Here is a 72089-nt window from a genome sequence, read left to right as displayed (position 1 = left end):
TCTACTAGGTCTGCTCTTCAAATGCTCAAACCATTTAAGTTGCCACTTCCTTATCTTGTCTTCAACTGGTGATATGCCTAAATTATTGCATATATGCTTATTTCTTAACTTATCTTTTAATGTTATACCACTGCCTAACTTTCTAGAAATAAATTTTTTGCCATTGCCTATCTGTTCAGTTTGAAGGGACACCTGTTTCAAGCACTGTCGTATCCACTTCCACACCCCTATCTTGTAGAGTTGTTGACATTTCCTGGCAATCCACCTATTCCTACCTTGCACATGCTTAATCTCAATGATCATCCTCCATAAATGCAGCTTTTCCTCCATGTAATGCGACTTCCATTTCCCAAGGAGGGCTTTGCTGAAGGAGACGAAATCTTTAACTGCCAATCTTTCTTGGATAAAGGGTTGTTTAACACAAACTTTGCTAATGTACTAAATGGTATTTAAAGCCATCTTCACATTATCCCAATGGATCTTCTTTGATTACCTTCCAATGCGCTAACACTAAATAGGATACCATCGTTTCCCTATCCTCTCTCCGGACATTGAAGCCTTATGAAAAAATTTACCTACAGAGGCCTTGTTAACATTGTGTTAAGCGCTTCAATGACAAAGATAAATAACAACAAATGAGATTTTGGATCTCCTTAATCCTTTTGATGATTTGATGAAACTTGTTGGGATTGTCTATAAGAATTGATGCACTTGGGGTATTTAGCCTATTTTTCTTCCAAGAAAGCATTTTTATTTGAAGCTCATTTTTCCCAGTATAAAAAGAATTTAAGTCCATGCTTACATAGTCTCAGTCCTTCTCCATTTTTAATTGTTGATTTCAGTTCTCAGTTTTATTATTATTATTTAAAAAATAGCTTTTGTTTTCCGTCTTGGGGAACAGAGCTTCATATTTTATTTTATTTTTCTGTGAGAGAGATTTTGGATTTGGATTTGAATTTATATTGAATTTGGATAAGATGTAATATAAAATTGTATTGAAATTTATTTAAATCCAATCAAATTTATATCCATATTTTCAACCGCAATTTTTAGCAAGTTTATGTTAAATATGGAAAAATTAGTTTCTTTTGTGATTTATTTTTTTTTCTTAATATTTTCTAAATTTAAAATAATTATATTTTTGACGTAAAAAACTATTACGAATATGTACTTCTAAAATTTTCCACAATTGTAAATTTTAAAAATTGAACTCTTAATAAAATTAATTGAAATAATTTAGAGCAATATCATACCCAAATTTTAACCATTATATTTTATTATTATGACAAAATAATAATGTTACATTCATTTTCATTAATAATTCATTATTTGAAATATAGTAATAGCATGTAATATTACTATATTTTGGGGATATTGATGTCTAATCGATCAAGATAGAGAGGATAACTTAATCTCATAAGCAAGATTCTCATGAAACTTATCCATACAAAAAAGGTAGAAATGGGTCTAATGCTATATTTTGTTGAATCATTCTGAAAATGTCAAGATTTTAGAAATATATTTACAAATGATGGAAAACAAAGGCATTAGTGTATGTCTGAATCAAATATTTTACTTGGAGAAAAGAATGGAAAGGAAAATTCAAAGGAAACTCATATTATATATATATATATATATATATATATATATATATATATATGACTGAAAGTTTAAGAGAAATTAATTGTTAATGATGTATAAAATTAATTTTTTGTTCAGTAATTTGGTATGTTTTGTTTATTTTCTTTTTCACTTCTTTTGACTACCTAACATAAAAGAGTAAATTTCATTTTAAATTTAAAAAAAATTAAATATTAATGATATTTAAAACCAAATTTTGTTTATTAATCTAGTATGTTTATTTATTTTCTTTTTCAATTCTTTTGAATACTAAACATAAAAAAGTAATAAAAAAGGACGTTCGCGGGCGCTTTGGGAGGGTAGGGAAAGGGTCATCATAATGTATGCAACTTTACCAACTAGTTATAAAAAAGCAACCCTACTATTAATTCACAGGTCACCTAGAAAAAAAAAAAAAAAAGAAGGTAAAGCTTTAGAATTAAAAATATATATATATATATTTTTCAAGTTCCAAACCACCTTAAAAGTTCTACAGTGGATTGCATCTCAAATTATTTATCATAGGATGTTAGAATTATTGAAGCACAAGAATGTCATTATTTGGAAGCAAGTTTTTAAACTTTTGAGCAAGAGGGACTCATCTCACAACAATTATTGAAAAAAAAAAATGTTCATTTTCATGTTTAAATAAAAAAAATATTTTGAATCATTATAACTTTCACAATTTTTATTATATTCTATATTGTTCAGCCTTTCTGCAAAATTATGCTTATATTTGTCAAGTTAAAACAAATTAAAAATGTTCATTTTCATATTTAAATAAAATAATATGATGAAAATAATAAAACTGTAAAATACAAACTAAGAAAACTAAAACTATTTAATAATTTTACTTAATTGTTATATTTTCAAAATTTCCTTTAGAATAACAATCTTATTGTACACGACAATTGAAAAATAGCAAAAAATATTTTGAAATTGGTTTTTATTATTTTTATATTTAAAATTATGCATATTTTTATTTTAATTATATTTAAATTCATATGATCATTTTATTTTGATTTTAATTAAAAAATGTGTACAAGATGAATGATTTAATCCAAAAAAAAAAATATTTTAGATATAAACATTTCTAGCAACAAGTTGTCAAAATAATTAAATATTATTATAAAAGTTATAATAATTATATTCCAAGTGTTCCATGTTAGGAATATACATTTCTATAATAAAATGACATGATAAATTTGATCTACTTAATAATTTTCTCCTAGTAATTTTTCATTGAAAATAAAAAAATAAAATATTTTTGATAAATTAAAGAGTTGTTCGGCTATATCCATTAAAATATTGTTTCGCCCCAACTCTTAAATAAAATAAGATTGATTAATTATATTGACATGCTCACAAGATTGGCAATTGAAAAAAAAAAATTGATAACATAAATAAATTTATTTTTACAATTTATTTTTTTATCATAGAAAAATAGAAATAAAAAATAAAAAATAACAGAGATATGAAACAAATCCTTAATTATTTACCCACTTTATTCTCTGCCTTCTAATTAATATATAATAGTCTAGGCAATCTCATATATATATATATAAACATGATAAGGGGGACCGGTACTACTGCTCACACGTTGAAGATCATGACAGATGAAGATAAGGGAATCAATCATTTATGGGTACTGTTGGCTAAGGGCAGATTTGATGGATTTTCTTAAGATTTTAAAAAATTTAGAACCTCTCAAGTTTGTTTTATATATATATAAACATCTCTTTATATTTTATAAAAAAATAAATCTTTTATAAAAAGATTTATATTTTTTTTTTTTAAAAAGGCCAGTAATATTTTTAAAATCTAAAAAAAATTAACGAAAATTTTAAAATCTAAAAAAAATTAACGAAAATTTTAAAATCTAAAAAAAGGTGATTATCTTTTTACTAAATTTTAATAGAGATCAATGTTTGGGATGTTTGGTAGATGTGTCAATGTGTATTTCTCACATTATTAAAACCAACTTTGATAGGCAATATCATGTCAAAAGCCCAGGAGAGTGGGGTCTCACAATATTATTGCTTTCATTAATTAAGTGAATCAATAATAGAAATTCAATATTCCACTTTGACATAACAAAAGTGATAAAAATTCTGTTTATTCAAATTAATTTCAACCTTTGATTCATAATTGATTTGCACATTAAGAGTGCGACCAAAACAGAACCTTTTTCATTTTTAATTGTTGATTTCAGTTCTCAGATTTTATTATTATTATTATTTATAAAATAGCTTTTGTTTTCAGTCTTGGGGAACAGAGCTTCATTTTTTTATTTTTTTTTCTATGAATTTGATTTTTAACCTATGTTTGGAGAAATTTTGAATTTGGATTTGAATTTATATTGAATTTGGAAAAGATGTAATATAAAATTATATTTAAATTTATTTAAATTCAATCAAATTTATATCCATATTTTCAACCGCAACTTTTTAGCAAGTTTATGTTTATAAATTTTAAAGCTTTATTTATTGATTTAATATGTTTTTTATTTTCTCACTCTCCTTCATAATTAAATATGGAAAAGTAGTTTCTTTTGTGATTTATTTTCTTTTTCTTAATATTTTCTAAATTTAAAAAGAGGAGTAAATGGAATAATGATTTTTTCTTTTATAGGTAAGTATTACAATTTCATTCTTGACAACTTTTTGAAAGGCAATAACTTTATACGCATAATAATATATAAAGAACAATTATATTTTCGACATAAAAAATTATTACGAATATGTACTCCTAAAATTTTCCACAATTGTAAATTTTAAAAATTTAACTCTTAATAAAATTAATTGAAATAATTTGGAGCAATATCATACACAAATTTTAACCATTATATTATATTATTATGACAAAATAATAATGTTACATTCATTTTCATTAATAATTCATTATTTGAAATATAATAATAGCATGTTATATTACTATATTTTGGGGATATTGATGTCTAATCGGTCATGATAGAGAGGATAACTTAATCCCATAAGCAAGATTCTCATGAAACTTATCCATACAAAAAGAGTAGAAATGTATGTAGCCTTACCAACCTTACAAAAAAGCAACCTTATTGTTAATTCACAGGTCACCTAGAAAAAAAAAATGGTAAAGCTTTAGAAATTTAAAAAAATATATATTTTTCAAGTTCCAAACCACCTTAAAAGTTCCACATTGGATTGCATTTCAAAATATTTATCATAGAATGTTAGAATTATTGAAGCACGAGAATGCCATTAATTGGAAGCAAGTTTTTAAACTTTTGAGCAAGAGGGACTCATCTCACAACAATTATTGAAAAAAAAAAAAAAATTCACAACACACTTGAGAATAACCCTACCACAAGTAAATGTGCATATATAATTTCAAAACCATATATGATGCATTGGGCTTGGACCAAAAGGGCCTAGATGGGTTTTGTCAAATCCACGACTTGTTTTTATGAGTCCAAAACATCTACATAATCGATCTAATAAGCATGGTATATTAAGTGTAGACCAGATATGGTTTTAATGATCAATTTACGTATCATGTTCGATTTGATTATTTGCACATTCAATCTCAAAGCCATGTTGTATTGGACTTTGATCAAATGAATTCTATCGATCATGTTGCTTATTCTATCTCTTTTGATTATTTGTCTCTTCCATCTCAATTAAGCATTTTAATAGCATTTATTTTAATTGTTTATAATGATTTATTAATATAATTATTTAGAACAATCAAAATAAAGCATATATATATATATATATATATATATATATGTATATAGAGAGGAATTTTTTTTCCTAAAATGAAAGACCTTCATGGTCCGTTTGGATCAAAGATTTTACTTGGGAAAAGAAAAGGAAAGGAAAATAAAGAGAAAACTCATTTCCCATTATATTTTTCTTCTATATTAAAATATATTAAAAATAAAAATTTATTTTTATATAACTAAAAATTAAGAAAAACCAAATATTAATGAGATGCAAAATTAAAATTTTGTTCATGAATTTGATGTATTTTTCATTTTTATCACTTACTTTTTTCAATAATCAAACGTAAAAATGTAGATTTTTTATATTTTTCTTTCCTTTTTCTAATATTTTTAAAGTTCCAAATTGAGCATTAATGTAGGAACCTGAACCAAGAAAAAGAAAATAAAATAAATAAAAGGGAAGGAAAAGTAAGAAAAGAAATGAGATGGTTTGGTACACGACCAAACCGTTGACAATTTGGAGAACTTTAGGAAAACCGTTGACGGTTTTGTGTGAGAAGCAGGTGATGAGGCCAAACTGTTGACGATTTCAGGGTGTGCAGAAAAACTGTCGATGGTTTCCTGCGGGCCAGCATGCTTATAAATAGGATTTAAGTAATTTTTATTTCATTCTTTCCTCTCCTCTCTTTCTCTCTGCTAGGGTTTTGACCCTCCCCCTGGTTTCTCTCTCTCCTTCGTGTCTCTCTCCCTCCTAAGGTCTCCCGGGACTGCGGGTAACGACCCGAAGAATAATAGTATTTTAATAATAAAGAGGGAGAGAAAATGAAACATGAAGCGTTCGTCGACGAGATCGCACTTTGGAGATAATAATAATAATTTCAAGAAATTGGCAGGGCCTCCTCGACGAATACAGGGGATTCGTCAATGAGGGTACAGCAAGACCTTGTCGATGAGGGCAAGCTTCGTTGACGGGAAAATACCGAGAGGGGTTTTAGGCTAACTGAAATTTGTCAACGAGGAGGTAAGGTTTGTCGACGAAATTACTAAAAGACTCGTTGACGAGATGGCGTGACTCATCGACGAAGGTCGTAGTATAAATAGTGTTTAACTCGAATTTTTACATAGAATTTCAACCGAAACCCCCCCTCTCTCTCTCCTATGGCTCCTCCTCCTTCTTTCCTCGATTTCGGCCCTGTAAGTCGCCAGATCGACGATCTGAGGCCACCACGACGTTCTTGGCAGAGTTCTTTTCAAGTCTGCAGGAGCGGATCGTTGGTAGAGTGAAGTTGGAATTCATCTCAAATTCAGGGTAAGACCTTTTAGTCAATTTTTGGCCTTCTGACAGTTATAGGAAATGATGTAGGTAAAGAAATACTAATATTCTATTCTAGCAAATGTTGTTTTTAGGATGTTGTGTAGGAAGCCCCACGAGTGTTAGGCCAGTATACCATAGGGGCTTTCCAGTAGTCAGGTAAGAGAAATATGCTATGTTAGGTAATTTTAAAATGATTTTTTAGTATGAAATGTATATTTTTTACCAGTTTATTATTCATAGTAGGTCGTTATACAGTTTATTAAATTATGAATATTATGTATTAAAATATTGTGTGGCTTGAGAATATGAAAATAGTACGAAAGTATGTTTTACAGTTTTCAGTATCATGATTATATAATTTTCAGTATTATGATTATACGGTTCTCAATACCATGACGTATAGATTACAGTTCAGTTCAGAGATACAGATGATACAATTACAGTTCATTACAGTTTATTTCATTTTCATGGTTAATACAGTTATTTCAGAATCATGGTAAATCAAATAGTTGTATATATAGATGTATTATATAGTATCAGACCCTCTTGGACCATACAGTTACAAAGCATGGTACCATAGCTACAGATATTTCAGTTATGAGTGCAACCACCTATTTAGATAATACGTGGTAGTAGGTCAATCATATAGTGCCCTAGACGTGGATAGGCTCCCCATTAGATAGGGGTTGAGGGGGGCAGATCAGATCGAGGGAGTATAGTGATTTACTCTGGTCGGCCAGCCAGTGTAGATCCCGCCTATGGGCCGCACAACCATGTCATGAGGAGTTAAATCATGACACATAGTTATCCACATGGAAAGTTTTTAGTTACTATTACGTATATACAGATTTACAGAGACAGAGAATTTACTTATGTACATTAGAATTATTTTAAATAGTAACCTAAAATACTGATATGTTAAGCAATACGAAAATGGTGGTGGTTTTATTACTTGTACTGTATTTTTAGATTCAATTATATGAGTTTATATGAAAACAGATTTTCATGATATTGTACTCATTTGCCACACACTAGTAATAGCATATTTCGCCTTACTGAGCGTTGGATCATCTCAGTGTTGAATCATTTTTCAAGTGATCCAGGTAGACGAGCAGACCAGGCTCGCAGATAGAGGGGCCACAGTTCTGCCCTATCAGTAGAGAGTGAGTATATTTTTGAGAGTATTTTTGTATAGTCCTAGCCAGTTAAGGGTATTTTGGGAATTGTACATGTATATTCTGGGAAACAATTTAGTACTCTGGTATTGTATATAATTATATATGGTTATGCTTATTTGATTTCTTCTTCTCGCTGCTTAGGTTGATGGTTGAGTTTAATCCAGTATGGTATCAGAGCATTTTAAATGTCATAGTAAAATAAAAATAAAAAAAAATTATGGAAATTAAGTAGGTCGTTACATTGCGGCTTGGTCTCCGATTGGATCTCCTCTCTCGGCTTGCAGGATCATTTCCCGCAGCGGTTTCGAAAAGCTAGGGTTTCCATCTTCCGAGTGAAATAGACATATTTTTAGGAACAGGTAAAGGGAATAAATTATACTATATTTTATTTAAATTTGAACCGATTAAACTAGAGTTTATGATTTTATAAACATTATGCTAATTGTATTTCAAAAACCAACCGATTGAAGTTGAGTATGGGTATGGGGATTATATTATATAAGTTTAATTTGGAAATGGAACCGTTTAAAATTGAGTATGTGGATACAGGAACATCATATGGTATTTTCTAAATGTAATATATGTAACTACTTGCTATTTATTTTCCATTTTTATTGTTGTTTTTTTTTTATACCAAACCATCAACCTAAGCAGCAAGAAGCTAAAATCACATAACCACCACCATATATAAATATGCACAATACCAGAGAGTTACAGTGTTACAGTGTTTCCAAACTATACATATATGACTGTTTCCCAAAATACCCTCAACTGGGCTAATGCTGTACAGAAATACTCCCAAAAGTACACACTCTACTGACAGGACGGTACTGAAGCCCCTCTATTTGCGAGCTTGATCTGCTTGCCTACCTGAATCACCTGAAAAATGTTGAAGTAATGGGATGAGACGACGCTCAGTAAGATGAAATATGCTATTTTTAGTGTGTGGCAAATGAGTTACAATACTATGAAAATCTGTTTTTATATAATCATGTATAACTAAATCTGTAAATGCAATACAAATAATATAAACCCCCACCTTTCTCATGTTACTTAACATATCTGTATTTTAGGTTTCTATACATAATACTTTTAATATATATATATATATATATATATATATATATACGTATATCCCCTGTTTTTGTGAAACTGTACATACATAATAATAACTGAAAACTTCTCTAGGTGGATAACTGTATGTCATGATTTAACCCCTCATGACAGGGGTTAGAGCTCAGTGATGGTGAGTTATCAGTTATGGTTAGTTAGAGTTCAGTGATTCGCTAGTCTATGAGGAGATACCAGTGCAGATTCTGGATAGAAAGGAGTAGGAACTACGTAATAAAAAGATTCCTCTGGTAAAAGTTCTATGGAGGAATCGCGCAATGGAAAAGACTTCTTGGGAACTCGAGGAACAGATGAGACAGAAATACCCGTAATTATTCCAAGAAGTCCATATGTGATAAAGGAATGTGAGTAAATATGTAATGTTTCCTTTTGCAATTACATGTAATGTTTTAGGTAGTGTGTGATATTTTAGTTTTGGGGGGAATTTTCTTTTGGTATATGTAATCTCCTAAGACTTGAAATGTAACCACGATATTCCTCCGCCGTAAGTGATGGTAAGTAATAAAATAAGTAGATCATTTTACCAAATAAGGGATGATGAATTATATGAACAGTAAATTTCGAGGACGAAATTTTATAAGGAGGGGAGAATGTGACAACCAAAATAATAATGGGATTTAAATAATGAAGGGGAAGGGAAATGGAAACAGCGACAGAAGGAGGAAGTTGATTTTGTCAACGAGGGTATAAGGGGACCTCTTCGACAAAGGTAAGATTCGTTGACGAGAAAATACCGAGAGAGGTTTTTGAGCAGTCTGAATTTCGTCGACGAGGAGTGGGTTTCGTTGACAAAATTATTGAAGGACTCATCGATGAGATGACGTGGCTCGTCGACAAATCCAATCCTATAAATATCAAAAACCCAAATTTTAACTTCAAAACTAAGAAATCTCTCTCCTCTCTCTCTCCTCCATGCGGCTCTCTCTCTCTCTCTTCGATTTCTGGCCGGATTTACACCGGTTTGACAATCTGAAATCACTACGACGCTCCTGGAGAAGTTCTCTCCATATCTGTCGGAGCGGATCGTCAGTAGAGTTAAGTTGAAATTTGTCCCTGAGTTGAGGTAAGGCTTTTTAAGCCAAATTTGGTATTACGGTAGTTATAGGAAATGATGTACACATGAAAATACAGAAGTTTAGTATTGGGAGTTTTCATTTTTAGGGTATTGAGCAGGAAATCCTATGGGTGTGAGACCAGAGTTTTTAGGGGCCTTTCTTAGTAGTCAGGTAAGGGAGTAAACTATAGTTATTTTTCCATGCAAATTACCATTATTTCTCGGCAAATTGATTTTCAGAAAAACATGTATTATATATGAATATTATTAAGTAAATGTATATTTAGGAAATTACTGCTGTATACAGGAATTACGATTTTAGATGGAACGTATGATTTAATTCAACATTGTGTGGTATGAATATTATTGTTCATAAAATGTATTATGTTGCGGCAATTTTACGAATAAGCACGTTTTCAGGAATTACGTAATAATGCAGCATATGATGATTTTGAAATGCATGATAACTGATTTATTTTCAGAATGTAATTATGAAATGTTCGGCACGAGGTTGTAATTATGAAATGTCCGGCACGAGGCCGTAATTATGAAATGTTCAGCACGAGGTTGTAATTATGAAATGTTCGGCACGAGGCCGTGATTATGAAATGTTCGGCACAAGGCCGTAATTATGAAATTATGAAAGATGTTATAGTATCATATATTATATGTTATCAGAACCCGAATATTAGTTTAGTTCAGTTTCAGGAGCTCAGTACCGTAGCTATATAGATCAGATATCTATGTTCAAACTTGTGCTAACCACCCCACGAGGGGGTGGGAGATGGATAGTCGATGTGGCTTTCAATATAGAGTTGTAGACGTCCACCTGGCAGTCTGAACCAGGGTGCAGTGGGCCCATCGTACTTACAAACATTTTTGACTCAGCAGTGGTCGGCCAACCATTGTCGGGTCCCGCCTTCAGGCTGCACAACCCGTCATGGGGGGTAATACATGACATCAGCTAACTATTCATCCTAGGTATGTTTTTAGTATTATCAGATATAACAGACGATTTATGAATGATATGAGTTACTAGAAAAATATGAAAGTATATGATGATTCAGTATGTTATGACATATGTTCATAGATATATGAAATGTATTGTATATGTATAACTGCATTATATATATTCATGTTGCCACACAGCTGTATTTAGTTTATTTTCCCTTACTGAGAAGTGTCTCACCCCTAAATATTAAATGATTTTCAGGAAACCCAGAGGGACCGGCGGGTCAAGGCCGCTGTTGAGTGGGTTTAACTTCCCTACTAGAAGGGTAAGTGTTGAACTAGGATCAGGAGATTTTTGTTGTATGATCCTAGTATTATTTTGAATTTTTGGAGATTGTGTGTATATATATATACAGTATTTTGATGATGTAGTAAACTCTGGTATTATGTTTTATGGTTAGATGATTGAGATTTTATTTTTACTGCTGCTTAGGTTTCCGCTGTTTATGTCATGCTATCCCCGCTACCCATAGGATCGGGTTGATTTTTCTATTTATTATGCTACATTTTATATTAAGAATTTGAGATTGTTACAGTATGTATATTTTGGCTACTTATTTGGAAAAATTTATTGGGTGAAAATACGAGATTTTTGGGTTATAGTTTTTGGGAAAAATTGGGGGTCTTGGGTATCATCTCTGTTTCTCTTGGAAAATCGTATATTTGTATAAACTATGGTATTGAGATGACCGTACCTGTATTTGTATTAAATTGTATTCTCGAATTAAAAATGATATGTTTTTTTGTATATCCAAATAAGTGTGGAATGATCTGTTTTATGTAAAATGTTCTAGGTTTGTGAAAACAGTAGTGCGGCTAATTACTGTAAGCTGAGAAGTATAGGAACATAAGTTCCAAAATGTTCCAAGTTTTGTGAAATTTCCACGTCTCGACTAATTATCGTGGGCAAACGTCGTGTCTCAATTAAATACCATGGGCGAGAGTGTCTGACTCTCTATCCGAGGGTGTGAAATATCACCTATTAGTTCCGGTTGGTCACTGATGGGTGTGAGTGGACACCGTATTATCAACGATATCGCTATGGGGCTTCGGCTATTGCAGGGTGTCGGGTGCTCCGTGTGATGTGGCCGATTTCGGCCAAAGAGTGTGACGACACTGACCGAATGTTTTGTATCATATGTACTGGAACTAGATTGTGAAAATAATGGAACTATATTGTGTTATGTTTTATATCGAAATAACACTTATGTGCCACACACTAATATAACTTGTTTCTTCCTTACTGAGAGGTGTTTCACCCTGAATATACAAATGTATTTCAAGTCCTTCAAGTTGCCGAAACTAGCGTCTTAGCATTCGGGAGCGTGGTTGTCGGTTAGCTGTGTATAGTACTTGACTAAGTACTGATTTTTTGTAACCAGGTGGTCATTGTTGGGTTTTGTAGACACCTGGGGTATGTACTGTATTTTGGAGCGTAGACTCTGGTTATGTGTAGACTCTGGTATGGTACATTGTATATGTTAGAAAGAACATTTCTATTGTGTATGTGATGTGTATGTGAATGTGTATAGGGCATACGTGTACCCCACGGGTTTGGACCCTTATTCAGTGTAGTATCATGTATGTTTTAATTGATACAGAGGCAGGTTAAGTTACTAAATTCACACTTGGGACCCATCTGTGAGTTGGGGCGTGACAAAATTAGCAGGCTTCATTGACAAAGCCATTGTTCTCGTCTACGAAGGCCCTTATACTGCTCGTTGACGAAATTCAAAGGCTCGTCGACGAATCGATACCAAGAGATTATTGAGAATTCTGAAATATCAAGCTTGTTGATGAGGTCACCCTGTCATCGACAAGCGCCCTTCTCTAGCTCATTAATGAAGGAACCATCTCGTCGACAAGGCTGACCGGGTCAAGGGGTCTATAAATATCAATTTCACTTGCTTCATTTCTAAGAAACCAAAAATCCTCTCTCTCTCTCTCTCTCTCTCTCTCTCTCTCTCTCTGATTCTTCATCGTTCCTCACCTGTTTCGACAATCAGAAGTTACTACGTGGATCAGGAGGAGAATAGCTACGTTTATAGCAGATCGAATCTTCGTTTTGAGGATTTTTGGGTTTTACCCAAAAATCAAGGTAAGTGTAACGCCCTGGACCCTTAAACCTGGGTCCGGCGCGTTATACCGGATAAAATCCTTGATAATCCATAATTAACATAACATATGCAGCAGAAAATATAAACAAAATCTTCATATAACACAATACCAGAGTTTACTAATTTCTATCTATAATCCAAAGTATCCATCCAACACCTGCATTCTCATATATACATACATCTCCAAAAACATTTCAGTATTTTCACAACCATCCTATTCTCAACAGGATTAAAACATAAAAACTTAAAAATATAAATATTTACATTCCTCAAAAGTATATTGAAAATATACCCTTTCTCTTTAAGTCCCTCAAAATGCTAAATACCCTCTAGCTCCCTAAACTCGACCTCGAGGATGTCCTGAAAAAGAAATAATCATATTCGGGTGAGACACATCTCAGTAAGGGAAGAAATATACATATTAAAACAGCGTGTGGCCAACATGAGATAGATAGATATCATTTTTATTTCATTTGCAAATCATCATATAACATTGAAATCGTTTTATAAACCTAAACAATCACATGCAAATATTTAACCCACGAGATTACCCAAGGATAGGGGTGATTACCTGCCCATACAAGTAGCACCCCTCTGCTCTGATACTTAGGTAACCCTAAGGTCACAATTAAAACATATCAGAGCACTCACCTTACTCAATAAGCCCTCAAGTGGTAGATTAATCCCGTACTCACACAGTTCAACAATAGTTTACCGACAAAGGCATTAAGGATAGGGAATCCTACCCACCCATACAAGTAGGTTCCCTCTGCCTTAGTGTATTATGCAGCTACTATCACATTTGAAACTACTAGTGCACTCGCCTTACTCAGCAAGCCCTTAGGCGAAGAGTATGCCTCGCCCAATCGTAACATATTCTACGTACATACATACTTCTATTATCATAATACATCATTATGTTCTATCATTATACATTCATGCACTTCATTCTTGTTCATAACTTAACTTTGCATTTCGTTTCACTTTAAGTGACTCTTTCCCATTTACATCATTTACCTTTGTCATTTCATCGTCATTTCATTGCATAACATTTCATTTCATTACTTCGTACTACAGCTGGTCTTTAGCCATCATCAGTTAGTCTACGTAGAAACGTGCTAGATCTGCTAACACAGCTCCTTTTAGCTATCATTAGTTAGTCTACACAGAAGTGTACTAGATCTGCTAACATGGCGTTCTTTCATTTGTCTTACATTTACATGGTTGCATTTAATATACACAGGCAACATTGTTTATATCATATTTTATTCTCATTGTTTTACTTGCTTAGCCTGCATCTCATACATTTAACATATAATTTGCACAAATTCTCATGCTACACAATTTAGCAGTAAAATTCATATATATTTCTCATAAAATAAGCCAACTCACATTTAACATTTACATGCTTAAAATACACTTCATTTCTTACATAATTCCTTAGAAAATTCCTTTCACTTTCGTTTGTTTACTTTCACACATACATAACTATATTGACAATCTTAGACTCAGAAAACATAAATTTCATGGCTGGCATTTTAAATCCACATAAAAAAACATATATATATATATATATATATATATATATATATATAAAACACATGTTCATTTTTTAATTCATGAAAAACCTGATTTAATATATAAATTTCTCCTTTACCTGAATTCTCGAACTACACCGACATGGACTCCGGAAAAATACCAACGGCACTTACCCGGATCCTGAATAAAAATTCTAGTTCCATGTAATTAATCTCGAATAAAATATTATTTTAATATTTTCTAGGCCCATAAATTCTAAATAAATAAATATACCCTTAAATATAGTCAAATTACTATATTTCCCAAATTAATTAATTCATTTCCCCAAAATACTACCCATCTAGCCTTCCTAGGCTCCACACATCTCAAATTAACATTTAAACTAATATTTAATACTCCCACTTAATTTTCTAAATTATGCCTGCGAGGCACAAAATTACACCCGCGGCGCTTACCCGAGTCCTGATTCAAAAACCCTAATTCCATTTAAATTATTTCTAAATAACGTACTATTTAAATATTTTCTAATGTCATAATTTTCAATTTACAGTATACCCGCATATTTAATTAATTTGTCAAATTTCTCAAATCCCACTCTCGCTTTGGAGTAGGGCCTAGAAAATCCCAATTGAAAAATTATATACGCCAAAATGACGACGACGACGACTAGGACCACGTGGTGGTACCCGTTCGCCGATTTAACAACAGATTTAGAGTAAAATTGAGAAAATATAAAAAAATTACTTTTTCCCAGGAGCAATACTTAAGTCGTTCCCACGACCAATCTGCTTCAGTAAAAATGTCGGCAGCGGAACCAAGAATCCAACGGCACCTTCCGTTTCCCGATCCGCTGCAAATTTATCGAGAAATTGAGAGAGACAGAGACGGAGACGAAGGTGGCTGCGGCTGGCGTAGGAATTTTGCAGAGGGTGGGGGGGCGTGCTGCTTCTAATTTCTTCTTCTTTCTTTCTTCTCTTCTTATCTTCAGATTACTTTATATATATATATATATATATATATATATATATAATAATATAATCTCTCTATATATATATATATATATATATATATGTATATATTAACTTACTTATATATATATATATATATATATATTATATTACTTTAACTTATATATTTATATATATATTAACTTACTTATATATATATACATATATATATATATATCTTATTTTAATTATTATTATTTTTTAAATCCAATGATTTAGTTACTTAATTTAATTTAATTTCTTTTTTTTTTAATTTTTTTCCCACATCATTCCTTTTATTTATTTATTTGTTATTTTATTTATTTTAATCCTTTTAAATTTTCAGGTCTTTACAATAAGGGTCTAAATTTTTTTCCGATTCTGTAAATTTGTAGTAAACTGGATTATAAGGGAGTATTGTTTTGTGGTTTTTAGGTTTTGAGAACTTGGTTCACTGTTTTGGAGTCCTTTAGTTCGTATTTTGGTTATCGGGAAAAGGTAAAAGAATTCTGTTTATATAAGCTTTTTTGGAATCTGAGTCGATAAAACTGTGGTTTACGTTTATACGGATGGTCTGATTTCTTATTTGGGAAAATCTATTGGGTGAAATCACGAGGTTTTCGAGTTACAGTTTTTGGGAAAATTAGGGGTTTTGGGTATCATCTACGTTTCTATTGGAAAACCATATATTTGTATAAATTATAGTATAAAGATGATTGTACCTTTGATTATGTTAAACTGTATTTTCGGATATACTGTTATGAGATTATTTGTTTACCCAAATAAGTGTGGAATGAGCTGATGTATTGAAATGAGTTGAGATGTGAATCGTTGAAATGAGAGATAGGAGCATGAGTTCCAAATTGTTCCAAGTTTTGTGAAAAAGCCGAATCGGTTAACTATCGTAGGCTGCCGAGTCGGAATAAGGCCGAACACCGAGGATAATTGAAGCGTGCCAGCTTATCCTCGAAGGCTGAGATGTGGAGGAGAGTTGAAATAATACTGTAGGATGAAAGTGTGAAATACCACTTTCTATACCAATTGATCACTGAAGGGTGTGAGTTCACCATGTTTGCACCGGATGAATCCTATGGGGCTTATGCAATGCCAAGTTACCGAGGGCGCCATGTAATGCGGGTCAGCTTAGGCTGAAGTGTAGTCACTCGAAGAATAATAGCATTTTAAATAATAAGAGGGAGAGAAAATAGATACAGAAACAGAAGGAGGCCGTAGATTTCGTCGACGAACGCGGATTTTGGAGATAATATTAAATAATCATAATTTCAGAAAATTGCCAAGCTTCGTCGAAGAACACAAGGTTTCGTCGACGAAGGCCTTAAGGATTTCGTCGACGAATACAGGGCTTCGTCGACGAGAAAATATCGAGAGACGAATTTCGGGCCTCTGAATTTCGTCGATGAATACAAGACTTCGTCGATGAATTTATTGAAAGACTCATCGACGAGGTGACGTGTCTCGTCGACGAATCTGGTCCTATATGAGTATGGAAAACTGAATTTTATCACATTTTTCACCGAGCTCTCTCTCTCTCTCTCTCTCTACGTCTCCCTCTTGCTTCTCTCTTTGATTCCTGCCCCACCAGTCGCTGGATCGATGATCTAAAGCTACCACGACACTCCTGACGAAGTTCTCTGCAAATCTGCAGGAGCGGATCGTCGGGAAAATAGAGTTGGATTTCATCCCAAATTCAGGGTAAGACCTTTTAGTTAGCTTTTGGCTTTCTGGCAGTTATAGGAAATGATATAGACGGAAAAATACTGATATTTTGTTCTGACATATGTTGGTTTCAGGGTGTTTTGTAAGAGGCCTTGCGGGTGTTAAGCTTGTATTCCCTAGAGGCTTTCCAGTAGTCAAGAAAGGAAATATGCTATGCTAGGTATTTCTTAAAATACTATATAACTTATTTAATTATGAAAATTATGTATTTATGTATAGTGTGGCTTGTGATTATGATTATGGTACGGGTATATGTTTTACGAATGCTAGTTTCATGATTTTTAAGAATTTTAGTACTATGATTATGCGAATTTTAGTACCATGATTTTATGGATTTTAAGTACCATGATTATACGGATCTCAGTACCATAATTACATGAATTCCAGTATTATGATTATGCAGTTCAGTGTTATGATTATACAGTTCTCAGTATTATGACATATGAATCACAGTATAGTTATGTAGCATCATGGTTATTACAATTACTTCATAATCATGGTAAATCAGTTAGATATGTATAGAAATATATTATATGATATCAGACCCTGTTGGACTTGCAGCTATAGAGCACGGTATCGTTGCTACAGATACTATGTTACTTATTTAGTGCAACCACCTATTCAGATAATACATGGTAAGGTCGACCACCTAGGCTCTTGAAGAGGTTAGCCTCCCCATCCAGATATGGGTTGAGGTAGGCAGGTCGACTGACGGAGTTCAGTGATTTATTCCTGGTTGGCCAGTCAGGGTAAATCCAGCTTATGGGCCGCACAACCCTATCATGAGGAGGGCAAGTCATGACACACAGATAGCCATAGGGAACAGTTCAATTACTATTACATACGTACGGATTTACAGGGACCCTATTTATGTACACTAGAAGTACTTTGAATTATAACCTATAAAACTGCTATGTTAAGCAACATGGAAAGGGGTGGTGTATTTTATTATTTGTGTTGTACTCTTGTATTCAGTTATTCATGTTTATATGAAAACAGATTTCATGATATATATATATATATATATATATATATATATAATAGCTCATTTGCCACACACTAGTAATAGCATGTTTCTTCTTACTAAGCGTTGGCTTATCCCAATGTTGAAACATTTTTCAGGTGATCCAGGTCGGCGAGCAGATCAGGCTCGCACATAGAGGGGCGTCTGTAGTGCTGTGTCAGCAAAGTGAGTATGTTTTGGGAGGATTTTTTGTATTACCCTAGCTAGTTGAGGGTATTTTTGGGAATTCAGATATACGTGTATATTGGGAAAACATGTAGTATTCTGGTATTTAGTGGTATTGGTTTTGTATTGTATATAATGGTTATGGATATGTTTATATGATTCTGCTTCTTGCTGCTTAGGTTTGTGGTTAGGTTTACCTCCAGCATGGTATCAGAGCATGTAGAATATTAGTTTTAAAAAAATAATAATAAAATCAGTTTATTAAGCAGGTCATTACAGTTTGGTATCAGAGCCTAGGTTGCTAGGTTCTGTAGACTTTAGAGTGCAGCAAAAGCAATACCAAAGTATGGGAAAAGGATTTGAGGTTTGTTTTGTGTCTGGGTACAGGATTACCATAGTGGTTTCTGTGTTTTTCCTGGGGTGACGATTTCAGGAAAACCATAGTAAACTATTGTTGGATCGTGTGTCTAGGTGACAGAACTGGATATTGAGTTAAAGTCAGAGAAGGTAATTAATTTTTGAGTAGGTACAGGATAGGTCCATATAGGAAATAAAGTGTTTAAGTGTGTTTCTTATTTTTAGGATGGACCCAGGAAGCAGCGGCACGAATGCTGGGGATGACAGGCCAGGACCTTCCAGCATAGGTGGAGGAGATACTGATGTTGTGCTCCGCAATGTCACTCAGAAGGTGATGACTGAGATGGCTAGGAATTCTAGGGAGCGTGGCTGTTCGATTGAGCAGTTTACGCGTATGAAGCCCCCATCTTTTGTTGGAGGAGATGACCCGACTGTAGCTGAGAATTGGGTCCAGGATATCGAGGATATGTTGGCGGTGCTTCCATGTACGGATGAGCATAAGGTAGCATTTGCTACTTTTAAACTAACAGGGGAGGCAAAGCGCTGGTGGAGAGCAGCGCGTCTGATAGAGGAGTAGAGTCTGGTTCCAGTTCCAGTGACATGGGATCGATTCAAGGATATGTTCTTCGAGCGCTATTTCCTTGCTATTATTCGAAGTGCGAAGGTAGCAGAGTTCCTACATTTGGTACAAGGGCAGATGATTGTATCCCAATACACGGCTCGATTTGTCGAATTGTCGCATTTTGCTCCACATCTAGCACCTGATGAAGAAAAGAAGGCGAGGAAGTTTGAAAAAGGGTTGAGGCAGAATCTGTTTGAGCAGGTGATTGGTTTCAGGGCTCAGACATTTAAAGAGGTTGTAGACAGAGCTGCGATTATTGAGAGTGACATTCAGAAGGGCGTAGTAGCTCAGAGTCAGAGGAAGAGGCCTGCGCCTCGGGGTTTTCAGGCTGGCTCCAGTAAGGGTCCATGGAGAGGTGGTCGTGATAGGGGAGACCAGAGGCAGATGGCAGGACCTCGTGAGAACCAGGGTGCACATACTTACCCGGTGTGTCAGACATGTGGGAGACATCATTTGGGAGAGTGTTGGGTAGGCAAGGGAGTGTGTTATCGTTGTGGGCGATCTGGTCACATGATGCATGAGTGCCTAGGGCAGTAGGACCAGGTCCTAGCTCCCAGGACTTACCAGGGAGGACATCAGGCAGCTAGGGGAGGATATTAGGCGCCTCGGGGTGGCCAGCAGAGGAATGTGGCCCCAGCGCGGGTATATGCTCTGACGCCAGGAGATGCAGAGGCTACTACTGATGTGATGACAAGTACATTTACTGTTCTATCATACCCAGTTATTGTTCGTTTTGACTCGGGTGCTACTCATTCTTTCATTTCTACATCTTATGTTAAATTATGTGAGAGTGAGACCCAGTCATTAGATATAGCACTGTCGGTAGCTACACCATCAGGATCAGTGCTCAGATGTCAAAAGGTACTTAGAGGCTATCCGATAGAGATTCAGGGAAAAGTATTACCAACAGATCTTATTGTACTTGATATGTGTGGGTTCGATATAATACTGGGTATGAATGGTTGGCTGCCAATTACACTAGCATTGATTGCTTCCAGAAGGAAGTAATTTTCAGACCTCCTGGAGAGCAGGGATTCAAATTCGTTGGTTTACGAGTATGTGCTCTAACACAGCTGGTGTCCGTCGTGCAGGCGCACAGATTACTCCTGGACGAAGGTCAGGTCTTATAGCATTTGTGAAAGAAGCATCTGAGAATGAATTGAAGATTGACAGCACCCCCGTGGTACGAGAATTTCTAGATGTTTTTCCAGAGGAGGTACCAGGGTTGCCTCCTATGTGCGATGTAGATTTTCCTATAGATTTACCTTTAGGGACTGCGCTGATCTCTAAGGTCTTGTATCGTATGGCTCCAGCTGAATTGGGAGAATTAAAGGAGCAGTTGCAGGATTTGTTGAACAAGGGGTTTATACGGCCCAATTTATTGCCGTGGGGAGCTCCAGTACTGTTCGTAAAGAAGAAAGACAGGTCTATGAGGATGTGCATTTTTAGGCCATGTGATCTCAAGGGACGGTATTTCAGTGGATTCCAGCAAGATTGACGTAGTAGTAGATTGGGCTAGGCCGAGAAATGTGCAGGAAGTCAGGAGTTTCTTAGGACTGGTAGGTTATTACCGCCGTTTTGTTGAGGGGTTTTCAGCCTTGTCAGGTCCTCTCACGCAGTTGACTAGGAAAAATGTCAGATTTGTGTGAGATGAAGAGTGTGAGCGGAGCTTCCAGGAATTAAAGCAGCGGCTCGTCACTGCACCAGTTCTTACAATTCCATCGGGAGGCGATGGTTATGTTATTTACAGTGACGTGTCCTTGAAAGGGCTCGGTTGTATGCTGATGCAGCAGGGTAGAGTAGTGGCGCATGCGTCCAGACAACTAAAAGAATACAAGAAGAACTACCTTACTCACGATCTAGAATTGGCTGCGGTGGTACATGCATTGAAGATCTGGAGGCATTACTTATATGGTGAGAGGTGTGAGATATTTTCTAATCATAAAAGCCTAAAATACATTTTTACACAAAAAGAATTGAATATGCGGCAAAGGAGGTGGTGGGAACTTATCAAGGATTATGACTGTACCATCAGTTACCACCCAGGTAAAGCAAATGTGGTAGTTGATGCACTGAACCGTAAATCAAGAGACACAACACAGTTAGCAGCGATAGTTCAGCATCCGATTCAGATGGACTTAGAGAGACTCGATGTGGAGTTAGTGGAGAATGATTCTCAGGCGCATATAGCCAGTTTGGTTGTACAGCCCACGTTATATGAGAAGATTAAAGCTGCTCGGAGAGATGATCCATAATTAGTGGAGGTGATAGCCAGAGTTCAGGACGGTTAGGGGGAGGAGTTCAGTATTTCTGACGATGGGGCTCTAAGATTTCACACCAGATTTTGTGTGCCTGCAGATGACGGCATCAGGAGGACGATTTTAGAGGAGGCACACAAGTAGCTATACACTATTCATTCTGGCAGTATGAAAATGTATAGGGATTTACGAGATTCGTTCTGATGGAGTGGCATGAAGAGGGGGATAGTAGAGTTCGTGCGGTAGTGTTTGACATGCCAACAGATTAAAGCTGAGCACCAAAGGCCGGCTGGTCAATTACAACCTCTTTTCATTTCTAAGTGGAAGTGGGACCACGTGTCCATGAATTTTGTTACTGGGCTGTCGCCGGCATTGCATGAACAGAATGTCATCTGGGTGATAGTTGATAGATTGACGAAGACAGTACATTTTCTGCCTATAAAGGTCAGCTACCCTATGAACAGGTTAGCATAGATTTACATACAAGAGATTATTCGATCCCATGGAGTGCCGGTATCCATAGTCTCAGATCGTGATCCACGTTTTACATCACGATTTTGGAGGAGTTTGCAGGAGGCACTAGGGACCCAGCTAGCATTTAGCACAACTTTCCACCCTAAGACCGATGGTCAAACTGAGAGAACCATCCAGGTATGGGAAGATATGCTTCATGCTTGTGTGCTAGACTGCGGAGGTAGCTGGATTCAGTTTTTACCGCTAGGTGAATTTGCTTATAATAACAGTTATCAGGCTAGCATTGGCATGGCACCCTACGAGGCATTGTATGGTAGGAGATGTAGATCTCCTCTTTTATGGGATGAAGTAGGCGAAAGGTGAGTTCTAGGTCCAAAGATAATTCAGCAAGCATGTGATAAAGTCTGACTTATTCGAGATAGGATCAATGCAGCACAGAGTCGGCAGAAAAGTTATGCAGATACTCGCCACCGAAAACTGGAATTTGGAGTAGGTGATCATGTTTTTCTGAAAATAGCTCCCTTTAAAGGAGTTATGAGATTTGGGAAGAAGGGCAAGTTGAGCCCTAGGTATATTGGCCCTTTTGAGATACTTGAGAGAATTGGGTCAGTTGCCTATAGGCTAACTTTGCCACCAGCTTTGACTCGTATTCATGGCGTGTTTTATGTTGCCATGTTACGAAAATACGTCTCAGACCCATCCCACATCATTAGCTATGCAGAGATAGAGCTTAAGGATTCATTGGCATACCAAGAAGTGTCAGTACAGATCTTGGACAGGAAGGTTCAGATTTTACGTACTAAAGAAATAAAGTTAGTTAAATTTTTGTGGAGGAATCATGCTATAGAGGAAGCTTCTTGGGAACTTGAGGAGCATATTAGACAGAGATACCCGCAATTATTCCAAGAGGTATAGAGGTACTCAGGTAAAGTATAATAGTTAGGTAAATTTTCTTGCAGGTACATGTATTAATTTAAGTTAGTAGATAGTTTAGTTTATATGTATATATGTAATCTCCTAGGACGTAATTGTAACCACGGTATTCCTCCACCATAAGTCAGGGCAGGTAATAAAATAAGTAGACCATTTTCTTTACAGAATGATGGAAGTATAGATAGAGATTCAGATAGTAAATTTCAAGAACGAAATTTTATAAGGAGGGGAGAATGTAGTGACTCGAAGAATAATAGCATTTTAAATAATAAGAGGAAGAGAAAATAGATACAGAAACAGAAGGAGGTTGTAGACTTCGTCGACGAACACAGGGTTTCATCGACGAAGGCCTTAAGGATTTCGTTGATGAATACAAGGCTTCATTGACGAGAAAATACCGAGAGACGGATTTCGGGCCTTTGAATTTCGTCGACGAATACAGGACTTCGTCGACGAATTTATTGAAAGACTCGTCGATGAGGTGACGTGTCTCGTTGACAAATATGGTCCTATATAAGTATAGAAAACCAGATTTTATCACATTTTTCACCGAGCTCTCTCTCTCTCTCTCTCTCTCCTCTCTCTCTCTCTCTACGTCTCCCTCTTGCTTCTCTCTTCGATTTCGGCCCCACCAGTCACCGAATCGACAATCTGAAGCTACCACGACACTCTTGGCGGAGTTCTCTGTAAATCTACCAAAGCGGATGGTCAGGAAAATAGAGTTGGATTTCATCCCAAATTCAGGGTAAGGCCTTTTAGCTAGTTTTTGGCTTTCTGGCAGTTATAGGAAATGATATAGACGGAAAAATACTGATATTTTGTTCTGACATATGTTGGTTTTAGGGTGTTTTGTAGGAGGCCTTGTGGGTGTTAGGCTTGTATTCCCTAGGGGCTTTCCAGTAGTCAAGTAAGGGAAATATGCTATGTTAGGTATTTCTTAAAATGCTATACAGCTTATTTAATTATGAAAATTATGTATTTATGTATAGTGTGGCTTGTGATTATGATTATGGTACGGGTATATGTTTTACGAATGCTAGTTTCATGATTTTTACGAATTTCAGTATTATGATTATGAGAATTTTAGTACCATGATTTTATGGATTTTAAGTACCATGATTATACGGATCTCAGTACCATGATTATATGAATTTCAGTATTATGATTATGCAGTTCAGTGTTATTATACAATTCTCAGTATTACGACATATGAATTTCAGTATAGTTATGCAGCATCATGGTTATTACGATTACTTCAGAATCATGGTAAATCAGTTTGATATGTATAGAAATATATTATATGATATCAGACCCTATTGGACTTGCAGCTACAGAGCACGGTACTGTTGCTACAGATACTATGTTACTTATTTTGTGCAACCACCTATTCAGATAATACATGGTAAGGTTGACCACCTAAGCCCTTAAAGAGGTTAGGCTCCCCATTTAGATATGGGTTGAGGTGGGCAGGTCGACTGACGGAATTTGGTGATTTATTCCTGATTGGCCAATCAGGGTAAATCTAGCCTATGGGCCGCATAACCCTGTCATGAGGAGGGCAAGTCATGACACACAGATAGCCACAGGAAACAGTTTCAGTTACTATTACATACGTACGGATTTACAGGAACAGGGACCCTATTTATGTACACTAGAAGTACTTTGAATTATAACCTATAAAACTGCTATGTTAAACAACATGGAAAGGGGTGGTGTATTTTATTATTTGTGTTGTATTCTTGTATTCAGTTATTCATGTTTATATGAAAACAGATTTCATGATATATATATATATATATATATATATATATAATAGCTCATTTGTCACACACTAGTAATAGCATGTTTCTTCTTACTGAGTGTTGGCTCATCCCAGTGTTGAAATATTTTTCAGGTGATCCAGGTAGGCGAGCAGATCAGGCTTGCAAATAGAGGGGCGTCTGTAGTGCCCAGTCAGCAAAGTGAGTATGTTTTGGGAGGATTTTTTGTATTACCCTAGCTAGTTGAAGTTTATTTTGGGGAATTCAAATATACGTGTATATTGGGAAAACATGTAGTACTCTGGTATTAAGTGGTATTGGTTTGTATTGTATATAATGGATATGAATATGTTTATATGATTCTGCTTCTTGCTACTTAGGTTTGTGGTTGGATTTACCCCCAGCATGATATCAGAGCATATAGAATATTAGTTTTAAAAAAATAATATTAAAATCAGTTTATTAAGCAGGTCGTTACACGAAGAGTATGACAACACTGGATAGATCGATTGTGTTTTGTGAGATATACCGGAACTGTAGTATGAAAATACTGGAATTGTGAAATGTTATGTTTTACTATTGAAATAACACTTATGTGCCACACACTGATATAACCTGATTCTCCCTTACTGAGAAGTGTCTAGCCCCAATCATACAAATGTGTTTCAGGTCCTTCGAGTAGCTGAAGCTAGCGTTCTAGCATTTTTGGGAGTGTGGTTGTTGGTTAGCTTTGTATAAGTACTTGTGTATGACTTGAACTATGGTCGGGTTGTCGTTTTGGGTTATGTAGACACTCGGAGTTATGTTTTGTATTGTGGGAATTAGACTTTGGTATTGTATAGACTCTGATATGGTATGGTGGTATGTAATGAATGTAATAGGTTGTATAATTCCACTGCGTATATTGTGTATGTGATTGTAAATAAGGTATACAGGAACCCTGCGGGATCGGACCCTTATTTTGTGTAGTATCATGGATGTATGAATGATACAGAGACATGTTTGATTACTAAATCACACCCTGGGGCCCATTTCCAAGTTCAGGGCGTGACAAATCTCTTCTCTTCATTCTCGTCATTTCATCCTTTTTTTGAGTCAAGAGAGTTTGACAAACAAAAAAATGTGTTTTTTTCTTTCTTTCTTTTTTGTGGAGCTTTGGACTCCTCCATTTGTGCAGAATTGGAGAGAGTCATACGATTAAAATCAGGCTGTTGTATCTTGGGGGAGACAAGTCTTAAGGAGTTCTACTATACCGGTTCGTGGGGTAAGCCAATAAACCGCAAAGGGCTTGAATCTTCTTTAAGAGAACGAGATATCCATGCCTCAGCCTATTTGTGAATTGTGGTTATATTTATATTTTATTTGTATCTAAGTTCATTTTATGTTATTAGTTTTTCTAGCACGATTCAAATCGGATTGTTGTATCTTGGAGGAGACAAGTCTTGAGGAGTTATGCTGCACCGGTTTGTGGGTTAAGTTAAAAACCACAGAGGACTTGAATCTCCTCAAAGAGAGCGAGATATCCATGCCTCAGCCTATTTGTGAATCGTGTTTATATTTGTATTTTTATTTGTGTTTTAAGTTTTATTGTTTTTATTTTATTAAATTTCCTAACAATTTTAAGATGGTTCAAAATATGGAGGCTACAACAAAGAAACCGAATGAAATATTGGAGATCTCAACAAGTTTTTTTGGTTTAAAGGAGTCCACTTCAAGAGATGAAAAGGCAAGGTATTCTTCTACCTTAATCTCCTCAAAGTAGCTTATGTTCTCACCGAGAAGGATCTAAAAAAAATCGATACCGAAAAAATAAATGAAGATGAGTTGGTCGATCACCACAAAAAAATTGGAACAATATGAAAAATATGAGTATAAATGTCGGTATTACATTTTTAATTGTCTAGCCTATCATTTTTATGATTATTATGATACTACTAACTTCTCCGCAAAGAAAATTTGAAGATTTTGCAGAATAAGTAAAATACGGAGGAAGCAAAAGGGCATGATGCAATTCTGTAAGAAATTATAATACCAATAACGATAATACCACAAAAAAAAAAAAATTAATTGCTTCTTAACATAATACTTTACCCAATGGTTATTTTTTTTTTCTTTCTAAAAACCCTCAATTAAAGTCCTAGACGAGAAATATGAAAATAATAGTAGACCTCACAAAATGAATAGGGCCAACCCTAATCAAAAGAATTTGAGCCAAGGACCCCCTTACAATCGAAACAAGTAAAATAACAATGCTTGTTATGTTTGTGGCAAAAGTATACATATTACTCGAATTTGCAAAATTCAAAAACGTGGACCTATTCTTCAATTTAATATAGTTGAGAAACCATTTGTAGTGATACTTACTAATATAATTATGGTCCATGATATTGAGGGGTGGTGGGCAGACTCAGGTGCTAATAGACATGTCTGTTATGATAAATTTTGGTTCAAGGTGTACACTCCTTTTAAGGAACCTAAAACTATTATACTTGAAAATTCACATGTTATTATTGGCTTCTATGTGGATGACTTGCTCATTTTTTGTTTAAATATGCATGCAATGAATAAAACAAAAAGTATGATCAAAAAACATTTTGAGATGAAAGATTTAAGTGAGACTAATATTATTTTAGGCATGAAAATTACAAGATCGTGCAATGGTATATTTCTTGATCAATCACATTACGTTGAATTTTTTTTTTTTGAATAAATATGACTATGATAAGTGCAAACATGTTACTACTCCTTTTGATTCAAAGAATCACTTATTTCCTGTTGAGAACGAAAACAGAGTGGTTAATCAAAAGGAATATAATATCCTTATTAGTAGCCAAAGATATACAACTGATTTAACTAGACTTAACATTTAATATGCAGTAGGAATACTTAGTAGATTTTCGAGTAAGTCAAGTAGAAAACATTGGAATGCTTTTGAACGTGCAATAAAGTATTTAGTTGGTACCAAAAATTATGGCTTGTTTTTTACTAAGTATCCTGCTATACTCGATGCTTTTTTTTATTTATGTTGATTGGAATTGTTGCGGGGTAAAAAATAGTTGGGATGCTCCTTCGACTCTCGTTGACCTGAAAGAAGAAAAGAACAAAGGCTTGGAGGACCCGGGGTGTAATCCGGGGGATCACTCCGATGCCTAAGTAAGAGGAAGGCTTTTAGGAAGGCTAAATGCAACAGTAGAATAGTGTTATGTGACTTACCTTTGCCTGTACTCCCAATCCCTTCTTATAGGGGCTTGAGTTGACCGCTGGTTGGCTCGGATTTATTGCGTGGGGGCGCGAATCGCTCTCCGGCCATAAGTGCGTGCGCCTATTACTCAGTTTTTAAGGGCGTCGGCGTGAATCTCTCCTCCTCTTTATTAGGTCGGAGCTAATCACTCGTCAGAAAGTCAGACCTGGAGAAAGTATGAGACAGGCGTTGACCTGCCCTTATTAGCGTGATTTATTATGGGCATATCAGTTGTCCCCCCCTCAGTTTCAAATTTCTGGATAGAATTTTGAATAATTATTTGTGTTTGCATCTTTCCATTTAGAAGTTTTAACACTTCCTCATGTTCCCCTCTTTTTCTCCTTCCTTTTTTTTTTTTTGGGAAGAATAATTGAGCAGCTCGTGCCGACTGTTTGCCCCGAGCTGTTTTGTCCGAACTGTTCGGGCCAAGCTCCTTTGTCCGAGCTCTTTTAAGAAGGACTCGTGCTGAGCTGTGTTTGTCCAAGCTGTTTTGTGCAGAGCTGTTTTGTCTGAGCTATTCGGACCGAGCTCTTTTGTCCGAGCTCTTTGAAGCAGGACTCGTGCCAAGCTGTTTCTGTCGAGCTGTTCGGGCCGAGCTCTTCGAGGAACGATTCGTGCCGAGCTGTTCCTGCCGAGCTGTTCGGGCCGGGCTCTGTTTGTCCGAGCTCTTCGAAGAAGGATTCGTGCCGAGCTGTTTCTGCCAAGCTGTTCGGGCCGAGCTCTTCGAGGAAGGATTCGTGCCGAGCTGTTTCTGCTGAGCTGTTCAGGCCGAGCTCTTCGAGGAAGGATTCGTGCCGAGCTTTTTGAAGAGAGACTCGTGCCGAGCTCTTCATGCCGAGGTCTTGAAGAGTGACTCGTGCCGAGCCATTAGTGCCGGGCTCTGTTTGTCCGAGCTCTTCGAAGAAGGATTCGTGCCGAGCTATTTTTGCCGAGCTGTTCGGGCCGAGCTCTTCGAGGAAGGATTCGTGCCGAGCTTTTTGAAGAGAGACTCGTGCCGAGCTCTTCATGCCGAGCTCTTGAAGAGTGACTCGTACCGAGCCGTCTGAGAATGAGTCGTGCCGAGATCATCGCGCCGAGCTCTTTGAAGAGAGACTCAGGCCGAGCTCTTCATGCCGAGCTCTTTGAAGTGAGACTCGTGCGAGCTCTTCATGCTGAGCTCTTCGAAGAGTGACTCATGCCGAGCTGTCTGAGAATGACTCGTGCCGAACTCTTCGTGTCGAACTCTTTGAAGAGAGACTCGGGCCGAGCTGTCTGAGAATGCCGAGCTCTTTGAAGAGAGACTCGGGCCGAGGTGTTTCTTCTGAGCTTTTTGAATAATCAGGCCGAGCTAACCAACCTACTCGGCTGTGTGGCATTACAACTAATTCTCGTTGCTTGGGCTTTCCGTGTGATGAGTCGTGCTCATCTGTTGGGTTGTTCTGGCCTTACGAGTCGTGCTCGTCAGTTCGGGCCATCCTCCTGATGAGTCGTGCTCATCTGTTGGTTTGGTCTGGCCTCACGAGTCGTGCTCGTCATTTTGGGCCGTCCGCGTGATGAGTCGTGCTCATCTGTTGGGTTGCTCTGGCCTCACGAGTCATGCTCGTCATTTTGGGCCTTCCACCCGATGAGTCGTGCTCATATGTTGGGTCGTCCTTTGCGTCTATCTCACTTTCCCGAGGCATCGTTGCACGCTTCTGTCCGGCGAAAGATACAAAAAAGCAGGTTTTAAATGCGTTTTACCTCGGAAAGTGGGTTGGAGGAAAGCATTATTGATGACCATCCATCCAACGTTGTGTCCGAGGCAACTTGGTGTTTCTAAGGTGGCGTTTGTCCTCGGGAAGCCTCGTCTGTGCACTTGTTAGAGATTTTCTGTGTCCTTTGCCTCCCTCGAGACGCAATCCTTCTCGTAAATGAAAATTCTTGAGATTCCCGCCAAAGGGATTCGTGCCCTCCTCTCTATATAAAGGCCAGTGGACTCCTTCATTCCACACTCGTCTTTATTCCAAGAGAACTGCTTCCTTCTCTACTCTTCTCCATTCCACAAGTCCCTTATTTGGTGCTAGGTATGCTTTCCCTCTCTATAGCATTTTTGTCTTGTTGTTCTTCATGTTCTTCATTGTTCTTGCGCTAGTTTTGTATGTTTGATCTTGTCTTGTAAGATTGCCTAGTTGTTTGTGTGAAATTTTACTGTCTTGATCTGTCTTGGCCTTCTTTCTTCTTGATCTTTGCTATTGCTTGCTCGCTTGACCCTTAGGTTTAAGTAGTGTTTCCTTCAGGCTTGTTTTTTCCTATGGAGACCTCCTCACAGCCATTAAGGGTACCTACAACAGTTCGGAGCGCTCGTTGTGAGCTCACCTCTCCCGACCTGCAAAATGTTCGTTATTTTTTTGCCATACCATCCAATGTCACTGTTAGGTTACCAATTGCTTCCGAATCAGCCTTTGACCAAAAATCCGAGGAGCTCTGCCTGTATACCGATTATCTAGATTTGGGTCTTAGGCTCCCTTTTCCCTCCTTTGTTTCTAACGTATTACGTTTTTATCGCATAGCACCATCTCAACTTGTTCCGAACTCTTATCTTTCGCTCACCTGTTTTGCCGTGCTTCTGCTCTGCTTGGGCCATCAGCCTACCGTCCCCCTTTTCAGAAGTTGTTTCCAGATGCGATCTCACTCTGCGGAGAAAGAGCTATATTATTTCAACTCTCTACCAGGTTATAAACTCTTCTCACCGGGCAGTTCTTCCATCCATAACTGGAAGACCCGTTACTTCTTTGCGTCGGGAGAGCTGGATTACACAGGCTCCTTTGTCTGGTCTTCTCCTCTTGATGGTAACGTGGTTATCTTTTTCCACCCTCTTTTGCAAGGCTTACACGTAGGTGATCCGTCTAACTCATCTTTTCTCCTTTCACCCCTTTTTCCTTTGTAGTTTGGGTGCGCCATCTCCTCCTCAGACTTTCCCCCGAAGAGCAGGCCATCCTTAAAGAACTTCGTGCCCTCGGTGAACAGGGGATTATCCCTCACGAGGAGCTGCTCTAGGAGCGTGTCCTCGTGCAGTGGGGGATCAACCCCGTTTCCTCAAGTCATTCTCCCCCCTTATTATGTATATGTGTATGTTTGGTTGTCGTCTTTTCTGTTGGTGTTCTTACTCCTTGTCTCTTTTATCCTTGCAGATATGGACTTCACTAGGTATGAATCTCTCATGGGAGAGGCTAGAAAGCAAAGGGTTAGCAGGAGCAGGAAGAAGAGAAGGGAGGTCGAAGGAGAATCCTCTCACAAGGATGCACCCGCAGTAGGGGATTCCGGCGCCCTTACTGATGAGGTCCATGCTGCTCCTCCTACGAACTCTCAGGCTCAAGTTGAAGCCATCTTCCATGAGCCGACCCGTTCTACCTCTGCTCTCCGTCAGGCTGTGCATGCTGAGGATTTTGTGCAGGCCCAGTGTACCCTTCCTGACGCCCTCTCGGCGAAAATCCGCCATACTTCGTACCAAGTGCCTATTTAAAGTAGGCTTTATACTTTTGGACTTATGCATAGCCTTGCTAACTTCCTTACTTGGTATTTTCTGCAACTGGCGACGATGGCTCTAGCCCAGGAGGAGAAGGTCGCGGAGATGTACCGCCAAACCCTCGATGCCCGGGAAAAATATGTCCTTGCTCAGAACGAACTGCAAGAGGCCGAGGCCCGCGAGCGGGCTCTGCAGGCAGAGATCGATCACCTTCGTAGGGAGGAACTTCCTTCCAGAGAGGCTGCTGCTGCTGCTTCTTCTTCTCGAACTGCGGTGAAGAAGTACAAAGAGTCGAACCAATTCGTTATCGACACCTCCAAAGCTTATCGAATTGGTTTCAGAAGGTGTCGAGATCAAGTAAGGACTAAACATCCTGAGATTCGTCTTGACGGTGTAAGCTCTCATGGTTATGGCGACGAGAGTCCCGAGTCTGCAGAGGACCTAGAGGAGGATGAAGAAAGGGAGGAGGTGGAAGTTGGAGAGGGGAGTAAAGCGAACTAGTATGTAGGAACCGAACATGTATTTTGAATTTTTCAACCTTTATTGTTGTAATGCAACTTTTTGTAAAAGACACTTTTATTACAACACTACAAAAAGCGGTTCTTAAGAATAATATTTCTTTAACATTTCGAAATTCCACGTGTTCTTGATTTCTTTCCCCCCTACCTCTTCCAACTTGTAGGTCCCGGGTTTTATCTCTATGGTGACCTTGTATGGGCCCTCCCAGTTAGGCTTTAGCTTGTGCGACCCTGACTCGGACGGGTTGTTTCGCCTCTTCCTCAGGACTAAGTCTCATGGCTGAAAATTTCGTACTTTCACGTGGTGGTTGTAGTACTTTGCTACCCTCTTCTGGTACGCGGCAACTTTTACACTCGCCTGATCTTGTCTCTCTTCCAGTAGGTCTATTTCTGATCTGAGCTCCTCGCTATTGGTCTGCTCGTTAAAGTATTGCCTTCGCCAAGAGGGTATCCCCACCTCTGCTGGGATGACTGCTTCTGCGCCGAAGACAAGCATGAACGGGGTTTCCCCTGTTGCTGCTCTCTTGGTGGTGTGGTACGCCCACATAAGGGAAGGGAGTTCCTCTGTCCATCTACCTTGCATGGATTCGAGTCGCGTCCTCAGTCCGTGCAGAATCATCCGATTCATGTTCTCTACTTGTCCATTGCTCTGGGGGTGCGCCACCGACGCGAAGAGAAGCTTAATAGATAGATCCGAACAGAACTTTTTGAAGCAGTCATTGTCGAACTGCTTCCCGTGGTCTGTAACTATCGCTGAGGGAATGCCATAGCGGCAAACCAATGAGGTCCACATGAAGCGTGTAATATTTCGCTCTGTTATGGTGGCTAGGGGTTCGGCCTTTACCCACTTAGTGAAATAATCTATTGCTACCAACAAGAATTTTTTCTGGCCAGTTGTCTGTGGAAGAGGTCCGAGGATATCTATCCCCCACTGAGCAAAAGGGCAGGGACTGGTTAGAGGGGAGAGTAGACTAAAGGGTGCGTGTGGTACCACTGCGCACCTTTGACATCTGTCACATTTTTTGACGAGCTCAACCGCGTCTTTTTTCATTGTGGGCCAGAAAAATCCCTGTCGCATAGCTTTGTGAGCTAAAGCCCTACTGGCAAGGTGGTTTCCGCATACTCCTTCGTGGATTTCCCGTAGTATGTATTCCCCTTCGTCTTTGCTTAAACATCGAAGGTAGGGCAATGTCAGGGATCGCCTGTGGAGCTCCTGGCCCATCAACGTATATCTTGTCGCCTTCCTCCTCACCTTTTGAGCCTCCTTATTATCTTCTGGTAAGGATCCGTCCTGGAGGTATAGGAATAAGGACGCTCTCCAATCGTCCTTGTTGAATTCGGACGCCACTGAGTTAATTCTGTCCTCCTCGTACAAGGGTTTCCCTATGCGTTCAAGATAGATAGTGTCTTTCCATTCCGAACCGGTTGCCGAGGCTAACTTCGCGAGTGCGTCCACCTTTTTATTCTCTGCTCTCGGTACGTGTTCTATGTCGAACTGGGCGAATGCCTCTATGTACTCTCTTGCCTTGGAGAGATATTTCTTCATTCTTGGATCCCTAGCCTCGAATTCTCCTTTAAGTTGCTCTACTACCAGCTGGGAATCACTCAGTACTTTGATCTGTGCCACCCCTAATGCTTCCGCCAGGCGCAGGCCGGCTAACAGGGCTTCGTACTCCGCCTCGTTGTTGGTTGCTATGAACTCCAGTTTTAGGGCGAAGAGAGTTTCATTGCCCTCTAGGTCAAAAAGGATGAATCCGGCTCCCCCTTCAGCAGCATTAAAGGACCCATCAACGTGCAATGTCCACTCCTCCGACTTGGTGGATGACTCGGGGAGCCTTTCTGCTGTAAAACCCGCGAGTACCTAAGCCTTGACTGCGGGCCTCAGTTGATACTGTATGTCGAATTCACTTAATTCTATCGACCACCTCGTCATCCTTCCCGAACTCTCTGGTCGCTGTAGAATTTGTCTCATAGGTAGGTTTGTTAACACGACAACCCTATGGGCTTGAAAATAGGGTCCTAATTTCTGCGCTGCACAGATAATGAAGAAGGCAGCTTTTTCCACCATACAATAGTTCTTCTTGGCGCCACTTAACACCTTACTTGTGTAATATATAGGCTAATGCTTCCTACCCTCTTCCCGGACAAAGACCGAGCTGACGGCATTCTCCGTGGAAGCTATATATAGATAGAGGTCTTCCCCATTCTTTGCCTTTGTCAAGAAAGGAGGGGATCCGAGGTATTGCTTAAGCTGCTCGAAGGCTTCATCCTGCTCTTTCCCCCATTCGAATCCTCCCTTCTTCCATAGTGCTCTAAAGAAAGGTAAGCCTTTGTCCCCTGAGCAGGAGATAAACTTGCTGAGGGAGGCTATCCTCCCGGTCAGAACTTGGATCTCCTTTTTAGTCCTTGGAGCCTCCATCTCCAGCAGCACTCGTATTTTATCTGGATTTGCTTCTATACCTCTATGAGTCACCATAAAGCCCAGGAATTTACCTACGGAAACGCCGAACACGCACTTTGAGGGATTCAACCTCATGTGGTACCGGCGGAGGAGCTCGAACGTTTCCCTCAGATCTTTACAATGTTGCCCTGCTTCCATGCTCTTCACCAACATATCGTCCACGTATGCTTCCATTGTTTTTCCGAGCTGTTCTTTAAAAATCTTGTTCACTAACCTCTGATATGTGGCCCCTGCATTTTTTAAGCCGAAGGGCATCACCCGGTAGCAATATAAACCCCTTTCGGTGAAGAAAGAAGTTTTTTCTTCATCAGCTGGACTCATAGGGATTTGGTTGCACCCTGAGTAAGCATCCATGAAGCTAAGGAGCTCGTGCCCCGAGGTTGAATCCACTAGCTGATCAATTCGAGGGAGAGGAAAACTGTCCTTTGGGCATGCTTTATTCAAGTCCGTGAAGTCTATGTAGGTGCGCCATTTTCCATTGGGCCTCCTAACCAAGACCACATTGCTCAATCACTCGGGGTAGTCCACTTCTCGGATGAAGTTGGCCTGCAATAGTTTCGTCACCTCTTCATCAATTATTTTGATCTGCTCCATCGCGAAGCTCCTTTTTTTTTGTTTTACAGGTCGGTGGTTGGGGTTGACCTGTAACCTGTGCTCTATCACAGCAGGGTCGATGTCGGGCATGTCTGCTGCCGACCATGCGAACAAGTCAGAGAATTCGTCCAAGAGTTCAGTCAACTCCGCTTTCAAGGTGTCGAGTAAGTGATTCCCGATCTGTATACTTCTCTCCTGGTGGCCTCGCAGTGGTATGTGGTTGATATCTTCGTGTAATGTACTGATCTGGGGATACTCTCCTCTGACCTCCAGGTCTTCCACCGTTAGAGATTCTTTGGCCTCCATCTTCCCTTTCAAGGCCATTACATAGCAACTCCGGGCAGCGGCCTGATCTCCTTTGGCATATCCTATCCCTTGTGGTGTAGGAAATTTAACTTTGAGGTGGTATGTTGATGTTACCGCTCGAATTGCGTTAAGGAAAGGGCAACCCAAGATGACATTGTACACCGAAGGTCGGTCAACTACCAGGAACTCTATCAACGTTGTTACCTGCTGTGGGGTCGTCCCTATTGTCACTGGTAACGTGATAATTCCCAAGGGGTGAACAGTGTCTCCCCCAAATCCTACCAAGGGGGTCGAGACGGGCTTCAATCGTTCCTTGCCGATCTTCATCCCAACCAAGACCGACCAGAACATGATGTTGGCCGAGCTCCCGTTGTCTATCAGTATACGTCTAACCATGTAATTGGCCACGAGTAGGGAGAGCACTAGTGCGTCATCATGCGGTTGCTGCACTCCCTCTTCATCTCCGCTGTCAAAGGTTATGGCGTCACCTTTCTTGTTTCGTTTGCTACTGGTTTCCCTCTTTTCCATCGTCAGCACCTGTTTAGCATATCTTTTGCGCGCACTCCCGCTATCTCCTCCATTAGCAGATCCTCCAAAGATCACCGCAATTTCCCCAATAGCTTGCTCTTCCTTCTCTTTTGCGCCATGCCTCCTCTGCTCGAATGGTTCCCTTTGTGGATTTTCTTTCTTGACAAACCTTGACAGATGTCCCCTTCTTATTAGGACTTCGATTTCTTTCTTCAGCTGAATGCATTCTTCTGTGTTGTGGCCGTGATCCCTATGGAATGCGCAAAACTTGGACATGTTCCGCTTATGTAGAGGCGTTCGCATAGGTTCAGGCCATGAGACGTAGTCCTTCTTTTTTATCTGCATCAGCAACTCTGAGCGCAGTACATTTAGAGGTGTGTAAGTGGAGAACTTGTTGTGCTATCCTCTGCTCTTTTGACCTGTTTGCAGCGCACTAGTTTCGTGCCTTTTTATAGATCTATACGTGTCTCCAGATTCTCTGCCGTTGTTTCTCCTCTTCCGCTCTAGACGATTTCCTCTCGTGTCCATCATCTCCTCCAGGTTTATGTATTTCTCTGCTCGGATCATTAACTCCCCCATGTCCATCGGCGGTTTTTTCCCTAGGGAGTATAAGAAACTTCCGAGTTGGAGAGCCGTTGTCAGGGCGGCCAAGGCTACCCCCATGTCTAAGTTGTGGATTTCTAGGGTCGCTGTGTTGAACCGGTGCATGAAGTTCTTTAAAGTCTCCCGATCCCCTTGCACCATATTCATTAGATGGCCTATTGTTTTGGTAACTCTCCGGCTACTAAGGAAGTGGCCGATGAACATTTGCTCCATCCCTTGGAAGGAACCAACAGATCCTAGTCGAAGAGTTCGATACCAGTCTCTGGCGGTACTCTTAAGGGTGGTAGCAAACGCTCGGCACATGATGGCGTCAGGAGCCCCTTGCAGCTGCATTAACATTTTGAAATTTTTCAGGTGATCAATGGGGTCAGACAAACCTTCGTATCTCTCAAAGGTGGGCATCTTGAATCTACTAGGCAATGGAGCTTCCATGATCTCTTTGCTGAACGGAGACTCCACGGACTTTAGGGATGTTTCACCATAATAGGGCCTGGTTCTGCCTTCTTTCATCATCTTCTCTATGTAATCTATCTTCTTTATTCTTTCCTCAAGCTCGGTGGATCTTTGTTGGTTGACATCCACGCTATTTGCATCTTCTACCTTCTTATTGGGGTGAGTTTTCTCTTCTTTCTCCATTAGTTCGTCAGCTTGTTTGTCTGCGCTGGGTTTCTCTTGCGGTCGGGGAAGGACGTGCCCTTCTTGACTCTTCTGTTGTAAGAGTTGGTTAAGCATGTCCTTCATTTCCTTCTAGAAGGCAAAGAACTCCTCCCTACTGACACCAGATGAGTCGGAGGTCCATTGGAGGGATTGGGATGGTTCTTTGGTATCAGGGAAGGAGGTAGAATTGCGCGAGGTCGGCATTGCTTGAATGTTTGAAAGTCGAGAGCAAGATAATATCGCCTCCTAAAAGTAACTTCCCACAGACAGCGCCAACTGTTGCGGGGTAAAAAATAGTTGGGATGCTCCTTCGACTCTCGTTGACCTGAAAGAAGAAAAGAACAAAGGCTTGGAGGACCCGGGGTGTACTCCGGGGGATCACTCCGATGCCTAAGTAAGAGGAAGGCTTTTAGGAAGGCTAAATGCAATAGTAGAATAGTGTTATGTGACTTACCTTTGCCTGTACTCACAATCCCTTCTTATAGGGGCTTGAGTTGATCGCTGGTTGGCTCGGATTTATTGCGTGGGGGCGCAAATCGCTCTCCGGTCATAAGTGCGTGTGCCTATTACTCGGTTTTTAAGGGCGTCGGCGTGAATCTTTCCTCCTCTTTATTAGGTCGGAGCTAATCACTCGTCAGAAAGTCAGACCTGGAGAAAGTATGAGACAGGCGTTGACCTGCCCTTATTAGCGTGATTTATTATGGGCATATCAGGAATAATTTGTCAAGTAATTCTCTCTCTACCACTAGTTATATTTTTACTTTAGGTGGTGATGCTATTTGCTAGAAATCTAAAAAATAATAATAATAATAATTGCTAACTCAACTATGGAAGTTAAGCTTATTGTTTTAACATCAGCTAGTGAGAAAGAAAGTTAGTTGAGAGATATGTTATATGAAATTTTATTTAGGAAAAACCAATATTACATATCTTAATTAATGTGATAGTAATGCTGCAATTGGTAGAGTGAATAGCCGCTATTATAACGGTAAATCTAGACCCATAAAAATAAAATACAGTACTGTGAGATTATATTTGAGTAGTGACATCATTAATATAAGTTATATAAAATCTTCTAAGAATCTTGCAAATTCACTAACTGAGGTCTTAGCAAGAGAAAGGGTCTGAATAAAATGAATAGCTTGATTGATAGGACCTATTTCAAGGAAAATTATATAAAAGGCATTCCCCTCTACATATCTGTGTGTGTATTTTAAATATTAAACATGTGATGCATTAGTCCTATATGTGCATTTAGAAAACTGAAATATGTGTAATTTCTCCAAATATATCTGAGAATCACTTCAAACCAAACAAATTAAAGATGTGATTGACCCCCAGGGTGTGGTTCAGGTGGTAGTGCGGGCTGCGAGAATGTCTCTCATGAGATCAGGTGTTCAAACCCTCTCAGATTCGTTTCCGTCCCTGGACTCCTGAATTTACCCTCCTTTTAGAATTGTGGGGTCAACTTCAAGGGGAGCGGGATTAGTCACGTGAACCATCAAACAAATGCGTGGATACCGAGTGCGTAATAAAAAAAAAAAAAAATTAAAGATGTGATTGATTCAATCTAGGTTCTATTAATACCAATATCATAATACTCTAATAAATTTAAATATTAATATAATATCTTATGATTAACTGTACAAATCATTTAAATATTTTTCAACCCAATATGGAGATGATGGACGGTACTATCCTTAAAATAAAGTAATAAAAATTGAAGTATATAATGAACAAGATGCCTTTGGATCCGTCCCGCATATTCCCTCCCTCTTTCCCTGCCCTGTTCCTTCCACTGTCATCCATCCATTTGTTCCCTCCACTGTACACTCATTTTCAAATTAATAATTTTAAAATTTAAGATTTTAAATTTAAATTGATTTAGATAAATTTTAACATAATTTTATATCACGTCATATTCAAATTCAATATAAATTTAAAATTAATTTAATTAAATACCAATAAAATTAAACTCAATAGGTTTAAATTTGTAAACAGCCCATCTATAGGATTTGCTAATATGTTGAAACAATAATAAATAAATAAATATATTTATATATATTAAAATTTAGCATGAATTAATTTTTGGTTTAAATGTTTAACTAAAAAAATATTAGTATATTTTAATATTGTTATTTTATTTATTATCTTGAAAAAGAACATGTATCTTGGAATGAGTTATGTAACTACATTTAATTAGACCATTCATTCATGTATCTCATAAATTATAAGATTAATTATGTGAGTGTGTTTTAAAATTAAATATTTACCTATTTAATATATATACATATTATTTATTAAGTGCGAAAGTCATTTTGTGCTTATAAGTAGACCCTTAAGACATTGACATTATACATCAATTTTTTCACATCATTCTCATCATGTCATTCTTCTTTTAAGTTTACAGAATTTGATAAGTAAAGAAATATATTTTTTTGTGGAACTTTGGGCTCCTTCGTTTGTGTATAATTGGAGAGAGTCATAAGATTTAAATCACACTCTTGTATTTTGAGGGAGATAAGTCTTAAGGAGTTATCTTGCACCGGTTCATGAGTTAAACTAAAAATAGGTTTGAATTTCCTTAAAAAGAGTAAGATATCTATGACTCAGCCTATTTACGAATAATGTTTATATTTATATTTTTATGCATTAAAATTTTATTATTTTTATTTTATTAAATTTTCTAACCAAAAAAATGAAATATAATAAATTTTAGTGGATTGGTTTCTAGCAATAAGAACAAGAGTAATGAACACAATACCCCCAGGGTGTGGTTCAGGTGGTAGTGCAGGCTGCGGGAGTGCCTTTCACGAGGTCAGGTGTTCAAACCCTCCCTAACTCTTTTCCGCCCCTGGACTTCTGAATTTACCCTCCCTTTGGAGTTGTGGGATCAACTTCAAGGGGCGCAGGATTAGTCACGTGGTCCGTTAAACGGACGGGTGGATACTCGGTGCGTATTCCAAAAAAAAAAAAGAGTAATGAACACAATGTTCGATTCCTGCCTTTGGGCTCTTGAAATTTACCCTCCTATGGAGTTGTGGGGTTGACTTTACGGGGCATGAAATTAGTCGCAGATCGTAAAATGGATGCGGACACCCGACGATATTAAAAAAAAAAGAGTAATGAACACAATTAATAATTTAATAAATTGAGTTAAACTCTAAAGCATAGATAGGTCTCACCAAATTTTAACAAGGGTATATATATATATATATATATATATATATATATATATATATGCATACATGGTTGGTCACAAGTTGATGAAACGTGCAAGTAAAACTTTGTAAACCTAACCGATTGAAATGCTGTCCAGCTACCCTCAAGCATTCACATTTCTCTTTTATGCACGTTACACTTCTTTGATATTGGAGACATGTGAGTGTTGAAATTATTGGACCAGCCAAGAGAGAAAGTCCAAAGTTTCTTTGAAAGGGGGCAAACTGGATGTGACCCTTTATATCTGATTTTTAAAATTTGTTCGGCTGAATGTGAATTGATGACAATTTTGGAGGCATCCAAAACCTCATTTTAGACCTTGGAAAACGACATTTTAGGACATAAAAACCAATGCACAGATGGGAAGTTGTGTTTGAAAGTCCTACCGTCGTAGTTTTAAATTTAAACTCATGCAAGTGGATCCTCACCGGTAAAAAAAGATTATAGTCAGTTTGATAAAGATCAAGTGACATTTCTTCTTCGATCCGAATCAAGGAATCCCTTAAATATGTTATAAAATGAATCTTATTCTATTGTTGATAAGAAATTTATGTATGAAAAATAGAAATTGAAGCTTAAAGAAGGAGCCCTCGAACCACAATGGAATAGATAGAGAAGGAATTATTCAATCACATAATTTGAGCTCCTAAAATATGGATACCATCTTTTAAATAATATTTTAACTATATGCAACGTCTCATAACATTGGTTTCGGTCCTTAAATTTGGATTTGAGTAAATATGAATACAATTTTATATTGTATTAAAAAATATATTATCAGAGTGACAATTTTATCCTTCATTTTTATGATAAATTAATAGATTTGTCCTCTCCTTTTTTAGTAACTAGAATATAGAAAATAAATTTATCATTAAGAGCATGAAAAATTAAACACAAAGTAAAGTACCGATCACTTTAATACAAAAAATATAAACTGATAACTTCTTGAAAAATAATTTAGATTGTATTTTACCGGCATTGGAATGGAGTAGGAGAGGACAATGGGAGATGTTAGATGTGGATGGGCCCCTTCATATCATCATTAATCTTAATTTCTAACGTAACATAACGACAAATTATACTAAGTATTATGGTGATGGACGCCGCAGTTTAAAAGTTCATCCAGGGAGGGTGGTTTGGTCATTATGGTGTGCACTTGCTGTCTGCTGACAACAATGGCTATACGGCATAACGTGGCCTGTGAGTCGATACTGTTTGATTTATGATTTTTGCGTTTCGACTGGACTGCGAGGATCATTGGGTGTTCCTTTCTTCGATTCGAGTATGGAACCCAAGTGGATTTTCGCTGTCCTCCTGATAATCTCCGCCGCCGTCTCCGCCGATTACGTCCGCCCTAAGCCTCGTAAAGCTCTCCATTTTCCATGGATTTCGAAGGGTTTTTCTCCTGCCCAGCAGGTGAATTCTGTTTCCTGTGATCCGATTCGAATGGCATCATGGTATGTTAAATTTTTGAAAAAATTAGGCACTGCTCCGTTTGGTAGCTGAGAAAATAAGACAAAAAGAAAGCTCTGATTCTTTTTGTTTTTAATTTTTTACGTTTTTCTTCTTAAATTTAAACATTTTTTAGTTCTGTTAGTTGAGTAGTTTTATTCTATAACTGCATGTGGAGGACACAAACAATTTCGAATTTTATATATCGATTGCGGTTCTGTTTCCTTCTCTATGTTTTTTTTTTTTTTGGTGCCAGCACTTGCAGTGTTAATATATAATTGCTTTCACATAAAAGTGCAAGTGATTGTTTCAGCCTTTCAGGCTTTCAGCTGATAAGATCTCTTCCGATGATGATATGGGCATGCGAGTGGGGAGGATGAATATTTCTCTTCGGAAAATTTGTTGCTTCATTTTTTAATCCAGTTAGATCTTTTTTCTTTCATTGAAAATATATGGGAGGGAAGGTTATTATAAGTTAAACTTTGTGGGGTTCGTATCCCCTTCACGCTGATTTGTTATGCTGTAATTTTCAAGTTAATTTCATTTCCACAAAATAGTAGAGCAAATGATGATTGGCAAGAGCTGAACCAAGTCTATTAACTCGGAAGCAAGTTCCGGAGTATGAAAAATTACTAGAATCAGTTATCAACAAAGGGTTAATCTTTTGTTGATGTGAATATGGAATTAACTTGAGTTGTCAATTTGAATCATTTTCTGTGTCATGTTTTCTTCTGAGTTGATATTCTATGGGTTTATTGTTATGTAGTATTAGGATTTTTGAAAAACTTGTTTGGCTGATATTCACAGGGATTGGAATGTTTTTTTGTTTTAATAAGTTTGTTGTCGTTTCTTTTGATTTTTGTTGTGAATTCCTTTGGAGGATGTCTCCCCCACCATTTGTACTCTTTTCTTCCTTCTCTTTATAAAATATTCTTTTCCAAAAAATGTATTTGAATGTGGACAAACCTTGTTAGCCTGGTACTGGTTAAGTCTCTTTGCCTTGTTTTTGAGCCATTCATTTCATACATATTTCTAAAGGCAACTTTGGAACTGCACCTTGGTGTGAGAAAAGAAGGTGAAGGTCTATTTATGTTGCTTATGTACGAATGCCTCAATTCTTTCTCGTCTTTGCAACTAGGACAAAAAACTGCTTTGGGGAGAAATGGATGGTGGGATAAAGATGTATGCCCACCATATTTTAAGTGCAAAGCCAGTTGGTGTTACAGTCTGCATGACCAGAACTATTTGTTGCTTTAATTTTTATACAGCCTAGATTGTTGAGTTAACAAGTCTAACTAGGATTCTTTCTCTAATGTCATACTATTTTTAGTTCTAATTGTTAATGAGTGCTTTCTTGATTGGAAGTGACTTAGTTTAAACATAGTCCCCTACTTATGCTGATTTTCACCTTTGGTGCACAAAATGGCTATTGCAGGTGCATATCTCATTGGCTGGTGATAAGCATATGCGAGTATCATGGATCACACATGATAAAGATTCTCCTTCAATGGTTGAATATGGAACATCACCAGGGAAATACAGCTATATGTCTCAAGGAGAGAGCACGTCCTACAATTATTTGTTATATAGCTCAGGGAAGATACACCATACCGTCATTGGGCCACTGGAATATAACACTGTTTACTTCTATCGATGTGGAGGACAAGATCCTGAATTCAAGCTCAAGACCCCTCCATCTCAATTTCCAATTACTTTCTCTGTGGTTGCAGATCTGGGACAGACGGGCTGGACAAAGTCAACATTAGACCATATAGATCAGTGCAGATATGATGTTCATCTGCTTCCTGGAGACCTGTCATATGCTGATTATATGCAGCATAAGTGGGACACATTTGGTGAGTTGGTGCAGCCCTTTGCTAGCCAAAAGCCATGGATGGTAACAGAAGGGAACCATGAAGAAGAGGTCATACCATTAATCAAGAATGGGTTTGAATCCTATAATGCTAGATGGAGGATGCCCTTTGAGGAGAGTGAATCAACTTCAAATCTTTATTATTCATTTGAAGTTGCAGGTGTTCATGTTGTTATGCTTGGATCATATGCAGACTATGATAAGTACTCAGATCAATATAACTGGCTAAAGGTGAGCTAGTTTTCTCATTTCTTTTTCGAAAATGTTAATTCTCTTTTCTAGTTACTTCAAAATGATTCATGAAAATAATCAACAGTTAACCTTTGCTTTATTTTTGCCCTTAATATGGGCCAAAAAAATGAGGAAACAGCTCGTCATTGATTGTTCGGTCACGTGTGAGATATATAGCTTGTGTTTTCCAGGAAAGGGAAGCATTTAAAAGAGAAAAAAAAAAAAAAAAAAAACGCACAATCCAGTTCTCTCTATCTTTTTGAAAGATGTGATTGACTGTTAAAAAACATGTTTATTAATTGGAAACAGACTGAAATGCTAATAGAGAGGCAGTGACCATACTGGTATGACCATGCAGCATTGCTAACCATATAGATGATCCAATACAAAAACCAATTAGTTCATCTTCTCATCCATTACTTTCAGCATGCTGAACTGTGGATATCATGGGTTAGATCCATGCATTGGTTCCTTCATTTTGGGCTTGACTTTGAATCATTTGTGGTTTAGTAAAGTTATGTGCTTTCCAATACTTGCAATATGCTTCATGCATGCCGTTTCCTTCCCCCTTTTTAACTACAAAACTTTGCATGCAATGAAAGAAAACTGCAATTCAAGTACTGAGATAAGTTATATTATTCATTTCATACAATTTTATGTTGTTTCAGTGATTTTTCAAATATGCAATACTTGTGAAGGTATGATGTAACGTCCCTCAATTTCTAAATGTATACTGTAGCATAATAAGTAAAATGATCAACCCGAACCCGTAGGTAGCGGGGATATCTGTCAAACACAGCGGAAAACCTAGCAGCAGTAAACATAAAATTTGAATCATCCATCCATAAAACTTAACATCAGAAGCATAACACCAGAGTTTACTATATCTCCAAATACTGTACTTATATACAACCATCAAAATATCAAAATGACCCTAGGATCATACAACAAAATCTACTAATCCTAGTACAAAGCTTACCCTTCTAGTAAGGAAGCTCCACTCACTCAACGGCGGCCTTGACCCTCCGGTTTCTCTGGGTTTCCTGAAAAATTAAGTAAGTTTGGGGGTGAAACACTTCTCAGTAAGGGAAAATAAACTAAATACAGTTGTGTGACAACATGAACATTTAATGCAATCATACATATACAGTACAATTCATATTTCCGTACACATTCATCGTCGTAAAATAAATCATCATATACTTTCATATTTACTAGTAAATCATATCATAAGTAATGCATCTGTTATACTGATAATACTGAAAATACTGAAAACTTACTCAGGATGAATAGTTAGCTAATGTCATGTATTACCCCCCATGACGGGTTGTGCAACCCGAAGGCGGGACCCGACAATGGCTGATCGACCACTGCCGAATCAAATATGTCTGTAAGTACGATGGGCTCGCCACACCCTGGTCCGGACTGCCAAGTGGACGCCCACATTCTACTGAAAGTCACATCGACTATCCATCTCTCATCCCCTCGTGGGATGGTTAACACTAATCTGACGTAGATATCTGATCTACACATATAGCTACAGTATCGAGCCCTGAACTGAACTAAACTAAACTAACATCTTGGTTGTAATAACATATAATACATGAACATACATAACATCATCACGGGCTCGTGCCGAAAACATAGATATAACCTCGCGCCGAAATCATAAATACGGCCTCGTGCCGATAGCATAAATACATGGTCTCGTGCCAAAATCGTAAATACGGCCTCGTGCCGATAATATAAATACATAACCTCGCACCAACATCGTAAATACGGCCTTGTGCCGATAATATAAATATGGCCTCGCGCCAGATACGTTTCAGGTATTTACATTCTGAAAATAACTCATTTATCATATATTCGTCGAACTCAGTATAACATAACTCGTCTTTTAAAATACCTGAAAATATGCTTTGATCGTAAAATCCTTCATATCATGATGCAATTCACATAAAAATAATGTTCATGCCACACATATGCCGTTTAAAGTCATGCTTTATATTCTAAAATCATCATTTCTGGTATCTCATACATACATATACATTTTCATCATAATAGTAGTATTTTCCAAACATACATTTCATATGTAATATACAAAGATAGCATAGGCTTTTCTGAAAATAAATGTGCTCATAATTAATAATAACATGCATGGAAAATAACTGTTTTAGTTTATTCCCTTACCTGACTACTAAGAAAGCCCCCAAAATATCTTAGGCTAACCCCCGTATGACTTTCTGATCAATACCTTGAAACTCAAAACTCTCAGTATTAAACATCAGTATTTTCATGCGTACATCAATTTCTATAACTACCATAAAGTCTAATTGAGCTTAAAAAGCCTTACCTCAACTTAGGGATGATTTCCAACTCGCTTTTCCCAACGATCCGCTCCGGCAAACTCGTAGAGAACTACGCCAGGAGCGTCGTGATAGTCTCGGATCGTCGATCCGGCAACTGGTGGGGCCAGAATCGAAGAGAGAAGGGAGAGGATTCGTAGAGAGAGAGAGAGAGGAGCAAGAGTGGAGTGCTGAAAATGATTAAAAATTCCGGTTTTTAGATATTTATACTGTCAGATTCGTCGACGAGACACATCACCTCGTCGACGAGTCTTTCATTAAATTCGTTGACGAGTTCCTGTATTCGTCAACGAAATTCAAGCTGCTCCATACCCCCTCTCGGTATTTTCTCGTCGACGAAGCCCCGTGTTCGTCAACGAAATCCTTAAAGCCTTCATCAACGAAACCCTGTGTTCGTCGACAAAGCTTGGCAGCCCCCCTTCTGTTTCCGTTTCTATTTTTCCTCTCTCTTTATTATCTAAATTCCATTTAATTCGGGTCGTTACATATGAAGTAGAATGTGCTTGTTGGTTTGTTATGCCACGGCGATGTGTTGCGTAGGACAACCGTCTTAGCCCAACTCTAAAGGTTTTTTTCTTTTTAAACATTTTGGCCCATGCCTCATAAATGGTGCCCCACCAGGTTGAGACCTAGTCTATCTTTATATGATCAAGATCTCCCTAATACATGCCCAGTGTGCTCCTCCCTTCTATGTGAACAGTGCTCAAGCACAAAATTACTTTCAAGTCAAACCTGCTTCACCATCATCCCACCAAATCATTACTGGCAATTAATAAATTTTGACGTTCCTCATTTTATTTCGTTGATTGCATCATATCCTCTCTGTAGATCCTTAGCATTGAAATTCTGAAGCTTCCACTAAATATGAGAAATAAAGTGTCAATTAAAACAATACAGAAAAGAAAGCTTTCATAGAATTTATGATTCAAGATTTCCAAGTCAGTTGAACACTACTTTCTTGCTTAATTGGAGCCCAACTATTTAACACAGAAGTGCGTATTGATTCAAATCTTACTAAGGGTTAATGACTTCATCATTTCACGCTCATACAATTCTCAATCTCTTATCCATTTTACCTCTATCCTTTCCCCCTCAGGTTAGCCAACCACTGGTAGTTTAGACTAAGACTTGGTTAGTTTATTTATTTTTATTTTTTTTCCATTGAATCAATAGATCACATGAATTAGAGTGCAGTTCAGTTTTAACTAGAGCAACAAGTCTTTTCATGTTTTGCTTCCTTCCTTATTCATGTGCATGAATTTTTGTCATTCTTGATCTGCAGGCTGATCTTTCAAAGGTGGATCGGAAAAAAACACCGTGGCTGCTTGTTCTGTTTCATGTGCCATGGTATAATAGCAACCATGCTCATGCAGGTGAAGGGGACAGAATGATGGCCACCATGGAGCCATTGCTTTATGCTGCTAGTGTGGATATAGTGCTTGCTGGCCACGTGCATGCTTATGAACGTGCAGTATGCTGATTTTTTTTGCTTTGCTTCTTAACAATTTTAAGTTTAAACTTGGCTTTGTGTTGGGTGGTTAACTGTTTTACTGTTTGCCAGAATCGTGTCAACAATGGGAAATCAGATCCTTGCGGTGCTGTCCACATAACTATTGGTGATGGAGGAAACAGAGAAGGTTTAGCTCAAAAGTATGTTCTCCCTTGAGATAATTTTTCAAATTCCTTGAAATAGCGCCCTCCTTTCCCCTTTTTTTAGGAGATTGAGGCAGGACAATTCATGTTTGAAGTTTTTCTTTTCTTTTTTTTTTCCAAGAATTTTGTGGCTACTTTTTAACCACCATATTACAAAAATGATGAAGGAACAAGTGAACTTTTTACTGCCAAGTACTAGTCATGGTCTGGGATGTAGTTTTCTACTTTTATTGCTTGGAGTGAAATAATTTTAGGTTAATTTTATCAGGCTGGATTTAATGGAGCCCTTGTATTAATTGACAGGTACAAGAATCCACAGCCAGAGTGGTCAGTGTTCCGTGAAGCAAGCTTTGGTCATGGCGAGCTCAGGATAGAAAACTCAACTCATGCCCTTTGGAGCTGGCATAGGAATGATGATGATGAGGCAGTAATGTCCGATCAGGTCTGGATAACCTCTTTGGCAGGATCACGATGCATTGCTGAAAAGAACGAACGGAGGAAGATACTTATGGTGAATTAGAACAGTCGAGTTCTATGGTATCCACTTTTATTTCTAACGGATTTTCTTGCCAGTGGATCCTATCTCTATGTAAATTTGTAATCAATCTCGTACAAGTGTGGGTTACCTAATAGATACTGCTTGAATAGGTGGATCACTCTGTTGTCTTGATGCTCTCACTTAGTCACAATCACTGTGAGAACATGTTCGACTGTTAATGGTTTGTACTACCATTTCCTGTTAGATATGAAAATTTGCTCTAATGCTTGGTGCTTGTGTCCTTTGTCTTTCTATTCAGTTCCCTCTCAAACTGGTTTTGTCTTCAATCCACTTGTTTACTTAATGGCTTCTTTGAAAAATAATTATTTTAAAAAAAGAAAGGAAAAAAGAAGAAGAAGAAGAAGAAGATGTTTTAATGCAATAGAGGAGAGGATAAATGATCCTCGAAAATTAGGCTGTTGCTTTCAGCGTTTAATACAGACAGGTAACATCTACTTAATTCCTCTCTTGAACTACAGAATGGTTGTTACTAACCCTTTTCCCTGAATATAACAAGGTTTCATGAACCAAGCCATTGGCAGCCCAGTGCTTTGATTGAAGGAGACATTCCAAAAAAATAATACCAGACGAATTAATCAATGCAGGATCTAATCCATTCCTTCAGCAAACATATGCAATAACCAGGTGTTGGTTTCAAATCACAAATGTAATGATTATCAATGAAGGCAAGATTAATGTCGTCTTCATCATTGCTTCCAAAATAAATCCAGTGGTGATTACAATAGCAGGATTTCCATCATTAAGAAATTAAGTTTAACATCAACCAATACCTCATCCTAACCACAAAATTACTGACTAATGAAGTTCAAGGACGGGCCATGTAATATTCGAGTGATGCACTTACTGTAAAACAAAGTGCAAATATTCAACTTTGCAGATTTATTGGACATGCGAACCACAAAGTCAACTGTTGGAGGGTTCGTATAGTGATGGAAGTCTTTTGATCAGTATCGCCACCCCTTAGCATGGAGTATGGCCAATGAACCAACCAGGCAAAAGTTCAAAGACATATCTGGGAAGCTAGCCATGCTGGCCACTATTCCAATGACCAAGTAGTTGGACTGCAAAAACTGTCCTGGCATCACCAAGCACTAAGCCACCCTTGCCAATTATAGAACCTAAACCAAAGTATCAGTAGATCAAATATACAATCTGAACTTGTATGTCACATCAATGGGTTAGAGTCCTTCCTCTCCAAAGCACAATCTGCTCATCCTTGATCAAAATAGGGACGCAGGGTACTAAATCCTGCACTTACAAGAAAAAAAGAAAACCACAAGATTCAGTTTCGCATAGAAAGAAGTTTTCTTCAACAGGCTTAGCACAATATAAATCCAGTTTTCAAGTCAATTCATACCCTTAGCTTAACACCTATTTTTTTGCAGTCATTGGTACCCACATGGGTGCAGTCTAATCTCACAAGCTCTTCAGTCTTGAAGGCTTCCCTCACTATATCCACTACATTCACATACACACCATTCCTGGCTGCAGAATAAAAACTGCACATATTAGCGTCTGCACAATGCTGTCATGCAATCCTGCCTTTCTTTATAATTATGAAGGTCCAACAATCACAATTCACAAGTGCCAATGGCTTTGGGCACAGTGGCATTGCTCGCTCTATTTGACGGGAGATCTGCATTCAAAGATGGGTAATGTAGGAGGCTGCCCTTTTGGGCAAATTAAAGCCGGGGTAAACCGAAATAAATCGCTATGGCAAGATACACATTAGTAGTCCATTTTTAGCCTGTAAAGATCAAGTTCACTTACTGAGTTTTTTGAGAGCTAGAGAGCTCAGTCCTCTTTTTCTCATTTCCTTAGTTTCTTCAAATGTTAAGCCATCAGCAACATTTTTCAAAAGCTTTGGATATATTGGTGCATAGGGCTTCCAAAGCATCAGTGGAATAACTGGTCTGTTCTTCGGATCATAGTTTCGACCCCGATACAGGAGAAGGATATTTATGTTTCGATATATGATCTTCCCACCAGATTTATCCTACATATGAACTATTAGCCACATTAATGATTAATTTCAGAAGAATCATGAGAGAGGAAAAGAAAAGATTAATCTACTATTTACTACTGGCTCCTATGTTTAATTCAAACCTCCAGGTGGAAGCAAACATTGTCCATATCAAGAGTTGGCACTCCTAAACACTTGATCCTAACAGCTTCAGCCCTCTTCCAGTGGTTATGGATGTCATCCAACATGTTATGTGTAACTCCCCCTTTCCCTACGGCAGAAAAGAAGTTTCTTTTTTCATTTTTCAGTGCTGAGAAATCTTATTCATATCACAATGTAATAATAACTTGTTGCCAAGCTTAAGGGAATGCAAATATGCATGATTGAAAACATAGACATATGAGTATATATGTCATCTGAAGAAACATCAATTCAATTTGCCTGGACAGCATTTACTTTAAATGCTAAAAGTGAGCGTCTACTCAATGCACATTGAAGAAAAATCAATTCAATTTGCCTGGACAGCATTTACTTTAAATGCTAAAACAGTATCACAAGGTCCACTGTTCAATTTATTTATTTATTTATTTTTTTGACTGCATAAAGATGGCATCCATGCCCGCAAGTTACTAGATATCAGTGTTGACTCTGAACTCTTTTTACAAAAATCAATCCCACAACAACAACCAATCCTTAAGCCACCCAGTGGGATCAGCTATACAAATCCTTTTTGCTCCATTTTGCACAATCTAGGGCAACAATATCCTCATAAATTGAAATTGCTGTCTGCTTATTTTAAAAAATAGGTTAAAGAGCTATCAAATCCTATGTTACGTCTAGTTCACAGAATGTCTTGTATAGGGATATAATCATTTGCAAAAAGGAACAATGCCATCTTAAGAAAAACAACCATGCCAAAGCCGGTACTATACGAACCAAGATACAATAGCATATTAAGAGGCATTTCCATGGTAAAATTTTTTAGAATAGTCATTCTTGTCTATAACATTTCAATTGGAATAACACCAATTTTTGCATGGTAATTTGCCTTAAAATGACGCCATCTTCTTTTTCGTGAGCTACTATATCCATATAGAATGGTCATTCCACTTCCATCTTATTCCACTCAGTCTTCAGCCAACCAAATATAAGGTTAGTATCTACTTCTCCCCCTTCTACTACCTCTAATGTCGACTAAATCACTATTTCTTGCGACAGCAATGTTGCGCAAGGATTCTGCAAAAACTACCCAACTTCGAACCAAAACAAACTTTACAACCCCCACCCCCCCCCCCCCCCCCCCCTTTATCCCTCAACTATGCTTCCAAATCCAGTCAAGATGCGGCTTGCCCTTTACTAGGAGAGGTCTACCTGAACTCGTGTTTTTACTCAACCTAGCTGCTTCTGCTTCAGTTATTTAAAAGGTATTGCCAGTTGGCAAAGTGCCCTATTTTAGTTGTCATTCCACTATCTTCAACAGGTGCTACACCTAGATGAAGATGAATGTAACCATTCCATAGTTTATCTTATAATGTCATAAAATGTGAATTGAGAAAGTCAATCATATGCCTACAGACGAAGTGCATGAGCAGCATAAGATTAGTTTGCTCTCTCAGAATCTCTCGAAGCCATTTTCTTGCGGCAAATTTAAATCCCAGTAGCTCACAAACAATACGTGCAGTTCATAAATGTACCTCTGGTAGTCCGATGCACAAGCATAGGCAATAACGCAAAAATGCAGGTCTTTCATACACCCAAGAAAAAAATTCGTACCCAAGGTCTAAAGTTACGTGCTTTGATAGAATATAATACTGAGAGAGAGAGAGAGAGAGAGAGAGAGAGAGAGAGAGAGAGAGAGATTTTACCCAAATTGATCTGCCGAGCAGAGTCATTATGCCTATATCGTTCCACAAGCTCAGCAACCTCTTCCTCCGAAAGCGGCTCTCCGAGCACCGCCTTCCGCTCCTCTGCCGCCGTCTCCAAGTCGAACCTTCCTTCGGCCGGCGCACACGTGCCGGTCCATTTCCGATCCAGCCGCCCTGGTCCGAATGGAGAGAACCGTGTCGGCTCTCGGAACCCGATGGGCTCCACCGAAGGATTCGTCTCGGAGTACGAGAACCTAAAATCAAAGGGCAGGTCAGAGCTAACCGGAAAATTCTGTGCTTTCTTGGAATCTGAAGCTTTATCGGGCGTCTTCTTCTTCTTTTTCTTCTGGGTTTTGGGTTTTTGGCGTTTCAGGGAAGGAGAGAAGGGAGGGTCGTAAGCGTCATCAGATGAAGATTGAGATTGTTGGGTAAGGAAGCGAGAGTTGCAGAGAGAGAAGTAAACGGGATATTTGAGGAAGTAGGTCAGGGTGTGGGCTTCCGTAGAGGGGCGACGCCATGGAAGAAGAAGCTTGAGCATTGGCCTGAGACACGAGAACTGAGAGTCTGAGACCATGAGGACTACTAGTCGTACAAAAATAAAAAAATAAATAATAATAATAATAATAATAATAATAATAATAATAAAGACTTTTTTATGAGTTCATTTTACAAAACATTACAATTTTAATTACATATTACATAAGTCACCATTTGACACTTACATATTTTTTTAAAACTTACGAAATACAAACTTACAAAATGTAACAATTTGATTGTCACGACCTGCTCATTTTTTATATTTTTTTTTTATAATAATATCATCATAAAATTAATACCACACATCTCACATTTCAGCTCAGTAAGTCACAATCCACCTAAACCTGTGAGTATCAGGGATACATCAGAACATACAGCAGAAGTCCTAAACAGTAGGAAACATACAATCACATGCATCTCATCATTTCATATATCACAATATATCAGAGTTACTATAATGGCTGTACTTCCATACATACATCCCAAAAATGAAATCTAGGGACATTTCCACAAAAATCTAACCGTCCCTACAAAACTTACCTTTCAAAAGGGCAGATACACAGCACTAGTTCAGCGGGGCTTTTCCCGCTCGCCTATCAGAAGCTCCTAAAAGGTTTGTAAAATTTAGGGATGAGACACCTCTCAATAAGGGAAATAAACTAATACTAGCGTGTGGCAATATGAGTATCCCATGTTCTACATATACCGTACATATCATATTCAGTACTGTTTATCAAATATGGAAAAACATATGCATATCAAAACATGACAGAACATACTGCATTTTCATAAACATTTCTCATCTCATATCATAATAATAATAACATGAAAACAATTCTGGTAGGTTAGCTAACTGTTGTCATGTATTACCCCTACATGATTGGGTTGTGTGGCCCGAAGGCAGGACCTAACAATGGTTGACTGGCCACTGCCAAGTCAAACAGTAGTCTGTAGGTCCGATGGGTCTACTCAGATTGGTCCGTACACCAAGGGTGGTAACAGCACACTTTTTGAAAATAACCACATTGACCATCCAATCTCACACTATTCCGTACAATGGCGTTAACACAGATATCATGATCACGAGAACCATAGACACATAACAACGGTACCGTGCAAGTACTAACCTAGACTAAGTCAACCAGGTTCTGATATCATATACATATACTAAAAATCGTAATACATGGATATCTCATATCAATAATTATCAAATCAATCATATCATTTTTCACATATACATATTTCATAAAAATCATCGGCCCGTATGTTGGAATTACATATTTTATCATGACTTGGCCTGTACGCCGGCAAATCACATAGCACAACCCATACGCTGGCAAATCTCATCCACATAGCACAACCCGTACGCCGGAAAACATATTCACATAACATGGCCCGTACGCCGGCAAATCATATATATATATAAATATCTTGACCCGTACGCCGATTTTCCATAATAGAAATTCATATCTTCCCCATTCTCAGAAAACAGTGTTTCACAACATTTTTATACTCATGCCACACTAAACAAATTTTCCACATATTCAACATATCATCATTTTAACAGTATTTTTCAAATATAAATCATATATATAAATATATTTATTTTTCCTGAAACCAAATGTTACATATATATATACATGCATTTTCTCAAAATAAAACTAACTTAATTTATCCCCTTACCTAATTCTTGAAAAGTCTCTAAGAAAATCTTCCCTGTACCCACAGGGTTCTCAATTCAACACCCTGAAAATAAAAACTCGCAGAATTAAAGTTCAGTATTTTCATACGTACAACATTTTCTATAACTACCACTAAGTCAAATTCGGTTTAAAAAGTCTTACCTCAACTTAAGGATGATTCCTAACGTTCCCAATCAACACCCCTGGAAACGAAAACTCTCAATATTAAATTTTAATATTTCAACGTGTATAACATTTTTCTCAACTGACACAACTTCAAATTTGACTTAAAAAATCTTACCTCAATTTAGAGATGATTTTTAAATTGTTTTCTCCCAGATCTGCTCCGGTAGATTTGTAGAGAATTTCGCCAGGAACGTCGTGGTGGTTTCGGTTTGTCGATCCGGTGTAAAACTAGTCCGGAATCAAACAGAGAGAAAGAGAGAGAGAATCATAGGAGAGAGAGAGAGGAGAGAGATAACACTTTCAAAATTGAAGCAAGCTTCTTGGAGAAGCTTGCACTATTATGTATATATATATATATATATATATATTAATATTATACTAACTATTAATTAAATTAAAGTTTTTTGGAGAAACGTTTACACTTTATATATATATATACCTTTAACTTATATATTAAATGTATATTATAATAACCTACTTATATATATATATATATATATATATACATATATATATATTCCTTATCATACTATTCATTTTACTTGTTAATTTAATTAATTAATTTTATTTTTATTATTTTATTATTACTATTATTTTTATTTTTATTTATTTATTATTATTATTTTTTAAAAAAAATTTTATTTTTTCCAATTACTACATTAATATAATACTCAAAGCACTCTTTAACACTTAAAAAGATTTTATAAGATATCTTCCCACATCATAATTATTTAAAGCAATTGGAAAACATAATCATGGAAACTTGAAAATAGTGCTTTTTCTGAAGCATATACTATATAGAATCTTGCAAAGCAAAATAATGGAACCTTTTTAAAAGATGAAGCATCAATGCTTTAAGGCTGCATCACTGAATTATGTTGAAATATTGATAGCTCCTTTTGAGGAAGCGAAATCTTCAGTTTTAAATTTTTGTTCTTTTTCCAAATCTCACATAAGGTTTTTAAAATTTTTAAAATCTCAGGAAAGATCTTTAAAATTTTTTAAAATTTCTATAAAACTATTATTATTTTTTTACCAAATCTCAATAAATATTAGTATCTTTTACCTTTCTTTTCATAAAATAAATTATCGTGTGAATAATTTTAATAAAAAAATAAAATAAGATTATTAAGTAAATTTAAAATAAAATTAGAATACAAATATCATTTTTTTCATTTTTATTATTCTAATCATATTTAACAATAATCTTTTTTTAGATTTAAAATTTGTTGTTTTAAAAACATTAACTAAATATGTGAGTTAATTTTTAGTTATTGGCACCCAATTGTGAGGAGTTTTGTCCGACTTTAATATTATTTTAATAAAAATTATTTAAAAATAGTTCAGATTAAACTTTTTTTTCCAAAATGATGCGTTTCAAAAAACGCTGGTTCATCCAACGTTATAAAACCAAAAACGTTAATCCATTTTGGGTTTTTTAATTGGTGCATGACGTAGATTAAGGACTGAAAACGCTAATTCGTATAGGCTTTTTGTACCAGTTTTTTTAGGGCAAAAAAAAAAAAAAAACTACTTTGTGTAGCATTTTTTAATTTGCCACCTTCCGCTCTCTCCCCTTTTCTCCTTCCCCTATTATTGTTGGAACAAGAATTGTTCTGGGAAGATGAAGAGCTCATGATCCTCTTTGCCAAATAACAACAAAAACCACAAATGCATCTCATCAACACCACCATTGATGTAGAGACCGATTGTTCTCACGACCATTCTGGCCATTAACTATTTAGATAGACTCCTCTCAAGCCTCAACTTTCGGAGAGATAAGCGATAGATGATGCAACTTGATGTTGTGACTTGCCTCTTTTTGGCTGAAAAAGTGGAGGAGACCCAAGTGCCACTTCTTGTGGACTTCCAAGTATGATAAAAAAATTACAGCCTTGATCAGCCTCCTCTGGAACTGATACAACAAACCCTTTTCGATTGGACTCGAGAACGTCCTATAATCGAGCAGTCCCAACATGAACCCCCTCTCGATTGGGTTGAACAAGAATTCATGTTCGAGTGGTCCAAATTTAGGAATCCCCTATAAAGGACCTGAATTCATCAAGTTTCATAGGATGGTCTATAAAGGCATGGAGGCAAAGGAGGTTGAGCTCTTAAAAGTTGATGTCAGATCGAGAGTGGTGTAGAAATAGAGATCAATGAACACTGTGGGCAGAGGTGTCGATGTGTTGGTGCTTACGGAGGCCCCTGAGATTTATCGGAAAGTGGTGACCTCTTTGGAGTGAACCTTAGAGGAAGATAATCGAGACGGGTCAGGTCGGATGTAGTAGAAGGAGTGGCTTAACCCTTCATCAAGAGGGTTCGAAATTAGAATGGGAAAGTCTGGCTGCCGACGAGACGCCCTGACACTGCTACTGCAGCAGGCAGTCAGCTTCCCCAATTTATTGTCCATACAAATAATGAATAAAAAAACAAAACAAAAAGAAAAGAAATTGCAAGTTTCCCTCCTTTTCAAAAGCTCCAAAGCCGATGTTTCATGGCCTAATTGATTTGCAACGTGACAATGAGAGGGAGAGGGAGAGGGAAGTGGAAAAAGAAGATGATGTAGTAGAGAGAGAGAGAGAGAGAGAGAGAGGAGTTGACTTTCGGGGAGTGGTTTTGAAATTAGATAGAACTTTCTTTTTGTTTTGTAATTTTTTTTTAAAAAAAATTGGTGGAAAAATGCTATAAGAAGTAGTATTTTTAGCCACTATCCGGTCATGGACCAATTAAAAAGATGAGTTTTTTCCTATTTTAATTTTAATTTATAATAAAATATTAAATAATACTTTATTTGAAAAAAATTATCCTATTTTAATGCTTACATAATCTTACTGGATCAAGCAGTGAGATTTAAAAAGTCAGGACTTCTCATGATGATGCGTGGTAGCAAATCTCGCTGGATAGTCTAGCGAGATTTGCATGGGAAATGAAATGGAGTATGACAAGTGGTAAATCTCGCTGGACCATCCAACAAGATTTGCTGTCACTGCTCATTTCTCTTTCATTTTATGAACGTAGAGAGAGTAAAGAAAAATAATTGAATCTGACATATGCTAGTTTGCTTTCAAAAAAAAAAATTAAATAAATAAACTAAAGCTGGTGAAGGAATAATGGAATATTTAAATTGAAAGGATATGACATTCCATGGGGATGGAAAGTACTCTCGGTGATCTCAGCTGTGCATTCGAATCCTGCTCTTTTTGACCACCCTGACCTCTTCAATCCTTGGAGATGGCAGTTCTCTCTCTTACTCCCTTTCTCTCACGGGATCATCTAGCGAGATTTGCTGTCACGCATCACAACAAGAAGTCCTGACCCTTTAAATTTCGCTGAATCAAGCAGCGAGATTACGTAAACATTAAAATGAGATAATTTTTCCAAAACAAATATTATTTAATATCTTATTATAAATTAAAATTAAAATAAGAAAAAATTCATTAAAAAATGCTAGATGGATTAACATTTTTAGTGTGATAAATGCACCATAAACTAGTGTTTTTTTAAATAAAAAAAAAACGCAAAGAGAAAAAAAAAAGAGTTTTTTCCCGTTTTATTATAAAAAATAAATAAAATATAAAATAACACTCTGATTAGGAAAAAATTTCCCAAAATAATGCTCACGTAATCTCGCAGCTTCATGCTGCGAGATTTAAACTGATGACCACTCTGCCTTCGACGGGTGGCAAAGAGAGAAACAGGGGGCAGGTGACGCGTGGCGACGCTTGAGGAAATCTCACAGCTTGGAGCTGAGAGATTTAATGAGGCATGGAACTGGAATCCATCCGCGTGGTGACACGTGGTAAATCTCGCAGGATAGTCCTACGAGATTTGCTTCGTCTGCTCAAATCCTTCCCGAGCTCTCTCAGAAGACAATATCTCAAAAAACTCCTTCTACTCTGCTTGCTTCCTCTGAGTTTTTTCCCGTTTTATTATAAAAAAGAAATAAAATATAAAATAACACTCTGATTGGGAAAAATTTTTTCAAAATAATGCTCATGTAATCTCGCAACTTCATGCTGCGAGATTTAAACTGATGGCCACTCTGCTTCAGGGGTGGCAAGATGTGAAAACAGGAGGCAGGTGACGCGTGGCGGCAACGCTTGAAGAAGAGAAATCTCGCAGGCTTGGAGATGCGGAGATTTAATGAGCATGGAACTGGAATCCATCGTGTGGTGACACGTGGTAATCTTGCAGTAATAGTCTGCGAGATTTGCTTTGTATAATCAAAATCATTCGAGCTTCTCAGAAGACAATATCTCAAAAAAACTACTTCTACTCTGCTTTGCTTCCTCTTGATGGGAAACTAAAATAAGTTTTTTCCCCTTTTTAGTATAAAAAAAAAGAAAATATCAAATAATACTGACTTTGTACAAATTTCTAATATATAATTTTTTTTTAAAAAGATTACATAAAAGAAAATTATTGATTATAAATAAGTATGTTGAATAAAAATTTGGATTAAATTCAAAAAAAAAATTTTCAAAACTATGATTCTAACCTTGAAATTACAAAAAAAAATTCTTATAATTTAATTTTATGATGAATGACTCATTTGTAGTGAACATACAATGCATGTGGATACAAAATTTGGCCTTAATAAAATGATATTTTAAAATGACATTAATTAGTAAAATAAAAATAATATATATGATTAAATAATGATTAAAGTCATATAAGGATAGAGACCGAAAAAAAATTTTCAAATGATGTTTTTGATGCTATTTTGGGCCAACTAATATATAGTATGACAAAAATAATTTGTATATTCAAAATTTTATAAAAAAATAATTAGAAAAAATATATTTCTCAAATAAGTTATAAAGTTAGTAATTATACTGCTACAAAATGTTTATTGATTGTAATATTTAAACTTAACAATTAAATTTATTATTTAATTAAATTTAAATTTGTGTTAAAACGGGAAAGTTATATTAAATTTAAAGTTATAACGTAAAAAATTAAAATTTAATTAATTTAAAAGTAGTAAGGGAAAAGTTGTATTATGTTAACATTAATAACAATTGGTATTTTAAATGGAAGTTTTATAACATTTATAAACTTAATTTTAGATTTTAACGTAATAATTAGAAATATAATTATAATTAAATTTTAATAAAAACATTGATAATTTTAACTGCAAATGATTAAAAATTATCGAAAATTAATCTTAGGATTACTATCATATGGGTAGGTAGATTATTCTTCTTTAATTTATTATTTTGAGATAAGGTATATAAAATTGTTTTTTTTTTTTAATACACAAGTAATCTTACTTGACGGCCTCACGACACTAAATACACCGTGAAAGTAAAATCCCTTAACCAAAATACCATACAAATTTTGTGATACGAATGTTGTAGTAAATGACAATTCAAAATTGTTTTTAGGAATTAACTTACTAGCCATTGCACATTTTAGCGATATGAATTATGTGTCTATTTTTTATTTTGTAGTATTTGAATTCTTTAGAGATACGAAATTCTTAAATGATATATACAAAGAAATAAAAAAATAATCAATTTATATACAAATGAAAATCAAAACAAATCATGATATACATACAAAAAACTGCAATGAAAATAATGCTAAACTACTCGTCCGCGGCAAGTTGTCTCCGGGGTCGTGGTGGCTGACGTCTGTGTCTACCCTCTCCTGCTGGTCAGTCATAATCAGTGTACTTGATCGTAATGATGGATGTGGATTCCTCTACCTCAAGAGGTCTGAATAATCATGCATCGGCAATGCGGAGCGCAAGCGGGGTGAGACTGAGAAATGATACGATTGTTCGAGACGAGAACGACGGCGGCATAGGGGGTGCATCGACCTCCACCCCATCGACAAGATTTCATCCAATAAATTAAACAATGACATCGATGGGTAGGCGAGTCGAATGGGTCATCATCGGTATGCTCGACGGTCTGACAATATCAGCTGCAGTGGAAGGCGCATAGGCGCTGACGGGCGAATAAGTACTGGCCTGACGATGGTGGGAAAGGATGGGGTCCTGGATGAATAGAGGAGGGCATGTATCTCCTCGTACTGGAGCTGGTCGACCTCCTCGTTCGGGATCTGTCGACCGTCCTCGGGACGAGTCCGTGCAGCATTCATCAATCGGTGGGAATCGCAGGATCCGACGAGAGCTGGTCTGCCTCAATGACTATGTCAGCTGGCAAGCTATGAACATATATTATGTAACGCATTCAAAATCGGAACGTATATATGTAAAATGAGTTGTGGCATATTAGTCTTCTTACGGTGCTCAAATATACAGCTGCCCGGTCCCTCTAGATGGGCTCATTAAATCTCGCAGGCCACGCGTCTCCGTTTCAGTTGATGCCTCATTCAATCTCGCAGCTTGGAGCTGCGCGATGTAGAGCGTCGCACGCGCACACCTACCCCCTTGTTTCTCTCTTTGCCTGCACGAAGGCAGAGTGGCTATCAGTTTAATCTCGCCGCATGAAGCTGCAGATTACGTGAGCATATTTGGGAAAATTTTTCCCACTAGAGTGTTATTTTATATTTATTTCATTTGTACAATAACCGGTAAAAAACTCTGCTTCCTCTTGTGGGAAACTAAAATGAGTTTTTCCCATTTTCTTATAAAACATAAATAAATATAAATAAACAACTTTTTTACAAATTTTAAATATATAATTTTTAAAAAAAGATTCACAAAAAAGAAATTATTGATTATAAATAAGTATTTTGACATAAAAATTTGGATAAAATTCAAAAAAAAATTTCAAAATATGATCCTGTCAACAAAGCGGCGTGTGATAGACCTATACCAAGTGAAGTATGGGTCATCTAGACGCATCGGAACGTGCTCCGCCACTCCTCGTACGATGTAGTCTCGCCGATGCTCCCCGCAGTGACGAACATCGGTGCGTACTTGGACCAGTATGTGAACCCTCGACCGTGGCATCATGGTGTGGAGATCGTCCCAACCAATATCTACCCCCGAAGTTATAATGGGGGCGGGAATGACCGGTGTGCAAACTCGAATTGCTGAATGAATCGATCGGGGAGATACCACCAATTAATATGAAAGGCATATGAGTGGCACTCGAGCTACCCATAGGTCCCTCCATCATATGGCAGGCGGCATGTCGGCTAAAATCATTTCAGTTGTAAGGCATCCATAAAAATACAGGTAGACAAAAACAAAAAAGATAAGCAGACTATACACATTGAAGAAAGAAAGAATATCATGTGCGATACTTTAATTGCTTATACCTCATGCTCCGGTGCAGTCCAACTCGAAACCGGTACAAGGGGAGGTTTTGAAGCGCAACCATCGTGCTCCAAGTCATCCCTCATCTGTTATGTGAAATGTAAGTTCCCCAAATGCAAGACTATACGTATTACGAATTAGTATTCGAATATTTCTTGAGTGAATAAGAAGGGATAGATAAAATTGGTACTAACCGGTATGCGAGTGGGAGAGGATCAACTGGACGACCGTCATGACCCCTCTCAATCTGTAGGGGAAACCGCGCCGTGTAGGCACGAATGAAGGAAATCTCTTCCCAAGCCCAAATACCTGGAGTAAGCGAAGGGGGCCGCGATCTATGTCTCGATGTGGTGCGCGGGGCGACACATCTCCCTGTTACAACCACGCTAAAGTGGCAGACCCACAACTGTACAAAGTGACACGCCGAAGTCCTCAAGGAGGGAAGGAAACATAGAGGTGCATAATGCTGGAGGCAACATCAGAGAAAGATCACCCAACCAATCAAAAGCAACAAGTGGGGCTCGTGCCTGGATGCTATCATCTGAAAAATATGCATTTGACGGGAAGGCTCACGAAACGCATCACTCTCAAGGAAACAATAACGGATGCTGTGCACCAGCCAACCGCTGTTAGGCGAAACGACGCCTAACAAACGCTTCGCACAAGTAAGCAGGGCGGTGACCCTGACCGGTTGTAGGTCCCTCACTGGTCCAGAATTGACAGTGACGGCTCGCCCATCAATCGAACAACCGAACAAAAACAGCTATGTCCTTGTAAGTGACGGTGGCCCCTCGCCATGAGGTAGGTGGACACATGTGCGTTTGGGTCTCCATGCTCACCAATGTGTGACAAGATGCCAATCAAGCTGGATATGCAGCAATCAGATAAATGCATAAAACCCCGCAGCACGTATCAGCGGACAATGCGGGGGTTTGCCTCTAACCAACGCTCCGCAAAACTGCGTGCCCCCTCGGCAAACCAGGGGCTCCGCAATGCATCAGCCTACGCTGGCTGCCTGTGAGATGCCCATCGTTCAAGACGCTCGAGATGGACGGCCCTGGCTCAATCTGGAAATGCATCGTTGCATCAGAATAGTATATAACAAAAAAAAAAAAAAAAAAGGGTGTGTGTGAAAGAGTCTCAAACTGCACTATGACATCAAACGCGACGCCAGCTACATCGGCCGAGGGGTCCTTCTCGGACACCTTGTGGATTAGTCCTCTTCATGACATAAACGGCACGTGCTTCTCTTCCCTACCTTCCTTAGCGTCCATCCATGTGTATACGGGCGCTCCTTGGAAGACCTTTATGTTCGACAAACGCTGGATTGCCGTTGTATAGTCGGCCAAACGACGATGCTGGCCAGTACACCTCGTGCATTTTAATCGGCTGAGTTGAAAATTCGCGACATATGTCGCCCTAATGTTTAGCGGGGTGCTCCACGAGGCTCAACGTACTGCCATGGGTTCAGAGATGTCTCCGCATATTGCCGCCAGGGAGAAGGTGGAGCAGGGAAGTGCAAGGCGTGCACTTCCCAAATGAGCGGGAGTGCAAATCCTGAATGCGCCGGGTTTGCACGTTGTTTTCTTTATGATGTCCCAACTGGCAGTCGTGATGCTAAAAGTACCTCTAGAACGGTTGAACGTCGTCACGCGATGTCCGGTCCCTTAAACTTCCTTCTTTCCATCACTACAGCAATATATGAGGAGTTAATACATTTCTCCTGTATTTTGCATACGAGCAGCCTCCCGTCGGCTGTGAATGAAATAATGTGCAACGCGATAGATTAAAATGTCAGTTGCACAAGGGTAGTGATTGGGAGGCTACGACCGCCCTTAAGCGGGCTTGAATCGAAACATTCGCCGAGGGTTTGTCGTCATGTTCCCATACACTTCTGCCACCGTCGTGGCATGAGTCACATATGAGGAGCGATTTGACAAAGAACGTCTTCCCGGGTTCCCCACCCCTCATCACGATCTTTTCCATCACATGTTAACTTTTCTGACTGAGCTACCTTCCGCTTGTCACCATCGCTTCAGATGGACACTGTGTGCCCTCTTCGGGTTGAAGTTGCCTTTTACAATGTGCGAAGGAGAATCGGTGGTGCGCCAAGCGGGTGGCTGCCAAGCGGGATTGGGGAGACACCTGCACGCGATGATCCCTGGATTGCATATCGGTGATAGAAGGCAATGTTCGTCCCTATCGGTACTGGAACCGAAGGACAACACAGAAACCAATCCATGTGTCCAAAACTTCCTCTTGACAACAATAACGAATGCAAGGGGACATATTTGCTATTGCATCCGAACCACGTCGCAATAAGGGTTTTCTTGTACTTACCATACAAGTGGTGTCCCATCTATACTATCATAGGAGGACAGTGGGGAGGAAAAACCCCTGAATAGATGGCTCGATGCCAAAAGACTGATACAAATGTTACGGTCTGATCGCTGCCTGGTATAGGTTCCACCTCACTTGACGACATACTAGGCTTATAAGTGCAGATGCTCCATCACCTAGGCAAGTTGATAAGACTTTCCCAATCGCCAAATACTGGGCAATGCTTCTGTTTTCCTAACAACTATTTCTTATATGAGATGGAATAGCCGAAAACGATGATCTATGAATTCTTTGTAATGTAGCGATTGGGTCGACGCTCACCCCTTTATCATTCACCATCTCCCTAGCAATAAGGGACGACAGATTGGGCTATGGTCTTGCGCGAGGAGGTGTATTCCAAGATGTGTGCGGACCACTCTATTGAGTGATTTCGAAAGAATCGATGGTTTCTGCCCATACATCGCACGCAGTCTCCAACTGCATTTTTTCAGAGTTCTTACACTAACAAACCCATAATAGTGGGGTTACTGCAGGACGTGGAAGTCATGGTGCGTTGAGCGTGGTATATTCGCACAGGCGCTATCAATGGATCTTTCGATCCGAATAGCATCCTTACTCAGTTCTGATGATTACCCATAAGTTAGCTTTAGAGGAAGCTCGTACCAGGGACAAATCCTGCACATCTACGTCATTACACCATGTAAGGAGGTTCGTTCCATGAAATCTGCCATATACGTGGCCTCATGATTGACGAGGGGGTGGGTTGACATCATCGGGGAACTCGTTCGTTCCTTCACCACTTCCTCCGTAGTGTCATCTTGTAAATGAAACAGCGTTCGTGATGTTCATCCCCAGTTAGCGCGTTGTTTGGCTATTGCGAACAAACGATCCTGGTTGTTCTGCGGAAACATCTTCACAAACACCTGATATAATTCGTCGAATAGTAGTTCCTTCGTACGTCTGCGGCTCGATGCGATTGTGGGACATTCGTTCATATCCACAACAGGCATCCCCACCAACTCTACATCTTCTTCCTCCGCTTCAACCACGTGCTCAATAGACGTCCCGGCTGCCCATCTGCGGCGACACCCATTGAGGAATGAGTTCGACCTACAGTTGCACGGTCAAATCATGTCGTCCCCCACGCCTAGTGGAATCCAACACAATGCGCAAACAGTAATCATCGTACGGGACAACCTCATAGAGATTTATCTTGATGCCCCTTATAGGGTATCTTGCGGTTACACGCAATGCATATTGATTTGAGATCCAATATGCAACTACTGTTATATCTTCATATTGCAATTGAGTTAATTTAACCTATGACCATTCTAATGGGTTGAAATTGAGGAATACTATAACTAACACCGGTTTTGTCAGGTATATAAGGTTACCCCCCATGTCAAACAATAATGAAACCGGGAATACTGCTTGAACTTCTGGACCATTAGATTTGAGGCTCGGGAAATAAAAGACCTCCGCAAAACAATAATTTTATGTATAAGTGATATCTAAATGAAATCAGGAACCAAAAAGTTATTTCAATACGTTCAGTGCATGCAATATTCTTCTAAATGTCACTGGTCAATTGAAAATTTCGTGAATGCAATTTGATTCTCTACGAAAAGTCGTATCGAAAATTTTCGGCAGCAGCATCAAGGTAATTTGAAACATTTACCCAATTTTACAATGACCCTAACGTTGCAGACACTATAATATATAGTTTTAAGCATGCGCCGAGAGACAATGATATTAACAAGCATGCAATTAACTCACTGTATACAGCCATGCAGGAAGCATTGAAATTCGCGCTTCGAAAAAAAATACTTTGATATAACATATAATATCTTTGAAACTTTTTTGTCAGCAAGCCTTCAATTACTGGTGGTCACAAAAGATTTACTTACTATTTCATAAATATAGCAAATTAAATTTTATATTTATATTATATAATAAATTAATTATATATATATTGTATGTATATTACATATCTCAAATATAGATTCAAAGCTCCAAAACATCATGGCCATTGAGTTTATACTAAATAATTAACTTATAATTCTTCAACTATTAGCATGCCATATTCATTATTCACATTGCAGCAAAACATTAATAAAAAATTATATTTATATATCATTTATCTCAATGAAACTCATCTTGTCACTAATTAGGAAAGTTATTTTTCTATATAAGAAAGAAACGAGATTCATTTTTCTATTTTTTCTTAAACAAAATTTGGGAGGAGTGAGAATCCACACATCAGTTATGATTCAAGTTTAGGTTATGTTGAATTTCATCTAAATTTTAACAAATTTATATATAAAGTTTCAAATTTGTGTCATCAAATACGATATAATTTAAAAATTTTGATAAGTCAATATAGAGAAGTGATGCGAAAAGCTTGATGAAGATGACACTACAATGATAGATCTAAATAATTATCTCACAAAGGGAACTAGTTAACCACATACCTTTTGTCATTTATATAGTTTGTATTATCAATTCCTCCTATCTTATTACTCACAATCTCTTTCTGCTTTATTTTATTTTGTTTAACTTCCTTCAAAAATTCGATTGTTTCAAATATATATTTGTATTTATCATGTTTATTTACTTACTAGCTAATTAAGAGATTAAGGACAAATATTTTAAAAGTAATTAATTATTCGAGATAAATAAGGTGTAGTAACCGGGAAAAAAATAAAATTTTAAAAAAATATATAATAATAAAATAAAATAAATTAATTAAATTAACAAGTAAAATGAATAGTATGATAATGAAAATATATATATATATATATATATATTGAAGCATGTATATAGATATATGTGTGTGTGTGTGTGTGTATATATATATATATATATAAGTAAGTTATTATGATATACATTTAATATAAAGGTTAAAGGTATATATATATATATAGAAAGTGGAAAGCTTTTTCAAGAAGCTTACTTGGATTTTTTTTTTTGAAGTGCTCTCTCTCTCTCTCTCTCTCTCTCTCTCTCTCTCTCTCTCTTCAATTTCGGGCTAATTTTACGCTGGATCAACAAACCGAATCCACCACGACGCTCCTGGCGAAGTTCTCTACAAGTCTGCCGGAGTGGATCGTCAGGGAAACGAAGTTGGATTTCATCCCAAATTCAAGGTAAGACTTTATATTCAATATTTGGATTTTGATAGTTGAAGAAAGTGATATATGCGTAAAAATACTGAACTTTAATACTGAAAATTTTCAGTTCCAAGGTATTGATTGGGAACGTTGGGAATTATCCCTAAGTTGAGGTAAGACTTTTTAAGTCGAATTTGACTTAGTGGTAGTTATAGAAAATGTTGTACGTACGAAAATACTAAACTCTAATTCTGCGAATTTTCATTTTCAAGGTGTTGAGTTGAGAACCTTGTGGGTATGGGAAAGATTTTCTTAGGGGCTTTTCAGGAATCAGGTAAGGGAATAAACTAAACTAGTTTCGTTTTGAGAAAATGTATGTATATATATGTAGCATTTGGTTTCAGGAAAAATAAATATATTTATATATATGATTTATATTTGGAAAATACTGTTTAAATGATGATATGTTGAATATGTAGAAAATTTGTTTAGTGTGGCATGAGTATAAAAATGTTGTGAAATACTGTTTTTTTTGGGAATGGGGACGATATGGATTTCTATGATGGAAAACTAGCGTACGGGTCGAGATATTTTTATATGTATATGTGATTTGCCGGCGTATGGGCCGTGCTATGTGGATGAGATTTGTCGGCGTACGGGCCGTGCTATGTGATTTGCCAGCGTACAGACTGTGCTATGTGATTTGCCGGCGTACGAGCCGTGCTATGTGGTTTGCCAGCGTACGGGCTGTGCTATGTGATTTGCCGGCATACGGGCCGAACTATGATAAAATGTGTAATACCGACGTATAGGCCGATGATTTTCATGATACACGTATATATGTGAAATGATATGATTGATGTGAAAATAAATGATATGAGATATTTATGTATCACGGTTTTAGTATATGTATATGATATCAGAACTTGGTTGGCTTGGTCTAGGCTAGTACTTGCACGGTACCGTTGCTATGTGTCCATGGTCCTCGTGATCATAATATCTATGTTAACGCCGCTGTATGGAGTGGTGTGAGATTGGATGGTCGATGTGGTTATTTTCAAGAAGTGTGCTGTTATCGCCCCTGGTGTACTGACAAGTCTGGGTAGACCCATCGGACCTACAGACTACTGTTTGACTTGGCAATGGTCGGCCAACCATTGTCAGGTCCCGCCTTCGGGTCACACAACCTAGTCATGTGGAGGTAATACATGACAACATCCAGCTAACCTACCAGGATTGTTTTTATGTTATTATTATTATGATATGAGATGAGAAATGTTTATGAAAATGTAGTATGTTCTGTCACGTTTTGATATGCATATGTTTTCCCAGATTTGATAAACAGTATTGAATATGTCATGTATGATATATGTAGAACACAGAATACTCATGTTGCCACACACTGGTATTAGTTTATTTCCCTTACTGAGAGGTGTCTCACCCCTAAATCTTTTTAACTTTTCAGGAGCCCCTAATAGGAGAGCGGGAAAAGCCCCGCTGATCTAGATCAGTTGTTTGCCCTCTTTGGAAGGGTAAGTTTTTGGTAGGGACAGTTAGGTTTTGTGGGGATTGTCCCTAGATTTCATTTTTGAGATGTATATACTGTGAGATAGTAATTGTAGTGACTCTGGTATGTGTTATGCACATTATGATGAGATGTATATGATTTTATACTTTCTGCTGCATAGGCTTCTGCTGTATGTTTTGTTATATCCCTGGTGCCCACGGGCCCAGGTGGATTGTGACCTGCTGAGCTGGAATGTATGATGTGATGATAATTTATTTATATATAAAAAAAAATATGTGAAAAAGGAGTAAGTCGTTACATAAGGAATGTTATGTACACGTCCCGTGTTTTCATTGATTAATTTGGTGAAATATTTTTTTGTGTATGTAATTTTTAGTGTTTGATATTATGAGCTCGTGGTGCTGTATTGATATTTAAAATTTAAGTAACTTCATTTAAGCGAATTGTCTTATTTAATGTAACCAATCCTTTTATATTTCAACATAATGTATGATAATCTTGAAATATATAGCCCTTTTATTTGCATATATGCATGTCAAAAGAATAAATTTCTTTTTCGATTTGAAAAATTTTAAGAAGGGTTTTCAAAAAATTAATAATTAAGTGTAAAAAACAGCTTATGTAGTACTTGTATGTATGTGTTGTTTAATTCTAATTGATTTAACCCATAGCTTATGAGGTAGAAGTCTACCTACTAATTTATCCTTTTTAGGTGGCTACCGCTGTCACTCCTCATGTAAGAAGTCTAAAAATAACAACAATTTTTATTTTTTTTCATTTTCTTTCATGTGACTCTAATAAATAATAAATATTGATAAAAGATTAACTTTTTCTACATCCACAATTTTATAACAATTTAGTTGGTGCGACAGCCAAAGGTATCTCAATTAAGTCATTTTGATAATGTAAATATCTATTACGTGTTAAAATATCCTAACTCTTTGTCTCAATTTATACTTGATGATCAAGGAGACGCGCATAACTAGTACACCCAAATAATAGATAGTGTAAATTATAGATCAATTCATCTAATAATGGTTTTGTAATTAAAGAACCTTATCAAAGTGAGTTAAGACCCACAAACAACACAAAAAATACAAACAAACAAAAGTCCTAAACAGTATTTTTTCTTTGATATTAATGAACATGTAAATTTCAAATATTGAAGATAAAATTTGAAGCATAAATATTAGATCAATATACTTTTTTTAATTTAAAATATTCAAGATTAAATTATTAAAAATTTACATGATATTATACATAATATGCATTATATATATATTTACAGTATATCGGTTTGGTTTGATTAATTGTGATTATTGAATGGGCCAAATAAAAACTAAACTGATAAATGAAAAAAATTAAAATTTTGTGACCAAAATTGAACCAAAGAAATGGTTAACCAATTTTTCAATTTGGTTTGATTTGATGTTGCGGTTCGATTTTTTATTATGAAACATAGAATCTTAAATAATATCAATTAAGCAAATAATAAATAAATTTTTTAAACTGAAATATTCAAAACTACTCAAGTGACACAATTGAAATTAAATATTCAATTTCTAAAGATAGTAATAATAAACCTGGAAATGGAAAAAAAAATTATTTTCAAGAACTAAACAGGCCCTAAGTGTACAGCAATACCAAATTCTACAAATCATTATGCGGAGTATATACACATATTAATAGAGATACAAACGTTAATGAAATTATTAATTAAAAAAACTAACCTTCCTCTAGATGCAGCAACGAACCCAAATAGTCGGAATGCAAATATGATACGAAACCAACTCAAAACATAAAATAAATCTCAGTAAGTTAAATAATATATTCATATTTTTTTCTAAATAATAAATAACATACCCCATCTTCGGCCCTTAAATAGCCTCGCCTCGCCTTCGCCCGAACGGTCACCTGCCACCTCGAACGGTAACCTGCCAACGGTCCTCTGCAAGCTCAGCTCGAACGGTCTGCAACTTTTCTCCTCTGCGATATTGTCTTCTGAGAGAGCTCAGGAAGGATTTGAGCAAACGAAGCAAATCTCGCAGGACGATCCAACGAGATTTACCACATGTCACCACGCGGATGGATTTGAGGCACAAATCTTGCAGCTTAGTCCTGCGAGATTTCCGCCACACGTCACGTTCCAGTTCGATGCCTCATTAAATCTCGTAACCACGCGTCACGTTTCAGTTCGATGCCTCATTAAATCTCGCAGCTTGGAGCTGCGAGATTTCTTCAAGCGTCGCCACGTGTGACCTGCCTCCTGTTTCTCTCTTTGCCACGAGTCGAAAGCAGAGTGACCATCAGTTTAAATCTCGCAGCATGAAGCTGCGATATTACGTGAGCATTATTTTGGGAAAATTTTTCCCATTCAGAGTGTTATTTTATATTTTATTTCTTTTTTATAATAAAACGGGAAAAAACTCGAAAAAAAAAAGTTCCATCCAAATTATTTTTATTAAAATAATATTAAAATCGAAAAAAACTCCAATTGTGAGTGTTTCAACTTTCAAGGCCCAGCGGAAGAGAGAATCAACTGCAGAAGGTAAGGAAGCATTAAGCATATAGCTGCAATGGGGTCTTCTTCAACAGCATCCTCCTTTTCTTTATCCTGTCCCTGCGGCTGGGTTATCCCTAATTCATCTCCCGCCTTCCTCAAACCCTCGACCCTCCGTCTCCGAACTCCTCTTCACACCAAAATCACATATACCCAGTTTTTGAAAACGGCAGAATCCCACCTTCTCGGATTCTACAGAGCGAAGGCCAGAGCTACCCTCGATGAAAAAGAGCAGAATTCTACTAACCCTCTCGTTGTCCAGGAAGAACGACACAACAGAGTACGCTTTTCTCACTTTCTCGGGGGAAAAAAAGTATGTTCTTCATGTTAAATTGGGTACAGTTTTCTG

At 37.5% G+C, this 72089-nt stretch overlaps 5 protein-coding genes across 8 annotated transcripts in view; 2 read left to right on the top strand and 3 right to left on the bottom strand.

Moving 5' to 3' along the window:
- Positions 1 to 32943: 32943 nt before the first annotated feature.
- On the bottom strand, positions 32944 to 34826 carry LOC131149676 (uncharacterized). The gene is made up of 3 exons (XM_058100332.1): positions 34614 to 34826; positions 33229 to 34088; positions 32944 to 32980 (listed from the first exon to the last, which is right to left on the bottom strand). The coding sequence occupies exons 1-3, from the start codon at positions 34824 to 34826 to the stop codon at positions 32944 to 32946; spliced, it is 1110 nt and encodes a 369-aa protein (XP_057956315.1).
- Positions 34827 to 36515: 1689 nt separating this feature from the next.
- Positions 36516 to 37052, bottom strand: LOC131149670 (uncharacterized). Its single transcript, XM_058100317.1, has one exon. The coding sequence runs from the start codon at positions 37050 to 37052 to the stop codon at positions 36516 to 36518; it is 537 nt and encodes a 178-aa protein (XP_057956300.1).
- Positions 37053 to 41682: 4630 nt separating this feature from the next.
- On the top strand, positions 41683 to 48946 carry LOC131163233 (purple acid phosphatase 18). Its single transcript, XM_058119887.1, has 5 exons — positions 41683 to 42014; positions 43486 to 44154; positions 47803 to 47991; positions 48082 to 48170; positions 48477 to 48946. Exons 1-5 carry the CDS (start codon positions 41883 to 41885, stop codon positions 48691 to 48693), a joined length of 1296 nt encoding a protein of 431 aa, XP_057975870.1. The 5' UTR covers positions 41683 to 41882; the 3' UTR covers positions 48694 to 48946.
- Positions 48947 to 49392: 446 nt separating this feature from the next.
- LOC131163249 (CRS2-associated factor 2, mitochondrial) lies at positions 49393 to 53117 on the bottom strand. Of its 3 annotated transcripts, XM_058119888.1 has the most exons (5): positions 52561 to 53117; positions 50839 to 50966; positions 50503 to 50728; positions 50090 to 50217; positions 49393 to 49980 (listed from the first exon to the last, which is right to left on the bottom strand). In XM_058119888.1, the coding sequence occupies exons 1-5, from the start codon at positions 53096 to 53098 to the stop codon at positions 49903 to 49905; spliced, it is 1098 nt and encodes a 365-aa protein (XP_057975871.1). In that variant the 5' UTR covers positions 53099 to 53117; the 3' UTR covers positions 49393 to 49902. The 3 variants fall into 3 exon arrangements, with proteins under 3 accessions (XP_057975871.1, XP_057975873.1, XP_057975872.1); XM_058119890.1 differs by lacking the exon at positions 49393 to 49980 and having other exon boundaries at positions 50141 to 50397; XM_058119889.1 differs by lacking the exons at positions 49393 to 49980; positions 50090 to 50217 and adding an exon at positions 50289 to 50368.
- Positions 53118 to 71664: 18547 nt separating this feature from the next.
- The window catches only part of LOC131163207 (uncharacterized), a 2132-nt gene continuing 1707 nt past the window's right edge, over positions 71665 to 72089 (top strand). The window contains exon 1 of one of the 2 annotated variants that reach the window (XM_058119886.1): positions 71665 to 72020. In XM_058119886.1, coding sequence (XP_057975869.1) covers positions 71757 to 72020 — 264 coding nt within the window. In that variant the 5' untranslated portion in view covers positions 71665 to 71756. The remainder of the gene's footprint in view (positions 72021 to 72089) is intronic. The other variant, XM_058119885.1, reaches the window with a different exon arrangement.

Source organism: Malania oleifera, chromosome 1 (assembly GCF_029873635.1).
Source record: "Malania oleifera isolate guangnan ecotype guangnan chromosome 1, ASM2987363v1, whole genome shotgun sequence".
Lineage (NCBI taxonomy): Eukaryota > Viridiplantae > Streptophyta > Magnoliopsida > Santalales > Ximeniaceae > Malania > Malania oleifera.
This window is presented reverse-complemented; position numbering and strand designations above follow the sequence as displayed.

Excerpts from the sequence above, each read along its gene's own strand:
- LOC131149676 (XM_058100332.1), bottom strand. The coding sequence starts at position 34,826 with ATGGAAGCAGGGCAACATTGTAAAGATCTGAGGGAAACGTTCGAGCTC. Across the intron at positions 34,089-34,613 it reads GGACTAAAAAGGAGATCCAA|GTACTCGCGGGTTTTACAGC; the intron begins GTTCTGACCGGG and ends GTCAAGGCTTAG. Across the intron at positions 32,981-33,228 it reads AAATGTGACAGATGTCAAAG|CGATAGTTACAGACCACGGG; the intron begins GTGCGCAGTGGT and ends GCATTCCCTCAG.
- LOC131149670 (XM_058100317.1), bottom strand. The coding sequence starts at position 37,052 with ATGCAGCTGCAAGGGGCTCCTGACGCCATCATGTGCCGAGCGTTTGCT.
- LOC131163233 (XM_058119887.1), top strand. The coding sequence starts at position 41,883 with ATGGAACCCAAGTGGATTTTCGCTGTCCTCCTGATAATCTCCGCCGCC. Across the intron at positions 42,015-43,485 it reads GTTTTTCTCCTGCCCAGCAG|GTGCATATCTCATTGGCTGG; the intron begins GTGAATTCTGTT and ends TGGCTATTGCAG. Across the intron at positions 48,171-48,476 it reads AGAGAAGGTTTAGCTCAAAA|GTACAAGAATCCACAGCCAG; the intron begins GTATGTTCTCCC and ends ATTAATTGACAG.
- LOC131163249 (XM_058119888.1), bottom strand. The coding sequence starts at position 53,098 with ATGCTCAAGCTTCTTCTTCCATGGCGTCGCCCCTCTACGGAAGCCCAC. Across the intron at positions 50,218-50,502 it reads TCTAGCTCTCAAAAAACTCA|CCAGGAATGGTGTGTATGTG; the intron begins GTAAGTGAACTT and ends TTTATTCTGCAG. Across the intron at positions 49,981-50,089 it reads AAATAGGTGTTAAGCTAAGG|GATTTAGTACCCTGCGTCCC; the intron begins GTATGAATTGAC and ends TTGTAAGTGCAG.